Source organism: Microcaecilia unicolor, chromosome 11 (genome assembly GCF_901765095.1).
Source record: "Microcaecilia unicolor chromosome 11, aMicUni1.1, whole genome shotgun sequence".
Lineage (NCBI taxonomy): Eukaryota > Metazoa > Chordata > Amphibia > Gymnophiona > Siphonopidae > Microcaecilia > Microcaecilia unicolor.
Genome location: NC_044041.1, coordinates 199,872,564 through 199,943,076, shown reverse-complemented (window position 1 = coordinate 199,943,076; position 70,513 = coordinate 199,872,564). Strand labels below are relative to the sequence as shown.

The 70,513-nt window shown below is 45.3% G+C and overlaps 3 protein-coding genes across 8 annotated transcripts; 1 reads left to right on the top strand and 2 right to left on the bottom strand.

The window, feature by feature from the left end:
• Positions 1 to 10,740: 10,740 nt before the first annotated feature.
• MEAF6 (MYST/Esa1 associated factor 6) lies at positions 10,741 to 33,385 on the bottom strand. 4 transcript variants are annotated; one of them, XR_003943811.1, is made up of 9 exons: positions 33,249 to 33,385; positions 28,585 to 28,700; positions 27,476 to 27,563; positions 25,573 to 25,618; positions 23,394 to 23,586; positions 17,850 to 17,879; positions 17,675 to 17,735; positions 13,015 to 13,048; positions 10,741 to 11,558 (listed from the first exon to the last, which is right to left on the bottom strand). XR_003943811.1 is itself a non-coding variant. In XM_030219000.1 (8 exons), exons 1-8 carry the CDS (start codon positions 33,336 to 33,338, stop codon positions 11,550 to 11,552), a joined length of 606 nt encoding a protein of 201 aa, XP_030074860.1. In that variant the 5' UTR covers positions 33,339 to 33,385; the 3' UTR covers positions 10,741 to 11,549. The 4 variants fall into 4 exon arrangements, 2 of the variants coding, with proteins under 2 accessions (XP_030074860.1, XP_030074861.1); XR_003943812.1 differs by lacking the exon at positions 17,850 to 17,879; XM_030219000.1 differs by lacking the exon at positions 17,675 to 17,735.
• On the bottom strand, positions 18,758 to 55,355 carry SNIP1 (Smad nuclear interacting protein 1). 2 transcript variants are annotated; one of them, XR_003943810.1, is made up of 5 exons: positions 55,120 to 55,355; positions 49,115 to 49,235; positions 47,838 to 48,406; positions 37,690 to 38,395; positions 18,758 to 18,769 (listed from the first exon to the last, which is right to left on the bottom strand). XR_003943810.1 is itself a non-coding variant. In XM_030218998.1 (4 exons), exons 1-4 carry the CDS (start codon positions 55,269 to 55,271, stop codon positions 38,125 to 38,127), a joined length of 1,113 nt encoding a protein of 370 aa, XP_030074858.1. In that variant the 5' UTR covers positions 55,272 to 55,355; the 3' UTR covers positions 37,176 to 38,124. The 2 variants fall into 2 exon arrangements, 1 of the variants encoding a protein (XP_030074858.1); XM_030218998.1 differs by lacking the exon at positions 18,758 to 18,769 and having other exon boundaries at positions 37,176 to 38,395.
• A 263-nt stretch (positions 55,356 to 55,618) lies between these two features.
• C11H1orf109 (chromosome 11 C1orf109 homolog) lies at positions 55,619 to 62,573 on the top strand. Of its 2 annotated transcripts, none has more exons than XM_030219805.1 (5): positions 55,619 to 55,668; positions 57,674 to 57,951; positions 58,627 to 58,806; positions 61,444 to 61,559; positions 62,094 to 62,573. In XM_030219805.1, exons 2-5 carry the CDS (start codon positions 57,680 to 57,682, stop codon positions 62,165 to 62,167), a joined length of 642 nt encoding a protein of 213 aa, XP_030075665.1. In that variant the 5' UTR covers positions 55,619 to 55,668; positions 57,674 to 57,679; the 3' UTR covers positions 62,168 to 62,573. The 2 variants fall into 2 exon arrangements, with proteins under 2 accessions (XP_030075665.1, XP_030075664.1); XM_030219804.1 differs by having other exon boundaries at positions 55,625 to 55,646.
• Positions 62,574 to 70,513: the final 7,940 nt, after the last annotated feature.

Genomic DNA, 70,513 nt, shown 5'->3' with positions numbered 1-70,513 from the left:
AACTTATTCTCAACCACTGAGTTAATACTATCAAAAGTCAACAATGGAATTCCCCACACTTATAACTTCTGTTGCTAAGCCCAGCCCTTTTTGCACAAGTTACAGTGGGGGAAATAAGTATTTGATCCCTTGCTGATTTTGTAAGTTTGCCCACTGACAAAGACATGAGCAGCCCATAATTGAAGGGTAGGTTATTGGTAACAGTGAGAGATAGCACATCACAAATTAAATCCGGAAAATCACATTGTGGAAAGTATATGAATTTATTTGCATTCTGCAGAGGGAAATAAGTATTTGATCCCTCTGGCAAACAAGACCTAATACTTGGTGGCAAAACCCTTGTTGGCAAGCACAGCGGTCAGACGTCTTCTGTAGTTGATGATGAGGTTTGCACACATGTCAGGAGGAATTTTGGTCCACTCCTCTTTGCAGATCATCTCTAAATCATTAAGAGTTCTGGGCTGTCGCTTGGCAACTCGCAGCTTCAGCTCCCTCCATAAGTTTTCAATGGGATTAAGGTCTGGTGACTGGCTAGGCCACTCCATGACCCTAATGTGCTTCTTCCTGAGCCACTCCTTTGTTGCCTTGGCTGTATGTTTTGGGTCATTGTCGTGCTGGAAGACCCAGCCACGACCCATTTTTAAGGCCCTGGCGGAGGGAAGGAGGTTGTCACTCAGAATTGTACGGTACATGGCCCCATCCATTCTCCCATTGATGCGGTGAAGTAGTCCTGTGCCCTTAGCAGAGAAACACCCCCAAAACATAACATTTCCACCTCCATGCTTGACAGTGGGGACGGTGTTCTTTGGGTCATAGGCAGCATTTCTCTTCCTCCAAACACGGCGAGTTGAGTTCATGCCAAAGAGCTCAATTTTTGTCTCATCTGACCACAGCACCTTCTCCCAATCACTCTCGGCATCATCCAGGTGTTCACTGGCAAACTTCAGACGGGCCGTCACATGTGCCTTCCGGAGCAGGGGGACCTTGCGGGCACTGCAGGATTGCAATCCGTTATGTCGTAATGTGTTACCAATGGTTTTCGTGGTGACAGTGGTCCCAGCTGCCTTGAGATCATTGACAAGTTCCCCCCTTGTAGTTGTAGGCTGATTTCTAACCTTCCTCATGATCAAGGATACCCCACAAGGTGAGATTTTGCGTGGAGCCCCAGATCTTTGTCGATTGACAGTCATTTTGTACTTCTTCCATTTTCTTACTATGGCACCAACAGTTGTCTCCTTCTCGCCCAGCGTCTTACTGATGGTTTTGTAGCCCATTCCAGCCTTGTGCAGGTGTATGATCTTGTCCCTGACATCCTTAGACAGCTCCTTGCTCTTGGCCATTTTGTAGAGGTTAGAGTCTGACTGATTCACTGAGTCTGTGGACAGGTGTCTTTCATACAGGTGACCATTGCCGACAGCTGTCTGTCATGCAGGTAACGAGTTGATTTGGAGCATCTACCTGGTCTGTAGGGGCCAGATCTCTTACTGGTTGGTGGGGGATCAAATACTTATTTCCCTCTGCAGAATGCAAATAAATTCATATACTTTCCACAATGTGATTTTCCGGATTTAATTTGTGATGTGCTATCTCTCACTGTTACCAATAACCTACCCTTCAATTATGGGCTGCTCATGTCTTTGTCAGTGGGCAAACTTACAAAATCAGCAAGGGATCAAATACTTATTTCCCCCACTGTATACAAATTGGAGAATCTCTTCATACGGGTGGTTAATAAACCCTAATAAATAAATGAATATTACTTAAGAATAAAATTGTACAGGTAAAGTAGTGGAGATGAAAACGGTAATGAAATTCAAACACGTGGGGTAAACACAAAGGAATCTTGTTTAGAAGGAATGGATCCACGGAATCTTAGCGGCAATCAGGCGGCAACGCCGGTAATTGGGAAGCAAAACTGGTCCTGGGCAGACTTCTATGGTCTATGCCCTGATCGTGACTGAAGTGTAAATTTTAAGGGGCTTCGACGTTAGCTTCAGAAATGTTAGTACAAGAATAGTGCTGGGCAGACTTCTACGGTCTGCGCCCTGAGAATGGCAAGGACAAATCAAACTCGGGTATACGTATGAAGTATTGCATATCAAGTAAAATGAGTTTATCTTGTTGGGCAGACTGGATGGACCATTCAGGTCTTTATCTGCCGTCATTTACTATGTTACTCTTTGGGGTTCTACATGGAATGTTGCTACTAGAGAGTTGCACGGGGACAGAAATCCAACCCATCCCCGCCCGTCCCTGCTGGAATCTTACCCGTCCCCACCCATCCCCACTGGAATCTTACCCATCCCCACCCATCCCCGCAAAAATTTAAACCATCCCAACCCGTCCCCACCCGTCCCCGCAAGAATTTAACCCATCCCCACCCATCCCCGTAAGAATTTAACCCATCCCTGTAAGAATTTAATAGTACATAAAAGAAAGTTCCAGTCAGCTCCCTCAGTCTCTTTCTGGATTTGAGCCACAGCACTGTAGGCAAGGAAGGAATGGAAGTTGGAACTTGGAACACTCTGGTGCGCACATGTAAGATTTGTCTCTGATTCACTGGCAGTGTGTGCTGAGAGGCTGCCACATGCACGCGCCAGTAGGTCAGGTGACATCTGATTCTCGTGCCTTTGTCAGAGCTGAGGTCTGTGCACCAGCCTGGGAGCAAAGAGGATTAATAGTAACATAGTAAGTGACAGCAAATAGACCTGAACGGTCCATCCACTCTGCCCAATAGTCACACTCATGATCAATTCATCATTAAATCAACGAGTGTGATATTATATACTTGATTATGGTCTTTCTTTCGTGTTTCTGGAACAAAGACCACAGGAGTCTATCTGGCCCCATCCTTATGTTCCAACTGCTGGAGTTGCCATCGAAGCCCACTCCAGCCTATTCATGTTCTCATTTGTGGGACAAAGACTGTAAAAGTCTGTCCAGCACTGTCCTCATGTTCCAGCCACTGAAGTTGCTGTCTAAGCCCTTTCCAGCCCATCCTACACCAGATTGCCATGTATGAGACACAGACCATACAAGTCTGCCAGGTATCAGCTCTAGTTCATCACAGCCAGAGTCGCCATCTAAGTGTCACTTGACATATCCACACACATGCAGCCATTTAAGGTTAGCTTTTATATAACTTCCATTTTCTAATTAGAGATCCACTGTGTTCATCCCACGCCTTTTTGAATTCCGTCATCATTTATGACTCTACCACCTCCTTAATGGAAGACTTTCCACATTTATGCTGTTAAAGCAAGGAGGAGGAGACAGCACTCAAATAAATTGGTATTCGATAGATGAGAGGCTGGTGCAGGTGCAGCTTACACTTCCACGGGAAGCCCACAGAACTGGTTCCATCCCCGCGGGAACCCCGCAGGAACTGCCTCCGTCCCCGCGGGAACCCCGCAGAACTGGTTCCATCCCCGCGGGAACCCCGCAGGAACTGCCTCCGTTCCCGCGGGAATCCCGCGGGGACGGAAGCCGTGCAGCTCTCTATTATGCAACTAAAACACTTTGCTCCCTCCCAAAGGACATGTTTAAAATCAAACCCTCCTTCACATCCAATTTATAAATCTGCAGAACTGGACCAGACTGCCTTACAAGCAATTATCAGGGTAATTATTACTGTATGTTCCTGGCACAACTTTTCCTTACTGTTATTTCCTTTAAAGCTGCTTGAAAAGGAAACATGGTTCCTCAGCTTACTGAGGGATTTTCCCAGGTGCAATAAATTATGCTATCAGACTAACTGGTTACCGTATCTTGTTTACCCAAGAAAGTTCCAATCTGCATTAACAGGTGTGGCATAATCATAAAGATTCTGAGCAAATTAAGATTGCATGGATGATAACTTTGTATATTTGTTCTCACTGGAGCCGGCAAACGCCTCCTGGTACTATATAAGCCACACTGAGCCTACAAATATGTTTAAAAATGTGGGACAGAAATGCAACAAATAAAATAAAATAAATAAAGTAGGTAGCAAGACAGACATATAGATCCATGCATGCAAAGCTAGGGCAGTATTTTGTAAAAGACTCGGTGAATGCCTGAGCCTTAAAATAAATAAATACCATGCAGAACAGAAAGGCTGTTTTAGCATGCACACATTCAAAAGCAGCAGTAGAAGAGGGACACACAGCTGTAATTAGTGCCACATATAAAGGGACATTTTTCATATGACGTCTAAGTCCAACTTTGGATGTTTTGCTCAAAACGTCCAGAATTCATTTGGCGAATATAGCCGTTTTTGAAACAGCAAAATGTCTATTTTTTTTTTTTTTTTTTGCTGAAAATGGTTATTTGCTAGATATTTTTATGTTCTGTTCATTTATCATTTTGGTCCATTTTCAGAAAAATAAAAACATCCAAGTGAAAAATGCACAAAATCAAGCCATTGGGATATAGGAGGAGCAGGCATTCTTAGTAAACTGGCCACACAAGCAGCCCAGCAGAGCTGTGGGGCACACTAGGGGGCAGGGGCGTAGCCAGACTTCGGCGGGAGGGGGGGTCCAGAGCCTGAGGTGAGGGGGCACATTTTAGCCCCCTCCGGCACTGCCGACCTCCCCGCCATTGCCAACGCCGCCGCCACCACCAACTTGCCCCCTCCTGCCGACGACCCTCTCGACCCCCCATCCCGCCACCAACCCGTCACCTGCCTTTGCTGGCGGGAGACCCTAACCCCTACCAGCCGAGGTCCTCTTCGTTCCGCAAAAGGCTTCCTTCTGTTTCTGATGTCCGCAAGCAAAGGCAGGTGACGGTGATGGCGGGAGGGGGGGTCGAGAGAGGGTCGTCAGCAGGGGGGTCCAGGGCCAAATCTACGTAGGCCCAGCCCCGCCCCCCCATAGCTACGCCATTGCTAGGGGGCACTGCAGTGGACTTCACCTAAAAGTTCCCAGGTGCATACCTTACCGTTGCTCTCATATTGTATGGTGAGCCCTCTGCAATGTCACCTTATGTGGGGTACAGTAGGGTTTGGGTGGGCTGACACATTCCACCACCAGTATAACAGTCACAGTGGATTATGAGCCTGGCTCCCCTTCTCCACAATGCAGGGTTGCCATATAAAAAAAAAAATTCCCACACAAAACCGCCCAAAACCCGCACACACCCCACCCCCGACGTCATCAACCCCTGCCCCTTCCGTCATCACCCCACCCCTGCCGTCATCAACCCCTGCCCCTTCCGTCATCACCCCCACCCCAGCCATCATCAGCCCCACCCCTTCCATCATCACCCCGCCCCTGCCGTCATCAGCCTCGCCCCCACCATCATCGCCCCGCCCAATGCATCAACAAACCCCGCCCAAAACATCACAAACCCCGCCTCTGTCGCCATTAGCCCCACCTCCCGCCGGCCAAAAAAACGCCCCAAAACCTGCACAGAAAAAACAAAATGAGCCCAAAAAACCGCAACCTGCCGCGGGCAAAAGTTTCCTGCGGCGGGTTGCGGAAAACCGCCCGTCTGGCAACCCTGGCACTGACCACTAGGCACCTGGCTTTCTGCACTCACAGAACTGGCCCTAACATTTGAAGCTGTCATAGAAGCTGGTATGTATTGTTTCAGTCACATCTTTGGGGGATGGGAGGGGGGTGATGGCAGTGGTCAAGAGCACTCTGCTAGGGTTTTTTTTTTTTTTTTTTTTGAGATATCAGATTAGTGAGCAGCAGTTGTTGATCTGTGTATGATATTTTTAGTCACTATTAAAACAGGTCTAGCTCAAAATGTCTTAGTTTTAGTCCTGGACATTTTTCTTTTGTTCCATTATGACAGAAAAATATCCAAGCATTAGGAACACCCTAATCCCACCCCCCTTCTGATTTGGATGCATTGCGAACTACATAGACATCTGCAAAATCGGTTTCAAAAATATCAATTTGAACGTTTTTGGTATTCAAAATGTCCAAATGCTGTTTTATGCCACTTTTTAGACATTTTTTTTCTTCTTTTGAAAATGAGGCCCTTAGTAACAACAGCTGATAAAGACCAGCACTGGTCCATCTAGTCCGCCCGGCAAGGTGGCCAGAGTTTGTAGCTGCCACTCTGTGCAAAATGTACGTAAGCTCTTCTGTGCCTTTGTCTTGAATTCTACCTGCCGCTCTGAGCAGGTTACACCCCTCCACGTAATTTGCTTGATAGGAATCCTCTGTGTTTATCCCACACCTTTTTGAATTGTCACTGCTTTTGTCCAAACCACTTCCACTGAGAGAATGTTCCAAGCATCCACCACCATTTCGGTGAAAAAGTATTTCCTGAGTCTGACGTCGGTGCTGGGCAAAATGGTAAAGACTACAATCAAGAACAAAATTACAGAGCACATTCAAAAGCATGGACTAATGGGACAAAGTCAACATGGATTTAGTGAAGGGAAATCTTGCCTCACCAATCTGCTGCATTTCTTTGAAGGGGTAAACAAACATGTGGACAAAGGTGAGCCGGTTGATATTGTGTATCTAGATTTTCAGAAGGCGTTTGATAAGGTCCCTCGTAAAAGACTACAGAGGAAATTAGAGGGACATGGGATCGGAGGTAGTGTCTTACTGTGGATTAAAAACTGGTTGAAAGACAGGAAACAGAGAGTAGGATTAAAAGGTCAATATTCGCAATGGAGAAGGGTAGTTAGCGGGGTCCCTCAGGGATCGGTGCTGGGACCTCTGCTTTTTAACATATTCATAAATGACCTAGAGATGGGGGTAACTAGTGAGGTAATCAAATTTGCCGATGACACAAAGTTATTCAAAGTAGTCAAATTGCGGGAAGGTTGTGAAAAACTACAAGAGGACCTTACGAGATTGGGAGACTGGGAGTCTAAATGGCAGATGACGTTTAATGTGAACAAGTGCAAAGTGATGCACGTGGGAAAGAGGAACCAAACTATAACTACGTCATGCAAGGTTCAGCATTGGGAGGCACGGACCGAGAAAGGGATCTAGGTGTCGTCGTTGATGATACGTTGAAAACTTCTGCTCAATGTGCTGCTGCGGCTAGGAAAGCAAATAGAGTGTTGGGTATCATTAAGAAAGGGATTGAAAACAAAAATAAGGATATTATTCCGCCGTTGTATCGCTCAATGGTGCGACTGCACCTCGAGTATTGTGTTCAATTCTGGTCGCCACACCTCAAAAAAGACAAAGTGGAATTGGAAAAGGTGCAGAGAAGGGCGACAAAGATGATAAAGGGGATGGGACGGCTTCCCTATCAGGATAGGCTGAAGAGGCTGGGGCTCTTCAGCTTGGAGAAAAGGTGGCTGAGGGGAGATACGATAGAGGTCTATAAGATAATGAGTGGAATGGGAACGGGTGGATGTGGAACCTCTGTTTACGCTTTCCAAAAATACTAGGACAAGGGGGGCATGCGATGAAGCTGCAGTGTGGTAAATTTAAAACGAATCCGAGGAAATTTTTCTTCACTCAACGCATAGTTAAACTCTGGAATTCGCTGCCGGAAAAGGTGCTTAACTTAGCGGAGTTCAAAAAAGGGTTGGACGGCTTCCTGGAGGAAAAAGCCACAGAATGTTATTGAATGGACGAGGGAATAATAAAGTATTTCTAGGATAGGCGGGACAAATTGTTTGTTCTTTTGGCCGCTGTCGGTGACAGGGTGTTGGGCTCCATGTCCCAGCATGGCGATGCTTATGTACTTATGATGTTGCTTTTAAACTTCCCTCCTTGCAGTTTCATTTCATGTCCTCAACTTCTAGTTTCCCCATGCTCATTAATACCTTTCAAGTATTTAAATGTCTGCATCATATCTCCTTGTTCCTTCTCTCCTCTAGGATATACATATTCAGGTCTTTAAGACTCTTCTCGTGTTTTCTGGCGCAGATCCCGTTCCATTTTGGTCACTTTTCCTCTGAACCACTTCAAGTCTTTTTATATCTTTAGCAAAATACAACCTCCAAACTGAGACCCTCATGATCAAAAGCAAACTCCGGCGCTAGAGGCTGTTAACGCCATACTAGCGCCGGAGTTTGCTGCCGACCCATGATCAGAGCCCTCGAGCACCTGAAACAACGCACTCGAGGGCTCTTAGCGCAAGTAGCTTGCAAATGCATGCTAATCAGCGCTTAACGCATTCATCCCCAATGATCAGCGTCCAGCGCGCCAAAGATTGGGTCGCTGGCCGCGGCAAAATCAACGCCAGCTCCGAGCTGGCGTTAGATTTTGCGGATCATTGGGGAGGAATGATGAGCCCTGTCCAGCATGCAGTTGCATGCTGGCAGGTCCCCGTTCCCCCCCCCCCCCCAAAGCAAACCGGACCTCCAGCCCCCCACCATCGCTGGGTGGGAGAGGGTTTGGCCACATTTTCTGGGGGTTTGGGGGGGGGGGGGGGGGCTGGAGACACACCAGGAGCTCCAGGCTGTTTGACAGGTTTGGGCTTTTGACAGCCCAGACCTGTCAAAGAAGTGCGGGAGGATTGTGCTGAGCGCATGCTCAGGCGCAATTCTCCCGCACTCAAACATGATAATCAAAGATAATAGCGCTGCTTAGATTTGCATGCATTATCTTTGATCATCGATGCAGAAAAGCCCTGCGCTGTCCCGGCGCTATTTTTAGGGCGCTGTTTGGAACAGCGCGGGGCTTTTGATCATGAGGGCCTGAGCACAATACTCCAAGTGGAGCCTCACCTTCAACTTGTACAATAGCATTCACACCTCCTTTCTTCTGCCGGTTATGTCTCTCTGCAGCCTGGCATCTTTCTAGTTCTGGCCGTTGCCTGGTCACATTGTTTCACCACCTTGTTGAGATCCTCAGATACCATCACCTGAGGTCCCTCTGCAGCCTACTGGTGTAAGCACAGAACTGCAAAACCAGAGACCCCCCCCCCCCCCCCCACCCCCCTGTCTGACTTTGAATATGTCACTTAAATGCACTGCACTAAGAGTTCAGCTTGTAAGCCCTTTCGGTCAGGCACACCGTAACAAGGGCATTAGCAGGTTGATTTATGGGTTCGCTGTACATCTCATCGGTTTACAATAACAATAAATAAAATGATAGAAACAGGTACAATAACTCGGAAAAAAAAGAAATGCCAGCATTGAATATTCGGACTCATGTGGCCGACCATCTCTTATATCTCTTGTGTGGCCGAGGCATGGAATTCTTTACCTGTTTTTCGTAGAACAGTTAAGAGAGTTGTTTAATAATTTATGGAATTCCGATTAGAATATAAGGCTAGATGTCATTGTATGGTATTTTTATTCATGCTTTTTATGTAACTCGCTTTGAACCTGCATAAGGGATTCGGAGGATTTAAGACTCCAGCAGCATAGCATACAAATACACTTAACTGCCTAGGGGAAACAGATTTGTCCAGTTAACTTACCCCCACCCCGCCATGTGGCAATGCCGACACAGCCTGCTCACTTTCAATGGGCTGCGTCGGCATTGCTAGTGCAGCTGTGCCGTTTCCGACCAACTAAATCGCTTTGAATATCAACCCCTACGTTTCCAGGGTACTGTGCCAGAGCCTACCAGGCACCCCTAGAACTGTGCCCTGTCAATGGACAAATGGATACTAATTTCTCAAATCCAAAACCATTAAAAAAAAAAGTTTCAATCCATTTTTAAATCACAGGAAGGTCATCTCCAGGGCAAGTCATTCCATAAAGTGGCAGCAGTCACTGCCAAACTTATTTGGTATCCAAATGAATAAACTGAAAAGACAAACATTACCAATCAAATCTGTTGGCTAGATGTAAGTACATGAGATGAGATGAAAGGTATTACAGAACGGGATAAGAATGAGGGTTACCCCATCTAAAGAATTTATGAATCAATATTGAATGGAATTTGAAATGTCATCAATGGTCCTTCTTAAGGAGTGATGTAGTGTGATTTCTCAGTATTTCGCTACACTGGAGTGATCCTCGCTGCTATGCAGACGATCCATGGTTCAATCGCCAAGTGAGGTCTTCCACGTCCCAGTTGAGCTGTGATGGTGTTGCTGCATCAAAGTGGATCCAGCTATATAAACCTTCATGTACGAAAGTAGCTAAATAGGGAGTTGGTCCCTGAACATCAAACTTTGGCCAGAGGTACCTGTATAAAATACGCAGGGCTTTTTTGGAGGGGGTACTGAGTACCGGCACCTTTTCCATTGTCTGCTAAAATTGACCCATGGTCCCCAAGTTTTAATGAAAGAGGTCAGGCTCTACACACCAATTCTGCCTTGTCATAGATTCTGTGACTGGTTGCAGGGGGCACGGCTGTTATGGGGTAGGTCCCACAGTGATCACCCCACACCTGAAGGGTGGCCTGGCATTTGAGTACCAGCACCTTTTTCGCTAGAAAAAAACGCACTGAAAATAGATAAACCGCTTTGATTATATATCAAGTCCCATCTCCTTTACTTTTGCCACATAAATTCTGGGTAAGTCAAGTGGTTAAACAAGGACTGTGTTTTATATGGTCCCGTTTAGGCAGTTATCCTGGCTAATTAAGTGCTTAACAGCGGCACTTAACCGGCCAAGTGCTGACTCCATCCCAATAGCTGGTTTTTACTTAAGACGCAAATCACAAATTTTCAGCGATGATAATCGGTTAAGTGCTGCTGAAAGTTAGTCGATAGCCCTGAACAAATGATTTAACCGGGCAGCAGCCGGTTGAATCGTTTTGAATATGAACCAGTAAATCTCTACACTGGGTAAAGGGGGAAAAAAAACGCCTTCTTCAAGCTTCAGTTGAATTAATCTCAATAATCACTTGTTTGATCTTGTAACCACAGCATAAGAGAACCTGTGAAGATTTGACTTTTTATTCAAACAACAGATATTAATATTTAAAAATAGGGATTCAAATGAACCCAAAAAATCTGTAAAAATGAAAGACAATATTAGAAGCAGCTTCACATTGAACGCACCAGAGTTAGGAGGCCTGGCTCTTGCATCTGGAATCTGAACTCCATTATCAGAAGAAGCTGGTGTCGGTCGGCTTCATCATTTGCCATTTAGGAATGCAAAGACAAGTGTTTTCATGCAGCAAAAAAAACAAAAAAACTTGACACCTACTTCTCTCTCCAGTCCATTGTATCAAGACAAAATAATGAAATGTTTCATCCCTCAATCTATAAAGTAAAAAAGTTGATGATATAAACAGGTAAAATAAAGTTAAAAAAAAAAAAAAATCAAAACAAAGAAAAATACTACTCAAGAGATACTCGCACAACATCTATGGACAATTTCATCACATTACCTTTGCTAACCAACATTAACAGAACATTCCTCAACACTCGTAACAACAAACATTAACAGCACTGAGCGTTTCCTTCCAAGTAGCCCAGAGAAAAGGTTGTGCAGCAACATATTTTCACATCTCAGAATTCCTTCAACCTCCGCCTCCCAGGTTTTCAGATTCTTTACAAGTACAAAGGTGAAGGGTCACTTGTCCAATGCAGGTCTACGGAGACTGCGTTATCCCTGCAGTGTAGTAGAGAGACGATGGTATTCTGTGAATGGGAGGTTTCTTGGGCTACTTGAGTTTCTGTTAAGGTGGTCTTGCCAGAGGACCACGGGACCTTGGATGCTTGAAGTCTCAATGAGTTACCTAGTAGTCCTGCCAAGAAAGAGAAACACTGTGAAGCAGGGCAATTCAGTCCAGTAAAGGTAGGGTTACCATATTTTGTCCCCCAAAAAGGAGGACCATACCCCGCCCCTTCCACGCCCTCACTCCACCCCCTGTCACATTTTCCCCTCCCCTCTGTCACACACCCCGCCACCCTCCCTCCCCGTCATTCCCCTCCCCTTACCATACTACTGACCTAGTGGTCTAGTGACCTCTTCGGGGCAGGAAAGAGCTCCCTCTTTCCTGCCCGGAGCGCTGCCCTGCATGCATCCTTTCCTGTTCTTGACCTCGGTGCCGATTCAAAATGGCCGGCGAGAGTTGAAGCCTCGCGAGGTCACTTCAACTCTCGGCGACCAGTTTGAATCCGCGCCGAGATTAGGAACAGGAAGGATGCATGCAGGGCAGTGCTCCGTGCAGGAAATAGGGGGCTCTTTCCTGCCCCGAAGGCGGAAGAGGTCACTAGACCACCAGGGCAGTAGTAAGTAAGGGGAGGGGAGGCTAGCAATCTGCCCGTTTGTCCAGATTTCTAGGCAAAGGGGCAGGCCTGCGGGCGGGCCGTCCTACACCAGCCTGCCCGTTTGTCCAGAAATCTGGACAAACGGGCAGATTGGCAAAACCTGCCCGGTTGCCCGGACATGCCCTCAAAAAGAGGACATGTCCGGGTAAATCCGGACATATGGTAACCCTAAGTAAAGGTGACAGAACTTCTAACCAAATCTGAACCTGCAGAAGTTTCTGTCTGCCATTAACAAACGCAGTAGCAGTGTAGCAGTTTGAGTCACTCCTCCAATCACAAAAAGGATATATATTTTTTTTAATAACCTAGACAGGCACATCTAAAGATGTATCCATTTGGGGGAGAGGGAAGTTCCCAATTAAGAGAAAAAGTAGAATGGCTTAAAACTGGTACACCATAGGCGTCTTAGAATATAGCCTGCCTGAAAATAACAAAACCCGATTCCAAATAATCTGACTGGATGAACCCAGATTACTGTTCTAGAAAAACTCCACGTCCGAGATATTCAAGGTAACGCCTTCTTTTCTAAAGGTCTAACGGAACACAGAAAAGTCCAGTTAAGCCATGTCTGGGTTGTAAATTTGAGGGGAGGAAAGAAAAACACTGCAGTAAGATAAAAGAACCTTCCCAGAACAGAGCCTGCAGCACGGGATTTAAGTCAATACGTCCACCTGCTTCCAGTTTCTCCATTTTCTTTTCCTGCCATTATTGAGCAAGTGATGGTGCACAGGAAGTGCAACTCCGATGCCACCTTACTTGCTTAACCTGCAATTAACACCAGCCTCGCTAGTCACCACCCTGCTTCCCCCAGCAAAACCCAGAGCAAACTAACTTGTGTCATTCAGGCAGTACACATGGCAAAGTCGTGTAGAACCCACAGAAAATATCGAGATTAGCAACGTGGGTGCATTTGAGAAAGTGAATACTTACACCTCGCGGTTTCTTGTTTAACTTGAGGTCAATCCTGTGGGCAAAGGGAAATAAAACACAGGTCTAACTGCATTAGCTAATAAAGAAAATAAAGCCATTAGCTCAATATGACAAATGATCCCTCCTCCCCCATACGCTGTTTAACGGCTCCAACTGAACCACATCAAACAGTGCCTTGCAGGTTTCTGCATTGTGCCCAAGTCTTAAAAAAAGAAAAAAAAAACGGATTCTAGCCTTTATTTATAAATTCTTCATAGAAATCTATAGGGTTTCTCTTAATCATCAGACTTCAAATACTCTTTAAGGCGTGAGGTTTTGTAAAGAACTGATCCATCATGTGGAGCGTTTTCTAATTTTAATGGCTCCAACCATTCAGCGAAATTTGCAATTGTGATGAATGCTCCAAAAGGGGGGGGGGGGGGGGGGGTTAGGGATACCTAGCATTTACTGCTGCTCTGCCTTTCGACAGAGATCAAACAAAGGGACCTGAGCTACAGACTCCAGAGACCCTCCCACCTGAGGCCAAGTGCTGCTGAAATTGGGAGGGTTCCCACTTGGAATACAATGACGTAAAGAGAATTACTAGAGCAATAGACTCTTTCCTCTCTACTACTGGAGGGAGATGGGAATAAATCGAAGGCAGGACAGCACGTATTGGGGGCCTGATCAGCCTCGTTAAGAATATTAGGCGCCACACAGAAAGAGGCTGAAATCTCAAAAAGCCTGATGAAACATGCATGATTTCTATTTGAACGTTTACTACATCAGGCTTGTAACCAAATCTGGGATTCACCCTAAGCTCTTTGTGCAAATTCACGTATTAAAATCTAATTAGATAAAATCAGCATCAAAAGCAGAAAGAGAATATTTTTCATAAAACTAAGGGTAATGCATTTGATATACCATCTTTCTGTGTAAAAAGCAGCTCTAACTCAAGAGACTGATCCCCAAATTTGACCCCCCCCCCCCCCACCCACCGCTCCCCCTCCCTTCGTAAACTGTAATAAATTTTCATGAAACGGAATGACTACAGCTCTTAGGTTTCCATCTGAGATCAGTAACGAACCAAAGAGATAACACAATGGGGAAAAAAAGTCCTCTCTGGCAAATGTCATTTAAAAAAAAACAGTAAACTTTTAAACAATATTTTTGGAACAAATGATCTGTACATGGGTGGGGTATAAAGCCATCGCCCATTACTGTTTTAAAGCCCTGTTTCCATAAAAATGGTTTTAACAGGACAAGGGTCACTGACATAAATCCCTGAACAACCCGGATCCCACTCTGTTCGGAGCTCAGCCGCAAAGGTTTCCCAGAGAACTGCTCTCTGGCTTCTCTGCTCTCAAAAGAGAACTTCAGAACATTTCAGCTGTTTCTCTGTTGGTGTCATTGTATTGACTACGCTCTAATTATATATACAAAAGGAAAAAAATCAATCACAGAAACCAACAGTGAACTAATGGTTTTGTAATGTTAACATGTATTAAATGCACTGTTAGGCTAGTTAGCATGTTAATTGTGCTTTTAACATCCCTTAAATCTATCCTCTTGTGAATTGATTATTAAAATGTGCCATTGACAAGTGTCAATTAATGGATCTCGCTGAAGTAGCACCTTTGAGTAAATCCAGCCAGAGTTTAAGATGCTCAAAGCAAACTAGGATTGCAACATTTACACTGGTTGGTGCACATGTTATCCTGTGACTTAATACAAAGGGTCTCGGCCCTGCTTTTACCGTTCACAGGAGCAGCGACTGAAAAACGAGCTCATCTGTATTAGAAACGAGGATTCCGTGTGATGATCAGATGTTTCAGGAGCGTTGCGACTACCTGTAACATTCAAACTTTTCTGGCAGGTTTGAAGGTGTCGTTGCATGAGGGCGACTTCTCGGTGGAGCAGTCTGCTTGCATTTTTTTTAATAGTATCTGTACGTGTGTGAGAAATGTGCCCTGTCTGTGTGTATTTGTGTGGAAATGTACAGTAAGTTAGCAGAAAGGTTGCTGACTCCTGCACACCAAACATTTTTGATAGCTTTAAGAAACAGCAAAGAATTCACCGTACATGAGCTTTTTAAACTCACAGGTCCTTTCTTCTGACAGGCAGAGTTCCTTTGAAGAGATTTCTGCCGCATTCATACGGTGACTCCAATTCTTTGGTTCCTAATAATTAAGGCTGTTTATAGCTACTCTGAATGCTGTTCTAGACTAATTTGTAATTTTAATCTTTCATTACTTTTTAATTCTTTAATGTTTTTAGGGCTACATGTCGATTTAAAATTTGTAATCGCAATTTAAGGCTACTTGTGACTCTGGGGCAATGGAGGGTTACGTGACTTACCCAAAGTCCCAAGGAGCTGAAGTGGAGGGGAAGGGGGAAACATAATTAATCATGCGATCAAAATTTTAAGTGAAATGTAGTTTTGACACAAGAGTTCCAAAGATATTGTCCAAAGTTACTCACAACTTATTTTTACCATTGATGTGACAGATAAGGGGATGAGCACATGGGGTGCAAATGTAAGAACATAACAACAGCCATACTGGGTCAGACCAGTGGTCCATCTAAGCCCAGTATCTCATTTTCAGCAGTGGCCAATCCAGGTCGCAAGTACCTGGCAGAAACCCAAACAGTGGCAAGATTCCATATAGAATCCTAGAGAAAGCAAGATTCCAGAATCCCAAAGAGCACCAAGATTCTGGAATCCCAAAGTCTAGCACGTTCCAGGCCACCCAACCCAGGGCAAACAATGGCTTCCTCATGTCTATATGAGTAACAGACCAAGGTGCCCTTATTTTGTATGTGGGTCACAGCAAACGAAAGGGAATTACAGTGGGATTTATCTGCTGTGCAACTACGAAATACAGAAAATAAAATGAATATTCAGATCAAGTTGTTTATTTTCTAAGTCCTCACCCAAGTATTATGCTGTGGTTTATATTTTTTGCCAATGTGTGACACCATTCAGGCCTCTCAATTATGGTCTGCCACTGAATTAAGAAGCAAAAGCCATTTCTTGGTGGATGGGGGGGGGGGGGGGGGGGGGAGGGAGACAGTGTTTTATCCATGCAAAAGTTTGTATTTTTCAGTATTATCCTGCCTCAATGCAGGTTAAAAAAAAAACACACGCTGATAAACTGGTACCCGGAACCATTTGGGGGTACTCGGGGGAGAGGGAACCAGCCATGGGATCTTTGTAATTGAAATATGACCTGTAGAGAGATCAGGTGTAAATCTCTGTGGAGAAATTTCCCAGGGAAAATAATCAAAGCAGAATTGTTGTTTTTTTTTTTTAAAGTAGAAAAACTACCCCTGGGGTTTCTAAAAATGGAAGCAGTTTGATTATCTTCCCCACAATTATCAATGATTATTTGATTGATTATTTTGGTAATGAAAAAGAAAAGTAAGGTTATTGAAATATAAAAAAAGAAAAAAATGTTGCCAGACTGGTAATAAAATCTCCACCGATCAATCAGAGCCACTCTCTGTACGCCAGAGAACAGCAAAGAAAATTTCTGTTGTTTCTGTGGACAATATCTGACAGGCTCAGGGGTACCTGGAACGCAGCCTCACACATAGCACAAAGAAAAAAGTCCCACGTTTTGTAAAAATGTGTCTTTTCTTTTTTTTTTTTTAAATAAACACAGGATTACATTCTAGTGCTGCTCACTCGCTGGGAGTGTTTCACCCTTGTTACCTACACAAGGCTTGAAGTACTAGCGGGGTTTTATTTTTTTCATTTATTTTCTACGTATGGTAAAAATACTCATCACATAGGTCCCCAATTCAGCTAGACGAGGGAGTACCTTAAGCCCAAGACTATCTAGGACCAGTATACGTATGGTAGATGTCATCATTTCATGTTAAATAGTCTAACAGAATGATTCTTTTTTTAAAATTCAACTGTTTGGCTTTCTAAAAGAACCTTTAATGTAACAAGCTGGGGGATGTATCACAATGTATAATCTTTTTATTCTGGCCAAAAGGTGCTTTAGAACTGCAAGAACAAGGTGAGGTTTACAAGTTAGACAGTTTATCAGGAGAAAAAAAACTCTGAAACTGACCTACCCTTTACTGCACTTCAGTGGCGTAGCCAAGGGTGGGCCCAGGCCCCCCCAATAGCAGCACACCTATGAAGTGGCTGGCAGGGATCCCCAAGCCCTACCAGCCAAAAATTCCCAACAGCTGTCCCTCCTGCGTACCTTGTAAATAGCGAGCAGCGACTGATACATGCTGTTCGCACCGGTCCTACAGTCTTCCCTCTGTTATGTTCCCGCCTATGCAGAAACAGGAAGTTGCATCAGAGGGAAAGGCTGTGGGGCCAACATGAGCAGTGTGTATTAGTTGCTGCTCGCTGCCGGTGAAAATCTTCTACTTAAAAGGTATGCGGGGGAGGAGGGATGTTTGAGAGATCACATGGCATGCAGGCGAGAGACCGAATCACTTGTGGGACAGGATGGAGTTTCTTCTGCCCACCCATCTTGGGCCCAGGCCCACCTAAAACTGGGTGCCTGGCTACGCCCCTGCCAGCACAATCTATCCCAAATGGCACTGAAAACCCCTTCCCCAAAAATATTCTTCAATATACAGGTCATTAAACAGTTTGCTCAAAAGACAGAAAAATGAGTTTACACGTTTCTCAAGTTATTAAATGAAATGTTACCTCAGTCATGCTTTTCTTTACTTAAAAATTACACTTCCAAGCCTAAATCTAATAAACATACCTACAATTAAACAGATAAACTAGTGGTTAGAAATGTGATCCAGGCACGCAATGGTGATCTACAAACTATTAAGCACAACACAAGTACTGATTAAAAAAAAAATCAAAAACTTACTGAAAATCATAATCAAATATGCCAGACGGACTGAGGAACAGCGTTGGAAAAGAAGAAAGCAAGAGGCAATGAATATACTAATGAATTAATTAGCTGATTAGGTATCCTGCAGAGTCTCTGTAAGATTAATGCATTAACAGTGACAGAGGTACAAATTATATCAAAGCACAAGTAACTGTACAAAAGCAGAGCAGAGATGTGCAGTCAATAGTGTTACAGGGGTTTTTTTCTCTGTGAGCTGGTAGGAGAGAATTGCATGAGCGAGTTATCTTCATTATAAAAAGACAGAAAGGATACAGGCAGGTACCGTATTAAGCGCAGCTAATGACCCGATTACAAACCACACAATACAGTTATATACATTTCAGACAGAACAGACATATTTGAAAAATAAATTAATTACTCGGTGTTACCTGCCACTTCCAGGGGACCTTCTCTTAATTATGTTTCTCTACCTTTCAATCAAATGTTAAAAGTGCAGAGGATATGCCGGTTCAAAAGATCAGCTTTACCATCTGCTGGGTCAGGGGTTTCTCCCCCCGAACAAGAGACAGACTTCAGCTGAACATGGTTTAGTATAGGTAACTTATGATGGAAAACAGAAAAGCAGATCAGTAGTGGATATAAATAATTTGTATTGATGATGTAAGAAAATTGCCTGACACAGGCCATGTTTCGCCCAGAAGGACTACGTCAGGGGCAATCCTATATAATAAAAGGCACCTCCAACATTCTGAAGCTGACTGCATGGCTGAGGCATTCCTGCTCTCTGTATCCATCTCCTGAATTGACATCACGTACTTCCGGGTTCGTCACAAGCAGAAGTGACCAACCACACGAGGTTTCTCGGCTTCAGAATGTTGGAGGTGCATTCTATTAAATAGGATTGGTCAGTTCCTTTCCTATATAATAAAAGGCACCTCCAACATTCTGAAGCTGACTGCATGGCTGAGGCATTCCTGCTCTCTGTATCCATCTCCTGAATTGACATCACGTACTTCCGGGTTCGTCACAAGCAGAAGTGACCAACCACACGAGGTTTCTGGGCTTCAGAATGTTGGAGGTGCATTCTATTAAATAGGATTGGTCAGTTCCTTGAAGCACAGCCAGAGCTCAGCGTCCTGCACAGTAACGCTCAGACACCAGAGAGAGAGGGGGGGGAGGTATCTCTGTCACACACACACACTCTCTCTCTCACTCTCACACACTCTATGTCTCACACTGTATCACATTCACTCTCTATGTGTCACATAGTCACTCACACACTCTCTTGGTCTCATACACTTAGAGGCATATTTTCAAAGCACTTTGGGAGGCTAAGTTCCATAGGTTTCTATGGAACTTTGGGAGGCTAAGTGCTTTGAAAATGAGCCTGATAGTCTTACAGAGAGTCTGTGTCTCACACACACTCTCTCTCTCTCTCTCGCACACACTGTATCTGTGTGAAACACACTCTCTCTCTCTCACACTGTCTCACATACGCACTTGCACACACTCTCATTCTCACACACACACTCTGTCTCTCACAGACACACTCGCATCCAGACTCACTCTCTCTCACACACACACTCGCACATTCACTCTCTCTCTCACACCAGTCACTCTCACATACACTCTCTCAAACATACACACTCCGAGGAAAACCTTGCTAGCGCCCGTTTCATTTGTGTCAGAAACGGGCCTTTTTTACTAGTAAAATAATAAAATACATACAATATGTATTTATATTCGTGACAACACATTGGGGGTATGTTTAGCTGGTTTTTTTTTAGTTTTGTATTATGGTTCTATCAGCTGTTCTGATTAATTTGTTTTTATATCTTTTATATTATTTGACATTAATTGTTCGTATTTGTTATTGTAGGTGTTTTATTATTTTATAGCCCCTGACGCAGCCCCTTCTGGGCGAAACGCGGCCTGTGTCGGGCAATTTTCTCACAACACCAATAAAATGTATTTATATCCACTACTGATCTGCTTTTTTTGTTTTGCATCTTGGAGTTTGCGGATCGTTTGCCTTGCTGTTTCTTAGGTAACTTATCAGGCTGCATTTATCAATTCAAAGAGGTCCTTTTACAAAGCCGCACTAAAAAGTGGCCTGCGATAACGTGGGCAAATCTTTTAGGTGCTCGCTGGGCCGTTTTTTTTTTTTCCACGGCTGGGAAAAGTTTGCTTTTTTTTTTTTAATGGGGTGGGCAATGGGCCTGCGCTAATATTAAAATAGTGAACGCCTATTTACGACCTGAGCCCTTACTACCACTCACTGACCTAGCGGAAAGGGCCCATGTGGTAACCATGCAGTGCGTGCCAATGTGGGTACGCTGCAGGTTACCCCCCTCCCCCCACAGCAGAAAATAGAAAATTAATTTTCTACTGCAGGATTCAGCGTGCGCCAAACTTGGAATTACCGTTGGGCGCACGTGCTACCCCCGGTGATACTGCCGATTGGTACGCGCCCACTCACACACTACCCCTCCCGCGACTTTGTAAAAGGGCCACTAGATGAGCAACAGACATTTTATCAAAAGCAGCGAGAAGTTAATGCTACGCAATAATAATGTGGAATTAGAAAACAAAGTCATTTGTCCAAATAAGATTCCAGAGGCTTTGCAAATGCAGCACGACAGAAACACAAATACAGCCACTTCTGGGACAGACACATCTGACGCAGGAAGAGCAGGAGAACTCTCAAGGGTGTAAAGGCCACAGACATCATCATTATTAATAAATTACAATTCTGTAAGCTGAAGAACAGGAAGAGAAAGATATTTGATGAAGTTTGCATTTACTGGCATTCAGTCACAGATGTACAACCTAAACTAGGACATGCGTAGATTATTTCCCCCCGTCTCCGATTACATTACCGTATTTTTCGGACTATAAGACGCACTTTTTTCCCCAAAAATTTGGGAGGAAAATGGGGGGTGCGTCTTATAGTCCGAAGGTAGCGAGTTTTGGATCGCCGTCCCCTACTTACGCGATGCCATGTTCCCTGGTGGTCTAGTGACGTCGGGGCAGGAAAGAGCCCCCTCTTTCCTGCCCATCGCGCTGCTCTCCGTGCTCCTGACTGCTTCCTGACGGTCTCGGCGAGATTCAAAATGGCCGCCGAGACATTTTGAATCTCGCCGAGACCGTCAGGAAGCAGTCAGGAGCACGGAGAGCAGCGCGATGGGCAGGAAAGAGGGGGCTCTTTCCTGCCCCGACGTCACTAGACCACCAGGGAACATGGCATCGCGTAAGTAGGGGACGGCGATCCAAAACTCGGACAAGACGCACCGGAGCACCTAGGTTTTAGAGGAGGGAAAAAGGAAAAAAAAATTTTCCTATTTCCCTCCTCTAAAACCTAGGTGCGTCTTATGGTCCGGTGCGTCTTATAGTCCGAAAAATACGGTAAATCACATCCAGAAGTGTATAGTTGGAAAGGAAAAATAAATCTGCTCTTATTCCAGTGACTTTCAGCTCAAACCTTTATGGCTCCCATACAAGGCTATATTTTGTTTTTCATAATATCCACAATGTATATTATCTGTTCTCACAAAACTGATGTATAAACTACAACAATCAAGAATGTGAAAACTATTAAAAACTTCAGGGGTTGATATTCAGTGTGGCTTATTCAGGAAAGGCAGTTAACTGGGCACTGCTGCTGAAAAATCAGATCTAACCACCTGGTAGAATTTCATGATGGGAGTCAGGAAAAACCCAGAAGTTTTACAGGCAATGGCGACAGTCGGTACCAACATACCTAACCGGGCAGACAGGACCTATTTTTGCCCGGTAAGCTATGCGGGTGCCAGGGCTGAAGACATGGGTATTCGAAGCTGGTACCTGGACATGGCCTGGCACTGAATATTGCCCAGTCAAAATTCAAGTTGCCTAGAAATACAGACCATCACAGGGAGGAAACAATAAATGATCAGCCTATAAAACACAATTCAGCTGAACGTGGGCAATCAAGGGCCTTTTTTTCCTTCTTTTATAAATTAGCTCAATATATGGGGAAATATTCAGGCCGCAGCAGTTAAAGCAGGCCTGTAAGCCGCTCCCAGCTGCGGTCTGATCTAACTCCGGATATCCAACACCAGGCCACGTGCGGCTCCTGGCATCGAGTATCCAGATGCACTGAGCCAGAAGTTAACTGGGCACCGCTGATACTCAGACCAGTGCCCAGTTAACTCAGAGAATAAAGTCAGGACAGCCTTTTTTCTCATCTATCTTTATTACGTTTGCTTAGCCAGTTAGCGGACTGAATAGCGCTGACAACCGGCTAAGCTGCTGGACTGCCTCCTAAGATGCGCCGAAAAGTGGCCTGCGCTGGTGTACACGTGTGTATCGGACACGCGCAGGTCCATTTTTCAGCGCACCTGCAAAAAAAGGCCTCTCTTTTTGGGGCCGGAAATGGACGTGCGGCAAAATAAAAATTGGCGTGCGTCCGTTCTGGGCCTGAGACCTTATCGCCACCCACTGACCTAGCGATAAAGTCTCAGGTGTTAACCGGGCGGTAATGGTCTACGCGCGTACAATGCTGGAATGGACGCACGTAAAAATTACTGTCTGGGTCACGCGGTAGCTCAAAACTGACACGCGTAGGCGCCTACACGGCTTAGGAAAAGGGCCCCCTAGCCACTAAGAGAACGGTGGGTTAGCAAAGATATTCGGTAGCAGTACCCGGTTAAGTGCGGCTGCCCAGCTCAGCGGGGTTTAACCAACCCCTTTAGTTATGATTTCTGTTACTGACCCTCATTCTTGCAGGCCTCTCAGAAACTACTCAACTAGCTTCAGAGGCCCGAGACGCTGCCGTAAAATGAGAACGCACAGGTTTTTCTGAATTACTTTCATTTTTGAGTTTGCGGCCACACTGTCTCAAAGATCCCGATGGTGACTCTAAGGGGGTCTCCATCTTCTCGTGCCTCTGCAGCAGCTACGTCCCTTTCTCTTCCTAGGTCACACATCTGGATGAGCAAGGGAGAGAGAGGAAGCAGGAAGTGTTCAACTGTGTGGAAGTGGAATACGCTGCCTGTCTTGGCAAGTACTTGACCTCCTGATGGGTCTCATATATGTAAGTCGCACTAAAAAAAAAATCTGGTTTAGTTTGGTTATACAATTAAAAGCAGATCTAGATCTCCCAAAGGCATCCCGGATTCATTTTTAGGTCATGCCGACAAAAATTAAGCAATCCCAATGATAAGTTATTGTATGACCTTTTGGTTTCAGTTGCGCTGAAACTGGTCATTTCGCACTGGAAGGATAATTCCCATGTGAATGTGGTGGTGTGGTGGAATTGGATTCTGCTTTATAAAAAATATGCGCAATCTGCCGTACTCTCCCTGTCTGGCCACAAATCAGCTATCCGCAAATGGAAGTCTTTAGACCTTTTTCTATCCAATAAGGACTAATTTTAGGGTTAGAACTCAGTACTCTGTACCATATTGTGTGTTTTGTTCTGTGCCGTTGCATTTTCTGTGGTGTATTGTTATGATTTAATAAACTTATTATAAAAAAAGAAATTAAGCAATCCCTAAAGAAATGGCTCCAGCAACAGACCTGTGTCGGTTTTTATTCTTGCGTTTTTTGTGGCTGTTGTGATGGCTTCCTGAGGTAGAAGAAGATGTAGCTTTCTGTGGTTTAACCCCCTGCAGGGACCCATCCAGTTCCTCTGTGTCATCCTGGCCAGGTTCGTTTTCTTGGTTTTGGAAGTCTGGGGAATTGTCACTTTCTGTTCCACTTCCTGGTTCTCCTAATAAAAAAAAAAAAAAAAATCAAATAAAAGGCAGGTACCACCCAGAAGCAAGAGGTGGTCTTATTTCTATAGAGTCCAAAGCTGAGAAAACACTGTATCCAGACAGTAACAAAGTAGAAATAACACTAAAGAGCATGTAAGTACTTCAAAGATATTGATAAAGCTTAAAAAGCAAATCTTTCCAACGGAAAGGAAATTCTACAACTAAGGGTCACAATGTGAAGCTCAAGGGAGGCAGCTGAGGATCATCAGAAAATAGGGTTTCACGGAAAGGGTGGGGGGTGGGGGGGGATGCCCAACACGCTGCGTCGGTGGTGGAGACAGAGGCCATAGCGGAATTCAAAAAACATGGGATACGCACAGAGGATCCGAGTGAAGCACCAGGGTGGTCTGCGTGGGTCAGCGGTTACAACCCAAAAGAGCTACACAGCACTGGGGGAACAAACTACACGGAGCAGGAGTTACAACCCCGGTAACCAGTGGAACTGAGAGAAAGCTGGGGGAGTGGGGGGGGGGGGGGGGGGGGTGGCAGCTGCAACCTCAAAGGCAACAGTATTGGTTTACAAGGTCAGGGGTACGAAGGAAGAGGGTCTGAATGCTGGGATTTGTACGGACCCCCCCTTGATCCCTCCGCACTGCTGGTTGCTTTGTGGGAGCTGCTGTTGCAGCAGGAGCCACCCTTCCTCCCTTCTTTGCAGGGCCCATGGCACACCTAAATCTGCCTGGTACTGTCAGAAGTGGGATCCTGACCTGAGCCAGTGGCACTGTACTTGGGAGCGTAGCAAAGCCAGTACAGGGAAATAAGCTCTTAATATTATCAGTTCGGTGATATTGGTCAAAGTTGTCCCTTCTAGAGGGTGTGAGGCTGAATAAATCAAAGATGTTTCCCTTGGCACAGAATGGGAGAAAGACATGCAATGGGATTAATGTTGGGTTCCAGCACCCCAACATAATAGACCATACAAAAAAAAAAAACCCCGACAAAACAGACTAAAACCAAAACATACCATGACAAAAAAAAAACCCTCCCCCCAAGAAACCTATAAAAAAAAAAACCACAACAAAACAGATTTATGATTCTCACTAGATACCAAGTGTGGATAGTGAAGTCAAGCCGTAGGCAGGTGCCAGGACTTTCAAGTGACAAGCCGTGGACTTTCTCAGTAATTTATGGCTCCTCCACTTCTTTGTACCCTTCAAATTCGTACCATTCAAAAATAAATCTATTTCATCGGGCCCTTTTGTCGGGAGTCTATTTTGTCAGGGACTTTTATGTCGGGAACTTTTTTTTGTCTGGTTTCTTTTGACCGGGTGCCTTGGGTTCCATATGGGTCTCTGTGTGCTGGGCAGACTTCATGGACCATTTTCATCTTTACCTGTTCTTACTCACTATGTTACCCCAAGTAACAAAGAGAAGGCAGGTTAAAAATTGAAAGCCTGGCCACGGTCTGACTTGGAAAACTTTCTTCTCTGCCTCCCCCTTGCCTCAATATTAGGAGGGGCAAGTCCCCCCCCCCAAAAAAAAAAACACAAGATAAAATGCACTGAGGTTTTTGCTCTGAGCAAACCTGATTGGATTTAAAGCAATGTCGTGCTAAATAAAAACAAATTTAAAGGACTGATCAATTCTACCATGAATTCCTGCTTAAAACATCTCTTCCCAGTGCTGTGAATGGGAGCAAAATTGCTCTTTATTTCCATGGGTACCTGCTTCTGTTTTAAGTTATTACCGAAAACTTATAACAGGAAAGGACCTGGTTTACTACTCAGCTAGTCTTTTTTTTTAGTCTACTGACTAGTGTTTCAAAATCATTTCATTTTAAATTTAAAAGCCATCGATATCCATTGATTTGGAATTCAAGGCAGGTTACAAATTACTAAATGAACGCAAGTTAAGATCCCAGGTCAAAAATAACGGTCTTAATTCTGAATCAATTTAAATTGTGTCAACCAAATTTAAAAAAAAAAAAAAAAGACACTTACGTTTTTCAATCAGCTGATCTTGAACACCAGCCAGGGCACTAACAGCCTAGAAAAAAAAGCAAAGAGTAATGAAGGAGTCGGCGGAGAGTTAAGGGATCACCTTAAAATCATTTTCAGAGTTTGGTCCATCTTAAATTTGGAGGGGCATTTTCGAGAGGATGTCTATCTCGCACGTATTTTCGAACAGGATACAGCCTGTTCCAAAATACATAAGAGAGACGTCCAACTTTTGAACGGGGGAAAACAAGGGACATGGACAGCTGTATTATTATTATTTGTTACATTTGTATCCCACATTTCCCCACCTTTTTGCAGGCTGAATGTGGCTTACATTTTACCGTTAACAGCGTTAGCCGATTCCGGTCTGAATAAATACATGGTATGAATGAATACAAAGTGATATTGTGGTAGAATGAGGTACATGTATGGTAGGTAATTGGGGGGACTTCCGGAAAGCACTAAAGACAGACCTGTCCAGAAGAGCATACCCCACCGACCCAACATAAAATACCTGAACACTTGTGACGCAATATAACCAAAGACTGTAACGGACATTACCTGACTCTTCCTCTCCTCTCCCTGAACCTCAACCGCCTCCACAGAAAACAGGGGACAGATGAAGAGAGAGAAGAAGTGAATTTGTGGAGCATCAGAGACAGGGATCTAAAGACCTCCAGATATGACTCTGCAGACTCAAGTCACCCGCAAAGTTCAACTGGGGACCAGGAGCAAAGAACTCATAAGCAGAGACTGAAAAGTGTGTCCATCCATCTGCTGGAGATAGAGAATACTGAGGAGCTGGACTGGATGCCAAGAGAGAGAGGTCTCAGCTCAGTTTTCAGTTCTTTACCTCCATCTGCTGGTGGGTGGACACCATGACCCCACAGGTTCTGGAATACCGTGTTTCCCCGAAAATAGGACATCCTCCGAAAATAAAACCAAGTAGAGGTCTTGCTGCAATTTGAAAATATAAGGCCTCCCCCGAAAATAAGACCTAGCAGGGGAGGCCTTATTTTTCGGGGAAACATCGGGGTCACCCCCCCCACCCGAGATCGCCGGTTCTCCCCCTCGATCGGCGACTCCCCCCGCCCTTAGTCGCTCCCGGAACTAACCTCTTAAACGCTTCCTTTCACCTTCGCACTCGCCGCAAGCAGCAGGGCAGGCCACTCCTTCCTTCCGTGTCCCGCCCTCGCCTGAGTGGCCTGCCCTGCTGCTTGCTGCGAGTGCGAAGATGAATGGTGAAAGGAAGCATTTAAGAGGTTAGTTCCGGGAGCGACTGAGGGTGGGGGGAGCCGGCGATCGAGGGGGGGGGGGGGAGCCAGCGATCTCGGGTGGGGGGCAACTCAGGTGTGGGGGGGGGGGGCACCTGATGTTTCCCCGAAAAATAAGGCCTCCCCTGAAAATAAGACCTAGCGGGTCTTGGGGAGCAAAAATTAATATAAGACAGTGTCTTATTTTCGGGGAAACACGGTAGTGGGAAACTAAGTAATGGAATTCTCATTATGAGAGCAACACTAGATGAACAAATAAAACTGAGCCCTAGCCTATTAAAAAAAAAATTCTTTATAGCTGGCCCTATAGTCATTTAAGAAATATTCCCACCCACTGAAGTCTCTGAATGCAATCATTCACATATATGTGGAGCAGTAATACTTGGCCTCTATCTGCATAAATAAGCTGTTTCATTTAGGAAAACCTTCTTGCCGGCCTAAATTAAACCTCTTAGCTAGTCGTACAGTCTGGCAGAACACTCACACTTTGCACTGGCACAATCCAGAAAATGCCAAGGTGGTCTTTTAATAAGGTCACTGAAAATTCAAGGATAAAGCAGTTTTATGTTTAGTGGCCGCAGTTATTAATGCTTTTAAACATTGGTTTGAAAGTTCATAAATGATTTACTCACTGCTGCTGAAGTGACTGAGGATTTGCTAAAAAGTCGCTCTGCTTCCTTAAATTTTCTATTCCTTCTGTCGTTTTTGCTGTTGGAATTTCTAGAAGGTAATCGCAACATTGAATGCAGTTAGGATAAAAAGCTTTGACGAGCAACACTGAATAAACTGATGTTTTCTCGAGGCAACTGCCATCAGAGAATAACAGGCACGTGAGACAACTGGGGAAAAAAACAGAAAATAATTTTTAAAAAAAGCAAGCACAGCTGAAGGCTGGTGGGCGCTCCACGTGAATCATCAGCCTCGCACTATTCCCCCTCAATTAACTTTCTGCCCCTCCCTGCAGCCCTCATCCCCCCAAATTTTGAAGATTAAACTCAACAGTTATAATTGTCACACAAACATCCTATAAAGAGGCCTACCACAATGATCCAACGTAAACCCTTCACCCAGCAACACAGTATGACCAATGATCGAACCGGACAATATGCAATCTTCATTACCTTCGACCCTCTATAATTACCTCATTCAAGCACTATGCATCCGTGTATTTGTTATCAACCGACCTCTGGCGATTGCCTTGACGGTACTATGTAAGCCACAATGAGGTGGGAAAATGTGGGGTACAAATGTAATAAATAAATAAAAATGCAGATGATTCTTTGAGTTTATTTATTACATTTGTACCCCACATTTTCCCACCTCAATGTGGCTTACATAGTACCGTAGAGGCTATTGCCAATTCGGTTGGTAACTGATACAAAGTTATATTGTGATCAGGTGAGGTAGGTTTGGATCAGGTATCAAGGGGGTCGAAAGAGGTGAAAACTATAAATTGTCCAGTACGATCATTAGTTATGCTGTGTTGCTGGGATTTTATGTTGGATCGTTGGGATAGGCTTTTATGAATAGGTGAGCGCTTAGTTTTGCCTAATGGTTGGGCCAACCCTGAAAGAAACTAAAATGGCATATCTGCAATAACGAAACATAGGTAATATAGAAAGACTGGGAATAAGTTTCCATTTAAGGCAACTGTACAATGTTAATACAAGATCAGGCACTAAATTTAGATTTAAGTATTTCAGGAAAAAGTATAAGTTTAACAAGCTCTATATAAACTTACTTCTGGTTTGTCAAATATCGGTCCCAGCCTCGAATTATATTTCCATACATTTGTGTATCCTCCAGATAGCTTCCCTCAAACGCATAGATCTGCCGTTCTAAATTGGCCAAAGTTTCCTGGAAGACAATCATAATGACCTTTGAATTAGAATTGTAATTCGTGCCACCCCATCCTGCTGGTGAAAATGTCCCGTGTTTTTTTTCATTTCAAACTAATCAAGCTCGGCCACTGCTATAAGTGCATACATAAGTATTGCCATATTGGGAAAGACCAAAGGTCCATCAAGCCCAGCATCCTGTTTCCAACAGTGGCCAATCCAGGTCACAAATACCTGGCAAGATCCCCAAAATGTACAAAACATTTTATACTGCTTATCCCAGAAATAGTGGATTTTCCCCCAAGTCCATTTAATAATGGTCTATGGACTTTTCCTTTAGGAAGCCGTCCAAACCTTTTTTTAAACTCCGCTAAGCTAACTACCTTTACCACATTCTCTGGCAACGAATTCCAGAGTTTAATTACACGTTGAGTGAAGAAACATTTTCTCCGATTCATTTTAAATTTACTACATTGTAGCTTCATCGCATGCCCCCTAGTCCTAGTATTTTTGGAAAGCGTAAACAGACGCTTTGCATCAACCCATTCAACTCCACTCATTATTTTATAGACCTCTATCATATCTCCCCTCAGCCGCCCTTTCTCCAAGCTGAAGAGCTGCTTTAGCCTTTCTTCATAGGGAAGTCGTCCCATCCCCTTAAACATTTTTGTCGCCCTTCTCTGCACCTTTTCTAATTCCACTATATCTTTTTTGAGATGCGGCGACCAGAATTGAACACAATATTCTAGGTGCGGTCGCACCATGAAGCGATACAAAGGCATTATAACATCCTCATCTTTGTTTTCCATTCCTTTTCTAATAATACCTAACATTCTATTTGCTTTCGTAGCCGCAGCAGCACACGGAGCAGAAGGTTTCAACGTATCATCGATGACGACACCTAGATCTCTTTCTTGGTCTGTGACTCCTAACGTGGAACCTTGCATGACATAGCTATAATTCGGGTTCCTCTTTCCCACATGCATCACTATGCACTTGCTCACATTAAACGTCATCTGCCATTTAGATGCCCAGTCTCCCAAGGTCCTCTTGCAATTTTTCACAATCCTCCCGTGATTTAACGACTTTGAATAACTTTGTGTCATCAGCAGATTTAATTACCTCACTAGTTACTCCCATCTCTAGGTCATTTATAAATAAGTTAAAAAGTAGCGGTCCCAGCACAGAGCTCTGGGGAACCCCACTAACTACCCTTCTCCATTGAGAATACTGACCATTTAACCCTATTCTCTGTTTTCTAGCTTTTAACCAGTTTTTAATCCACAATAGAACACTACCTCCTATCCCATGACTCTCCAATTTTCTCTGGAGTCTTTCATGAGGTACTTTGTCAAACGCCTTCTGAAAATCCAGATACACAATATCAACCGGCTCACTTTTATCCACGTTTGTTCACCCCTTCAAAGAAATGTAGTAGATTGGTGAGGCAAGATTTCCCTTCACTAAATCCGTGTTGACTTTGTCTCATTAATCCGTGCTTTTGAATATGCTCTGTAATTTTGTTCTTAATAATAGTCTCTACCATTTTGCCCGGCACCGATGTCAGACTCAAGAACACTGTAACAGCTGAGAAGGGAAAGCATGATGGTGCAAGCTAGGTAATGGCTTCCTGACATCCTATTCCACCCTGCAAAGGCATACAGACCCAGACCAGGAAATGTATACGACCATTAGTTGCTTCTAGTAAGAGGGGGGCATGCCAAGTGATAAGAAAGGGGTTGAAAAAATGGAAGAAATGCAGCAATTGTTTCTTCATTGTTAGTAAACTAAGTTACTACTTATTTGCTGTGTGCAATTAACCTAATCTTTGTAGAACACTGTATCTGATTTTTCTTTGGAGTCTACATGTTTGTTTGTTTTTCCATTAACACCATGTCCATGAGCTCCATCTCCCCCAAAAGACCAAATATTGCCTTCGGGATGCTGAGCTGCTAACATGACTGTGGTTAGGAGAACCCATCTCAGAATCGGCTGCATGAGCACTAACCTCTCTCCACCACCCAGCCTATAACTGCATCAACACAGAATACACTAGCACAGAGTATCATAGGGTCCATTAGTCTGCTCAAATGTATTTCCTGTTCCAGTTCCACAGACACCTGTCCATTTTCTTCTTTTCCCTTACTTCACAGCTAGCGCTCCTCTGTGCTTGTCTTGCGCTTTCTTGAACTCCGTTACACTTTTCCCCCTTTATTTTATTTTTTGTTACATTTGTACCCCGCGCTTTCCCACTCATGGCAGGCTCAATGCGGCTTACATGGGGCAATGGAGGGTTAAGTGACTTGCCCAGAGTCACAAGGAGCTGCCTGTGCCTGAAGTGGGAATCGAACTCAGTTCCTCAGGACCAAAGTCCACCACCCTAACCACTAGGCCACTCCTCCACTGTTGCTACTATTTGAGATTGTACATGGAATGTTGCTATTCCACTAGCAACATTCCATGTAGAAGTCGGCCCTTGCAGATCACCAATGTGGCCGCACAGGCTTCTACATGGAATGTTGCTAGTGGAATAGCGACATTCCATGTAGAATCTCCAATAGTAGCAACAGAATCTCAATAGTAGCAACATTCCATGTAGAATCTCCAATAGTAGCAACATTCCATGTAGAATCTCCAATAGTATCTATTTTATTTTTGTTACATTTGTACCCCGCGCTTTCCCACTCATGGCAGGCTCAATGCGGCTTACATGGGGCAATGGAGGGTTAAGTGACTTGCCCAGAGTCACAAGGAGCTGCCTGTGCCTGAAGTGGGAATCGAACTCAGTTCCTCAGGACCAAAGTCCACCACCCTAACCACTAGGCCACTCCTCCACTGTTGCTACTATTTGAGATTGTACATGGAATGTTGCTATTCCACTAGCAACATTCCATGTAGAAGTCGGCCCTTGCAGATCACCAATGTGGCCGCACAGACTTCTACATGGAATGTTGCTAGTGGAATAGCGACATTCCATGTAGAATCTCCAATAGTAGCAACAGAATCTCAATAGTAGCAACATTCCATGTAGAATCTCCAATAGTAGCAACATTCCATATAGAATCTCCAATAGTATCTATTTTATTTTTGTTACATTTGTACCCCGCGCTTTCCCACTCATGGCAGGCTCAATGCGGCTTACATGGGGCAATGGAGGGTTAAGTGACTTGCCCAGAGTCACAAGGAGCTGCCTGTGCCTGAAGTGGGAATCGAACTCAGTTCCCCAGGACCAAAGTCCACCACCCTAACCACTAGGCCACTCCTTATCATATCCCTGGGAGGACCTTCTGTGCCTTCACCACCATTTCATTGGAGAAATATTTTTTTGACATTGCTTTTGAATCCACCCTCTCTGAGTCTTATATCTGACTTCTTGTCCCATTTGATGGGATTTAAATGTGTTCTCTCTCTTTTAGGGCTATACAAATTTGCTCACCGTCTCACCTCACCTGACTTATTTTAAGCACCTTAACTATCCTTCTGTAGGATCGGCCTCCAAAATAGGCCATGGTGGGGCAGGTAATTCACACCCCAGGGGTGTAACAGAACCAGTGCGTTTCTTCTAGTGAAAAAGGTGCCAGTACTCAAATTCCAGGCCACCCTTCAGGGGTGAGGTGATGAATGAGGGACCCACCCCACAATAGCCAGGACCCCTGCAACCAGTCACAGAATCTATGACAAGAGCCTGAGCTCTTTCATTAAGACTTGGGGTCCATGGGTCAATTTTAGCAGACAATGGAAACGGTGCTGGTACGCAGTACCCCCTCAAAAAAAGCCCTGAACAGAACTGTCATTCAGACAGGTCTTATCACATCCACGACCCAGATGCAGGGTTTCCATCCTGGGAGCTAGAGGCTGCCATAAGGGCGCAGAATCTTAACAGAAATTAGTTACAAATAGCAATAACAGAAAATTGAAAGCAGAATGCATTGCTCTCCCGCCCTCACAATAAATAGGATGGGGAAGGAGGAGCCTATTTGAAACCCCGCCCCCGGCCCGTTTCTGTGGTAACGAATTGACGGCGTCCTCCGTAAAGCGAAGAAAATGCCGAAAAGTTGGGCTCATTAATAAGCGGGAACAGGATGGAAATTTCCCCTGAACCAGAATCTCCTACTATTTGGCACTGGAACATAAGCTAAAAATCCTTTTTTTTTAATTAGGTTACTAGTATAATTTAACACTCATTAAGTTTCACGCCGCCCAGGCCTCCACGCGGCCTACTCAAGCACCGGCCTTTCCTAGTACCCTGCCCCCAACGTTCAGCCCGCAGCGGTGCGACGCTCCGCCTCTTCTTCCAGCCTACGTATCTTGCGTAGCCCCGAGCATTCCCCCGCCACAGCCTTTGCGTAACTGCCTTCGGGAATCGCACGCAAAGCAGGCCCGTATTCTCGGAGACCGTTTGCGCAAAGAGCGCAGCAGAACGGCGCGGCCCCAGGGTTCGCGCTACGCCGTTTGCGGAGGGACGGCCACGGCGGTTCAAACCGAGAAAAGGCCGAGAATGAAGACGGGCGGAGGGAGAGGAACAGGACTACAGGACCGGGGCAGCAGCAGCCGACAACCGTCTTACCGCCAGCTCCTGCTTCCTCTTGACCAGCTCGGCCAGCTCGCGGCGGGTGTCGGGGATTTGCGGCGTCGCCGACTTGTTGTGCATCGCCATATTGGCAGGACGGAGCTGCTGAAGGCGGTGCCGGCACTAGCGCAGGGCAGGAAACGAGGCTGGCGCAAGCGGGCGGGGACGAGCACGGCCGCGCATCGCCATCTATGCCTGCCACTCAGAGCCGCACATCGGCCAAGACTAGGCGGCTGCCTGAGGTTCAGAAGTGGGTGCTGGGCGCCAATGTAGGGCAGGAACAGCTGGGTTTTCAAAAGAGCACATTCACCCACATGCTGTGGAGTGGTGCTTTCTTTGGAGGAGGGGGAGTAAGTTTGCATAAAATTCTTGCTGCACAGACCCTAGATTCCTGCACTGCCCAGTTTACAAATCATAAAATCGCTGGCAGAAAGCAGGTGAACCAAAGAGGGCCTAGGCATGTAACTACACAAGCTGCCAAAGACCAGCAGAGTAGATAGGTACAATCACAACTGTACAGGTAGAGAAATTGCCATAGTCTCTAACCCAGCAAAGGCCAGAATAGGGTCCACCATTCATGATGTAGTGTAAGCCACATTGAGCCTGCAAAAAGGTGGGATATAAGTACAATAAATAAATAAAGCTAGAAGGCTAGATGGATGAGAAAGCAGGCACCTGTACCAAACCTGCATGCCCTATGCAGGAAGCCCTGTAGGACCTAGGACCTAAAACTGGGCACCACCTTTAACTCTACATGAGCACACTCTCACCACTGCCATCCTTCCCTTTTTATTTTTTAACACTTGTAAATAGGACTAAAATGTTAGCTAAGTCCCCAACACTTGGGCTACATAGCAAGGAAAACTACAGGGAACTGTGTCCATGAACTTTAGGCTATGTGCATTGCAAGCTGGTTTTGTAAGCTCTTTGAGCAGGGACTGTCTTTCTTCTATGTTTGTGCAGCGCTGAGTATGCCTTGTAGCGCTATAGAAATGGTAAATAGTAGTAGTAGTTTTTAACAAGAGAAAATGCACATTTCCCCCTTCGCAACTGGGTATCTATCCATCAAAAGCATAAGCTAAAAGTAATTACACACTTCCACCCCTTAATACAGATAAACCCAGAAAGAATAATGGAGGTGGGGTGCTAGTACTCGTAAGGCAAGTCACTTTTCTCTGCCCTTGACTCAAGTAGCCACTTCAGTTCTGAACTGTTTAGGTTAGAGACGTATTAGTATCAATTCAAGAAAGGTCACCTAAGTAAGGTACTTACATTTCAAATTCTGTAACACGCACAAGGCTCCTAGCATTAAAAACCATTTAGACATATTCCTAAACAGCATCTTGCATGCATAATTAATAGTACAGCTATGAAGTGTGTGCTAGAATACTCAGAAAACCCCTGACCACCCCTGTATAGAAATGAGAAATAGCAGCAGAGGTAATTTACAGGCCCACTTTTTAGAACAGGGTTAAAACTACTACTACTACTTAACACTTCTAAAGCGCTACTAGGGTTACGCAGCGCTGTATGGTTTAACAAAGGACAGTCCCTGCTCAAAGGAGCTTACAATCTAATGGACAAAATGTGCAGTCAATCAAATTGGGGCAGCCTAGATTTCCCGAATAGAGGTATAATGGTTAGGTGCCGAAGGCGACATTGAAGAGGTGGGCTTTGAGCAAGGATTTGAAGATGGGCAGGGAGGGGGCTTGGCGTGTGGGCTGAGGAAGTTTATTCCAAGCATAGGGAGAGGCGAGGCAGAAAGGGCGGAGCCTGGAATTGGCAGTGGTGGAGAAGGGTACTGAGAGGAGGGATTTGTCCTGTGAGCAGAGGTTTCGGGTAAGAGCGTAAGGGGAGATAAGGGTAGAGAGGTAATGAGGGGCTGCAGATTGAGTGCATTTGTAGGTTAGTAGGAGAAGCTTGAACTGTATGCGGTACCTGATCAGAAGCCAGTGAAGTGACTTGAGGAGAGGGGTGATATCAGCATATCGGTCCATGCGGAAAATAAGATGTGCAGCAGAGTTCTGAACGGATTGAAGGGGGGATAGATGTCTAAGTGGGAGGCCAGCGAGGAGTAGGTTGCAGTAGTCAAGGCGAGAGGTAATGAGAGCGTGGACGAGAGTTCGGGTGGTGTGCTCAGAGAGGAAAGGGCGAATTTTGCTGATGTTATAGAGAAAGAAGCGACAGGTCTTGGCTATCTGCTGGATATGCGCAGAGGAGAGGGAGGAGTCGAAGATGACTCCGAGGTTGCGTGCAAATGAGACGGGGAGGATGAGGGTGCCATCGACTGAGATAGAGAGTGGAGGGAGAGGAGAAGTGGGTTTGGGTGGAAAGACAATAAGCTCTGTCTTGGCCATGTTCAGTTTCAGGTGGCGGTTGATCTAGGCAGCAATGTCGGATAAGCAGGCCGATACTTTGGCCTGGGTTTCCGCAGTGATGGCTGGTGCCTGTTGAAGCCAATTTTTCATATTTATGACCAGTTCAGTCATAAGTTACACACATAAGTGGTATTATGCTAGAACTATGTGGCAACTTGCAGAATCTGAGGGATTTTATCTGAATCCGTAACAGTAGAGCTATAAAAATGATGCATATTAGTACATGTGATTTCAGATTTCATTTAAGCAGCTGCACAAGCCCCTGCTCCAAAGAACTCTTAACACAGCTAGAAGTAAACAGGCTGTAAAAGGTCACTGCAAGACTAAGGCAGACTATTTGTTCTGGCTGTTTCATAATAAAGTTCAACCAAAAAAGAAAAAAAAATATCAGAATATTCTACTTAAGGTTTGAAGCAAAGAAAACTAAACATGTTTAAGACCAAAATTAATTCATTTTCAAATTCATGATAGAGAAAACATTTAGATGTACACGTTTAATTGCAAACAAGTCTGAACATTTTTAATGTATAGAAAAAAAAAACAGCGCACAGCTCAATATATTTCTCCCGCTCGAATATAAGCAAAACATATATACACAAATTGAACCTTTACAATTTAAATCTTGCACAGATTTGATTAATTAACCTGTTATCGTGCAGTTCTGCCAAAAGAAAAGGAAAGTTAAATATGAGAAAACAAATACTACTAGTATCACATAAGAACTAATTTTAAAAAAACCATTTAAGGACACAAAATAGCTGTGGTATCTGATAAGTGGGAAAAGATTCAAAAAACACACCGTCACAAAAGGGTCACAGCGTCACTAATTGCCGTGTAAACCTGTGACACAATATTACCTTTTTATTACACTAAAGCCTCGCAGTATCTGGGTACCAACATTCAAATGAGGTGCTCCTACATTTACTTGGGTTTCCCAATTTCTACCTTTGCTTTAAATACTAGATAGCCACCTGGCTCACTAAGGGCCTCTTAGCAAGCTGAGCTAGCGGTCCCTGGTGTGGCAATACCGACAAAATCACTCAACGGCCTTCGTTGACACTGTCCGCGCGGCTTGATAAAAGAGGCAAAAGTCTGATCTTGTCCACAAAACAAGGATGTGGTAAAAGCTTCTGGCTCCATTACACAGTGCTGATTTCCCACCAGTATTTCAGGAGCGCATCTTTCTGCAGAGTCACTTCTGGTCTGAAAACAGTTTATATGCAACTTGTACAGACTCTGAACAAATTTCAAACATGAAGGCTGGGAGTACTATAATGATTGGAAAAAAAAAAAAATTAAAATGCAGAAATGTCTCCCAACTTGCAGGCAAATTTGTAGTCGCAAAGAAACGGAATCTACAGGGTTTTAACCCCTCCCCTAAACAAGGATTTTACTCACCAGTGCCCGGGTCAGGGCTGCCTTAATAGTGTTGAGTGGAAGGTCAATTACGATCTGGATGTAGAGATTAATGGCATAAGTCAGACTTTTACCTTCTCTCAGAAACAAATTCCATGAACACTTACCAAATGAGGGTGTAGGCTCTCTCTTGTTGAACAAGGAAGCAATTCTGATCTAAATCAATATTTCATTATCCACCTTTAGTTAAAAGATGTTTGGAAAATGTATTTGTACCTTGACTCATCCATCCAGTGGGATCCTAGCTTCCTAAATGCCCATCAGTCATTCTGAACTATCATTTTCACAAAGCCAGGTCACAGTCTAAAATAACTCGTGGTGAGCTGTGTTACAGCAATGAGGGGAGCTGAACACAAAGATCATCAGTGCTGGGACAGCTAAGCTATAAAACAGGCAACAGAAGGCTAAAACACACCGACATTCACCAGTTTTTCATGTTATTATGGATAAAATGGTGTGGTAACCGTGTTAGGTTTAAAGGTAATAAACAGAAAGAAACCAAAACAAAGATGATGATACCTTGTTCTTGGACTAACTTAATACACTTTTGATTAGCTTTGGAAGGCAATACCTGCTTCAGGTGAGAAATTAACAAAAGATGAAGCCTTTGAAGCCGAATAAAAAAATGTATTAAATTAGTCCACCATCATTGTTTTTTGATTACCTTCATGCCATTTATAAAGTCCAAGAATTGATATGATGGTAGCTTTCTTTCTTTTTTTAATTCTTAGCTGTCATTTCCATTTGCTAAAGAGAAGAGTTTTAATTCTTCAGTTTCTCAAGCTGACCTATGTTACAAAACCGATTCTTTATACTACAGCTCTGCTTTTAATTTTTTTAATCTAATAACCAATGTTCAGCGCTAAGATTAAATAGAACTTGTTGAAAGAGAAGACATAACCACAGATTTAACCTCCTCACAAACTAAAACTATGTAAAGATCAGCAACAGAGGAACAAAAATTTTTTTTTAAGGCAATACAAGGCAGCTTCCTACTGTTGGCTTCCGAATTGAAGTTGAAAATCTTTAAAAGAAAAGCATATACAACAGGTTTCAAAGTCCCCTTCCCAAATAAGGTATTAACTTTTAGTTCTTTCATCCACGCCTTCATCATCCTCTTCCTCGCCAGGCTTTTTGTCCACTTCAGAAGTGTCCGACGACTCATGCAAAACCACATACTCCCTGCTGCTAAAGCCAAACTTCAGCACATCTTTCTCTTTAAGTTCATAGTAGCGCTGGGGCTCAATCCGCTGGTTATTCAGGTAAGTGCCATTACCAGACCCTAAGTCAATGATATACGGCTTCACTCGCCGGCCGGTGGTGCCGTCTGCACGGTTGTACTCAACAAGGCTCAAGAAAAAAAAAAAATAATAATTAACACAGTTTGCAAAATGAGAATCTGAAGTTTATACTTTCTACATTATGTCATTATCTAGTTACACCATGCATTTTGACTGGTTTTGTCACTTTTTCTTGGAAAATGTTATAATTTTTATGCGAGTCACACTGTAAGTGGTTACTTCAGTCTCCCTATCACTTCACTGTGCTCAAGTCCATCATACAGGGCTGGTTACAAACCAATATGGGGTAAATCTCAAAAGATTACCCAAAGTTAGTGCGCATCATCCCAGCACCTAAGTATGAATTCTATATTGGCAATTACGCGTGTAACTGCCATTACAGAATACACATCCTAAGTTACGTGCCTAAAGCTAGCTCAATGGTTAATGAAACACTTGCAATTCACTGCAGCAAGTGAAGCTCGCAACTGATAGTATTCTAACACCTGTGAACATAAGTGCCAGGCATGCCTCTGACCTGCCCACGTCCCTCCCCAATCAACGTCCCCTTTGTAGGATCCAGACTAAGGGTAGTTCCATATCATCAAGCTGATCAATCCATAGACTGGTGGGTTGTGTCCATCTACCAGCAGGTGGAGATAGAGAGCAAACTTTTGCCTCCCTATATGTGGTCATGTGCTGCCGGAAACTCCTCGGTATGTTCTCTATCTCAGCAGGTGGTGGTCACACACAGCAGCAGCTCTGGCTAGGCCTCCAAGCCTAATCCTTAGGTTTTGTTGAGGCCTGGGGTTGAGGGCTCTTTTGAGCAAGTGCAAACCTGGTGGTGCCAGGTCCCTCCTTTTCTCCCCCCTCCCGCTGGCTCCGTTTAAAAAAAAAAAAAAAAAAAAATTTTAAACGTCTTTAAAGGCGTTTAATTCGACGTTTCTTTAAACGTTCATTGCAGCTACTCACTGGGACACCAGTTCGTTACAGCTCGGAGCGGCAAGCAGGTAATTTTACCTTTTTATAGCGGGCAGGGGGTTCCCCGATTCTTCTCCTCGTGGCATATGGCGTCGGAGGGCGAGGGCGCAAAGGGTCGCTCCCCGGATCGCTGGAGCGCTTCTAGAGGGGATGCGGGGGTTTTACAACCTGATTCGCCCTTGATGGGTGACAGTTTAGTGACCGATGAATGTCCCGGTCGTTCCTCCGGCGTGGCGGTTTTTTCCCGCCATAAACGCCCATCCCCCGCTCCTCGCCTCCGCCATCTTGGCCGGCCACGCGGCTCGGACGGCTTCTTCGTGGGCCGCCCTTGAGGTTGGAGACATTAATGCCATGAACGCCCTTAATTTGGGCGACGGCACAAGCGGCTAAAGTTAAGCGCCGTTCTTCCCGCGCGGCTCCTTCGCGGAGTTTTGCGCCGGACGCCATTTTGGATGCGCAGCATGTCTCTCCCCCGCTATTGCGAGCGCCGGTTGAGAGTGCGTCTAGGGCTGTTGCCCAGGCTGCGGAAGTGCACAGTCTGGGGGGTTTCTCCCCCGAGTTTGTTTTGCTGCTGCATCAGGCTTTCCTCATGCAAAACGCTGCCCCTGCTCCCTCTTCTGATAAAGAGGTTGAGGTTCCCAGAGGTAAACGCCCTCGGGTTGATTTCCAGGCCTTGGAGGACTTTGTCTCCTCCGATGTAGATGAGGGCAGGGTGTCTGAGGTCTCCCAACGGTCCTTTGCGGATTCCTTGGAGGAGATAGATCCCCGCTCGGATGGAGCGGATGACCCCTCTGCAGCGCGGCTTTTTAGCCCAGAGGATTTGCCCAACCTGTTTTTACAGGCCATGGACACTTTGAAGATTTCCTCTCCGGAGGACGTCTCTCCCTCAGCCCCTGTTGGCTCTGCCATTATGCTGGGGACGAAGCGCCCGCCTAGATCCTTCCACGTGCATGATGTCATGCACACCTTAATTGCGGCTCAATGGGATGTCCCGGAAACGAGCCTTAAAGTGGCTAGGGCTATGTCCCGCCTCTATCCTTTGGCTGTGAGTGAACGTGAGGCCTATCTGTGGCCTACCGTGGATTCTTTAATCACTGCGGTGACTAAGAAAACGGCGTTGCCGGTGGAAGGTGGCATGGCCCTAAAGGACGCCCAAGACAGAAGATTGGAGGCGGCCTTAAGGTCGTCCTTTGAGGCAGCTGCTTTAAGTTTGCAGGCCTCAGTTTGCGGCTCCTATGTGGCCAGGGCGTGCCTGACTATGGTGCAGCGGGCTTCCCCCTCGGATCTTTCCTTGAGGGCTGATTGGCCGGCCCTGGAATCGGGCTTAGCCTATTTGGCAGACTTGCTGTATGATGTCTTGAGAGCCTCAGCTAAAGGCATGGCTCAGACAGTCTCTGCGCGGCGGTGGCTTTGGCTGAAACATTGGTCTGCTGACCACGCCTCTAAATCCCGCCTGGCTAGATTGCCTTTTAAAGGCAAGCTGCTCTTTGGGGTCGAGCTGGACAAAATCGTGACCGATCTTGGCACGTCTAAGGGCAAGAAATTACCAGAGGTCAGGGCTCGGGCTAGTACTCGTCCCGGTACCTCCAGAGGACGGTTGCTGGAAGCCCGTCGGTACCGCCCGGGCAAGTCGGGTTCCTCTGCCCCCTCTTCCTTCAAGAGGAATTTCTCCCCCAAGCAGCATTCCTTTCGCAGAGACCGCCGTCCCGGAGGTGCTCCCTCCGGTCCTCCCCCAGGGTCTCGTACCCAATGACGGGGCCTTGGTCCACGCCCCAGTGCAGATTGGAGGACGGCTGTCCTCGTTTCTGGGCGAGTGGACCACTATAACTTCAGACGCGTGGGTGCTGGAAGTCATCAGAGACGGCTACAAGCTAGAGTTCTGCCAACCCTTAAGAGACGGGTTTGTACTCTCTCCCTGCAAGTCTCCGGTCAAGCTGTGGCAGTGCAGCAGACCTTGGACAACCTGATCCGCCTGGGTGCGGTCGTTCCGGTGCCAAAAAATCAGATTGGCAAGGGACGTTACTCCATTTACTTTGTGGTTCCAAAGAAAGGAGGTTCTGTCCGGCCTATCCTCGACCTCAAAGGGGTCAATCGGGCCTGGAAAGTGAGGCACTTTCGCATGGAGACTCTCCGCTCTGTTATAGCGGCAGTGAAGGCAGGAGAGTTCTTGGCTTCCTTGGACATCAAGGAAGCGTACCTGCATATTCCCATCTGGCCTCCTCTCCAACGCTTTCTGCGTTTTACAGTCCTGAGACGACACTTCCAGTTCAGAGCCCTCCCTTTCGGGTTGGCTACTGCTCCGCGGACCTTTTCCAAAGTAATGGGGGTCATAGCGGCCTTCCTGCTAAAGGAAGGAGTACAAGTCCATCCTTATCTGGACGACTGGTTGATCCGAGCCCCCTCTTATGCAGAGTGCGGCAAAGCTATGGACCGGGTAGTTGCTCTTGTGAGCTCCCTGGGATGGATCATCAACTGGAAGAAGAGCCAGCTGCGCCCGACTCAGTCCCTGGAGTATCTGGGAGTTCGATTCGACACCCAAGTGGGCAGAGTGTTCCTGCCAGACAATCGGATTGTCAAGCTTCAGGCTCAGGTGGACTAGTTCCTAGTAGCCTCTCCTATTCGGGCTTGGGACTACGTGCAGCTGTTGGGCTCTATGACGGCCACGATGGAAGTAGTGCCCTGGGCCAGGGCTCATATGAGACCACTACAGCTATCTCTGCTGCTGCGCTGGACTCCGATGTCGGAGGATTATGCTGTGCGCCTTCCCATGGACCCAGCAGTGCGCAAGGCGCTGAGCTGGTGGACGCAGACAGACAAGTTGTCTGCAGGATTGCCTCTGGTGACCCCGGAGTGGATTGTCGTCACGACAGACGCCTCTTTGATGGGCTGGGGAGCCCACTGCTTGGGAAGGACAGCGCAGGGGCTCTAGTCTCCTGCAGAGGCAAGTGGTCTATCAACCTCCTGGAACTCAGAGCCATTCGGTTGGTGTTATTGGAGTTCATCCCGGTACTGGTGTTGTAGCCTGTACGGGTCCTGTCGGACAATGCCACGGCTGTGGCCTATATCAACCGCCAGGGAGGTACCAAGAGCGCCCCTCTAGCCAAGGAGGCTATGAGTCTTTGCCAGTGGGCGGAAGCGAACCTGGAGCAGCTTTCAGCGGCCCACATTGCCGGAGTCATGAATGTCAAGGCAGACTTTCTCAGTCGCCATACCTTGGAGCCCGGAGAGTGGCAACTATCTGCTCAGGCGTTCTTGGACATCACGAAGCGCTGGGGCCAGCCGAGCCTAGATCTGATGGCGTCATCGGCCAATTGCCAAGTGCCGCGCTTTTTCAGCAGAGGACGGGACCCTCGATCCCTGGGAGTAGATGCTCTTCTCCAACAGTGGCCGACACAAGAGCTCCTCTATGTGTTCCCGCCCTGGCCCATGTTGGGCAGGGTGCTAGACCGGGTGGCAAAGCATCCCGGCAGGGTAATCCTGGTGGGTCCGGATTGGCCCAGACGTCCCTGGTATGCGGACTTGATCAGGCTCTCAGTCGACGATCCTCTGCGGCTGTCAGTGGAGCAGGGCCGGTTTCATCAGGGTCCCGTGGTGATGGAGGATCCCTCTCCCTTTGGTCTTACGGCCTGGCTATTGAGCGGCAGCGTCTGAGGAAGAAGGGCTTCTCAGACAAGGTCATCGCCACTATGCTGAGAGCGAGGAAACGCTCTACTTCTACTGCTTACGCCAGGGTTTGGCGTATCTTTGCAGCATGGTGTGAAGCAGGCTCACTTTCTCCCTTCACTGCTCCAATTTCTTCAGTGTTGGCGTTCCTGCAAGAAGGTCTGGAGAAAGGCCTGTCGCTCAGTTCCCTTAAAGTCCAGGTAGCGGCTCTGGCTTGCTTCAGGGGCCGCCTGAAGGGTGCTTCCCTGGCTTCGCAGCCAGATGTGGTGCGCTTTCTCAAGGGAGTTAATCACCTGCGCCCTCCTCTGCACTCAGTGGTGCCTGCGTGGAATCTCAACCTGGTGCTAAGAGCATTGCAGAAGCCGCCTTTTGAACCCTTGTCGAGGGCATCTCTGAAAGACCTGACGTTGAAAGCAGTCTTTTTGGTGGCTATCACTTCAGCCAGAAGAGTTTCCGAGCTCCAGGCGCTCTCATGTCGAGAGCCTTTTCTGCAGTTCACTGAGGCAGGAGTGACTATTCGCACAGTGCCTTCCTTCCTGCCCAAGATTGTTTCTCGCTTCCATGTGAATCAGCAGCTCTGTCTCCCTTCCTTTCGTAGGGAGGACTACCCAGAGGAGTACTCTGCTCTTAAATATCTGGATGTGAGACGAGTCATCTTCAGATACTTGGAAGTGACCAATGATTTCCGGAAATCGGATCATCTGTTTGTCCTGTTTGCAGGTCCTCGTAAGGGTCTGCAGGCTGCTAAGCCTACAGTGGCAAGATGGGTCAAGGAAGCCATTGCAGCGGCTTATGTGGCCGCGGGGAAGGTGCCGCCTATCCAGCTGAAGGCTCACTCCACGAGAGCTCAGGCGGCCTCGATGGCAGAGGCCGGATCCGTCTCCTTGGAAGAGATATGCAAGGCGGCAACTTGGGCTTCGGCTCATACATTCTCCAAGCATTACCGTTTGACTGTGGCTGCACGGGCGGAGGCCCGGTTTGGAGCTTCAGTGTTGAGGTCAGGGATTTCAATGTCCCGCCCTGGGTGAGTACTGCTTCGGTACATCCCACCAGTCTATGGATTGATCAGCTTGATGATATGGAAGGTAAAATTATGTATAATCATACCTGATAATTTTCTTTCCATTAATCATAGCTGATCAATCCATAGCCCCTCCCAGATATCTGTTCTGTTTTTATTCTGGTTGCATTTCAGGTTCAAGTTTAGTCTTCAGTTATTTCAGAAAGACTTCGTGTTCAAGTTCTTTCACTTGGATTCTTCAAGAGTTGAGACGAGTTTGTGTTACAGTGAGCTGCTGCATTCCTCTCCCCTCCGTTTTACGGGGCTGGATTGAGACATAAATTCTGCCGGCACTCCCTCCCGCTTCGTGCGGCTGTAGGGCAGCTTTGTACCCCTCCCGCTTCGGCGGTGTTAGGGTCAGTCAGCTCCTCCCGCGGTTGCGGTTGCAGGATAAGCCAGATCCCCCCGCATCGGCGGGTGTGGTGTCCCTCCCCCGCTCCGCGGGGATGAGCTGGACGGATTCCCCTCCCCCACTTGTGTGGGGATGAGCTGGGTTAATTCCCCTCCCCCGTTTCGGCGGTGGTGAGCTGGGCAGAGTGTCCCTTTGTGGGTGTAATTCTCTAAGTGCTGAGTCCTGCGGATGGAGCTTTGATATCGACATACTGAGGAGTTTCCGGCAGCACATGACCACATATAGGGAGGCAAAAGGATTGCTCTCTATCTCCACCTGCTGGTAGATGGACACAACCCACCAGTCTATGGATTGATCAGCTATGATTAATGGAAAGAAAATTATCAGGTATGATTATACATAATTTTACCTTAAGTATGTAACTGCTAATTAGCACCAACTGGTCAACACCAATTAGTAACTAAGATACATACATTAAATGACACTATTCTATCACTTGTGAACGCGACTTTGCGCATTAAGCGTAAAATTGTACACACAAGTTTATAGAATTAGGAAGTTTATTATCCAATCAAGGAAACAAGCCTAACGGCATACAGTGTGATAGAATGAAAAGGGATTTCAGAAGATCATCTGGTAAATCCGATCCTCAAACTCAATTCTCCACACTTACACCAATAGATGCCATTAACCTTGTGGATAGTCTGAGAACCAGACCCAGCTTAATATTAGGCTTGAAAAACCCCTCAATTCTAGTCTGAACATCGGCATCCGCTTTACCTAAACCTGCACCTTTAACAGAGATGAATAATTATAACAGGGGTTCGCTGGGTGACGTTCTGAGCAAAACCAGCACCCAACAATTTTCCCTAACTCAATGAAACCCTTTCCTTCCAGTTGCCCGAGTATGCATAGATCTTCCTATACCAGCGAGAGCGGCTCCTCCTCCCTCCAGTCGGTATCTAGGGTGCTGCAGAACAGTTACCTTTGATATACAAGACTCTGTCGGAGACAGAGTGCTGGGCTTGATGGACCTTTGGTCTTTTCCCAGCTTGGCAGTGCTTATGATCTTTAACTTTGGGGACAAGTGGCTGCCCCCCTGCACAAGGAGCATCTGACAGTTGAACGTACAAGTACTCACTTAGCTCCAAAGCATAAACCACCACCATTCAGCATGATCCAATAGCAATGGCTGCAATACAAGAAGCCATTTCACAGAGAGAATGGTTCTGAGAAAACAAAAGGCTTATCCTTGAACAGCAAAATGAAGCTGAGTTAGCTGTTCCTGAGCAACCTTTGAGGGAGACACTGACAGACAGCAATAGGGTATGATGGTAAACTAAAATTCTCATGGTGGGCATAATACACTGGTAAACTTTCCTTGCCCACAGTATCTAATATCTTGTGGTCCTAGTATGGAGGATTGCTGCCTATAGGTCCCTGATCCAGTGGCGTTCCTGGGGGGGGGGGGGGGGGCAGAGAAGCATTGAGCAATGGAGGGCAGGCGCGCTGCACCCGGGGGGCAGGGCGCATCGGCGATCCGCCCCGGGTGCCAGCCCCCCCAGGAACGCCACTGCCCTGATCTCTAAATGGCTGCCTCAGAGACCATTACCTGGGAGGGGGGAGCTGTGACTAAGGATGGCTGGAAGATGCAGTCACTCTACTTCAATTCCAAATGCCCAAGCATTTCTTGGGTGAGAAAGAGGCATCCTCCAGATATTGAGCTGGAGGTCTTGCAGGACTTGGTTAACAGGGAAAGGAAGACCAAGTATTCCTTAGATACTGCCACAACTTGAGGAACTATCCAGCAGTTCCTCACGTTGTGGCATACCTTGGATTTCACAATCTCTTTAGTGCTTAAGTCCAAAGCTTTGAATACCTTCATCAGAAACCTAGGGTAGTAAGTGTCTTCCAGTTGGCTCTTTTGAGGAGCCTCCACAGAAGGAACATCTTGAATTTGAACCTGGTGCTTAATGTGACTTCTGTGTTCAGGTTCAAAGTGTAATGCTCACCCCCCAGCAACAGTGGCTTCATCTGGGTTGTAGATCTCAGAGGTAAGAAGGTCAAGAGGACCAACTAGTCTCCACCGAACTTTGGAAGCATCGTGCTAAGAAACCTCTGCAGTACATGGAGCAAAGAATTATGACTTGACCAAGGAGATGGCATGATGTCATAAGGCTGAAGCCAGTCTCCACCCAAGGAGGTTTTAATTCTCCCCACTGCAGTTGCTGCCATCTTGGTAAACCCAAAACAATTAAATTGATAGGGAGACAACCTCCACCTACTGGCTTCAACCCACATAATGGGCCAGATAGGCTCATGCCATCTCCTGTTATCAAACCTCCTTGTCCCCTGACCGTTCCTAGAATGGTATCTTGGGACATATCGGTCCCTAGCCCAGATTGGTTTGTTTGGGTGGGGGGAGCTCTGCTAGGATCTTGCCCACTTAACTGCATCCCTTGAGGAGCACTTCCTCCCTCAGCAAACTGGTTGAAAAGGTGAGCTCCACTGGTCTGTGCAGCCACTAGAATGTGTATAAACACCCAGACCACAAGACTCTTTGCTTTTAGATTTCCCATTCTCTCCTCACTGGTACCTTTTTTTGGCCCGTTGGGGAAAGGGACTCCTTGTATAACTTCAGCTCCACTCCCATGGTTGCCAGAATCAGACCTGGAGTGGGCATGGAGCTCTCTCAAGTTCACTGCTGCTGCCTGAGGAGTGGGAGTGGATCCAATCCAGTAGAAAAAAAAAAATCAGACTGGAGGGAGGAGGAGGAACAGCCACCGATACAGGAGGATCCAGGCATATTCAGGGGCCTGGAAGGAAAAGGTTTCCCTGTGCTAAGAGAAATCATCATGCACCTGCATCATCTCCAGCTTGTCAATGGAGAACGTTAGTATTCATGCAGACATCAAACATTACACATAGCATAAGCCCAGGGCCGCCGAGACTGAATCAGGCCCACAATCGTCATCTGCTTCTGTCCTCCTCCTCCCCATTGGTGCTGCTGCCTAAATACCTTTGGCTGGCGGGGATCTCGAGGCCCCACCAGCAGAAGATGTCTTCCTCCAGCGCTGACTGCCTGCCCCTGCGGCCTTTTTTCCTCTCAGGGCATGCTCAGTTTCAAAACCGAGAATGTGCGCCCGAGAGGAAAAGCAGCTGCTCAGCAATGGGCAGAAGAGCAGCACTGGAGGAAGCTCCGAGTCCTCCCCAGCCTCCAAGGGGCCCAGCGCCGCAGTTCTCTCTCTTCTGCTCCTGTCGGGACGCGATCACTTAGGTTCCAGCAGGAGAGAGGGCGGGCCCGGGGAATTTTGTCGTCCCCCCCCCCCCCCTTCTCCCTCGGCAGCCCTGCGTATGCCAACACTGTTCATTGCATAGTAACCAAATGTCTTTGGGTTTCAACCAGCCTTCTCTTTCACATCCTACTCATTAGACACACCAAAAGTTAACACTCACCGATACTGTAAGACAGCGTGTTGCTTGGAGCATGAAGGATGATCAATGGGAATATCGGCAATTCTTCGCTGCCTGCCTAGGAGATAGGCACTTTGCCTATGGATGTACATAACTGGCAGAATCTCGTCGTTCTTAAAAGGATACAAACGCCATCGCTTCTTTGGAATGCGAGCTTCCGGGGGTTCACTGTATTTGATCACTACTCCTCGAAAAGTGTTAGTGTCTTCTAACAGAGCACCGGACAGTTCAAAGTTTGGGAGCTCTTTGACTGTGGTGGTGGCGGTGGTAGCGGCAGCAGAGGCTTCCAATTCCTGATTATCACCATTGCTGTTTACCTCTTTTCTCTGGCGTCTCTCCCGTCTCCTCTCATTGTAGAACTCCCTGTCTTCCTGTTGCTGCTGCAGATTTTGAGCCTCCTGGTCCCTGCTCCTCTCTTGACCTCCATGCCTCTGGTTAGGGTGCCTTCCCCTGTTCGATTCCTCTCTATGCCTGTCTCGCCTGTGCTCTTGTTCGGACCCATTCCTGTGCTGTCGTTCCTCATGCTTAATATATGAATGCTCTTCTCTTTCCTGTAAAAAGATAAGAAATGCTTAGAATTTGCACAACTTCACTGTTAGTTCGCAACATGAAGGATTTTTAAATGTGCTGTGTTCTCTTCATTTTGATTTCATCAGGGGCTACACTATCCGATTCCTGTTCATGCTAATTCCTTGGCTTGTGCACATAAATAAGAACTCATAAATACATATATGTGGAGTTCACATATAGTAACATAGTAGATGACGGCAGAAAAAGACCTGCACGGTCCATCCAGTCTGCCCAACAAGACAACTCATGTGTGCTACTTTTGTGTATATAAGTCTGCCCAGCACTAGCCCCGCCTCCCAACCACCGGCTCTGGCATAGACCGTATAAGTCTGCCCAGCACTATCCCCGCCTCCCACCACCGGCTCTGGCACAGACCGTATAAGTCTGCCCAGCGCTATCCCTGCCTCCCAACCTCCAGTCCCGCCTCCCACCACTGGCTCTGGCACAGACCGTATAAGTCTGCCCCGCACTATCCCCGCCTCCCAACCTCCAGCCCCGCCTCCCACTACCAGCTCTGCTATCCAATCTCGGTTAAGCTCCTGAGGATCCTTTCCTTCTGAACAGGATTCCTTTATGTTTATCCCACGCATGTTTGAATTCCGTTACCGTTTTCCTCTCCCCCCCCCCCCCCCCCCAGCTATCAGGGTGATGTTCACTTTTAAACCCAGCTATCAGGATCAAATGCTTACCTGCTTCATTTTGATCACCATGGGAGGAGGACTTCTACTTCTGCTTTCACTTATGTTCCTTTCATTTCTAGAAGACTTGTGTCTTTTCACAGAAGACTTGTTCTTTCTTTTTGCTGGTGATCTAAAACGAACAATAACAAAGCAACAGCAAAAAATATCTCCAAACCTTTTCAGTAATTTTTTCTCTGAATATAATCAGACTTCTAAGAACTTAGTGGTGTCAATATGCCTATGACATCTGGTAGATACCAAGAAAAGTTTGCCAAAGATACTGTCCTACGTGAGCTTGTGCAACTTCAAAGGAACCTGTAGCACCAAAGGTGATACATGAAATGCATTACCTCATTCTGTTAAAAGAAAAGAAGAAATGTAACAATCATGGACAGGTTCATAAAAATAAATGCCATTCTGAAGCCCAGCGTCCTGTCTCGAATGGTAGTCAAACCAGGTCACTTGCAAGTATAATGCAGATCTATATAGATTATGCTAGGAATGAGAAACAGGGAAGGGATGAAAGGGAGTAACCTGACATCTTATAGGCTAATAATTAATTGGCCTGTACTTAAAAAAAACTTGTTCAAATTTTTCTTAAACCCAAAGTTCTATTCATAGCTTGATTGTGACCCTACTGAGGGGGGGGGGGGGGGGGGGGGGGATAGTTAAAAATATGTTGTAAATTTGAAAGCTTAAATTACTGCCATGATGTTAACCTGTTCCATGCCACTCTGAATTTTTTAACCCTCCCTCACTTAAACATGCTAAATGATTCTTCTATTGGTCCAATAAAACCTATGGGAACCAACTAAGATTCTCTGAAAATGGCTACCACAGCCTTCCAAGTACCAAACAGATAAATACCAAGTATCTTAGTTTATAATTTCTTCTAAACAACAAATACAATATTTAGTTCAATCTGATACATATAAATACTATGAAATTTGTGTGGAAATACAGAAATTAGAATTAACTACATATTCTCTTGTGATGTAGCCCGGAAATGGCAATTGCCATTACGGCAAATGTAAGCCACATTGAGCCTGCAAATTGGTGGGAAAATGTGGGATACAAATGCGACAAATAAATAAACTAAATAAATAAATAAAATATTAGCAATGGATCCCAAATATTACTAAATAGATTCTGCCATTATTCTTTCATATTTAACTATGTTACATAATAAAGACCATCAAAATTAAAAACAGATATGATGATTTTTCCAGTTGTGAATGATCGCTGCTATTGCAATGAGAATATCAATTTTTAAAAAAAAATATGGTTGGTTATTTGTAAAATTCTATTCAATAGCAATATCATTCTTGTTAACCGCCGTTTCCCCTAGCAAGGATCTAACGCGGTGTACAGAAACAGAGAATCCACGAATTACAGCATTGTAGTATTAGTAACAAATCTCTTTAAAAAAAAAAAAAAAAAACAACCCCAAATATTATAAAATTAAAACCAAATGCAATAACAAATCTCATCAAGCACATTAAGGTAAGCACTGATAGACTAGTTACATGAGGCAATACAGGGAGATGTCCAGTGCAACTTTTTTTTTTTTAAATTTATATTTGCATCAGCGCATATAGCATGTAGTAAGCTCTATCGAGCAGGGACTGTCTCTCTGTGTCAGGTGTTCAGCGCTGCGTGCATCTGGTAGCGCTATACAAATGTTAATAATAATAACCATTGACTGAAACCTCACACTCGAAACCCACGTGAATACAACGAAAAAGATGTCCCACTCCATGTGGAAACTCAAAAGAGTAAAACCTTTTTTCCCCGAGATCCATCTTTCGTATCCTAGTACAATGGTACTATGTCACCTGGATTATTGTAACGCACTGTACGCTGGCTGCAAAGAACAGACCATCAAGAAACTCCAAACAGCCCAAAATACAGCCGCCAGACTCATATTTGGAACACCAAAATATGAAAGTGCAAAACTCTTAAGAGAGAAACTTCACTGGCTCCCACTTAAGGAACGGGGACCAAGTTCAATATTGGCACAATTGTACACAAAATCATTCACGGAGACGCCCCGACCTACGTGCTAAAGCTCGTGGACCTGCCTCCCAGAAACGCCAAAAGATCATCCCGAAAATGTCTTAATCTACACTTCTCGTACATGAGTACGCAGTTGTGGAACGCACTACCAGCTGACCTGAAAACAATCGACGACCTAACTTTCGTAAATCCCTGAAAACGTATCTCTTCAATAAAGCCTACAAAATAGACCCATAACCTAACTTTACCACCTCACCAATCCACACCAACCTAAAAGTCATCTTTCTATATCTATTTTCTTAGAACTCTTTCCTATCCTTATTCTCCTCACACTAGCAATTGTACCTGACACCCTGGAATGGCAACCCTATAACAGATCTCTGTAAGCCACATTGAGCCTGCAAATAGGTGGGAAAATGTGGGCTACAAATGCAATAAATAAAAATAAATAAAATAAAAAATGGCTGAAATTGGGACAAGGCTCATTTGCAAAACACACAGACTTACAATGAGGCATATTTTCAAAGCACTTGGCCTTCCAAAGTTCCATAGACACCTATGTGAAAACCACACATATATCTAATAAGCAATGCTAAGAACGACTTACACTACATCACTATTATGCTCTCCATTTCCATGCAACCCAATATACCCCTCTACCCACCCACCCCTAGAGTGACATGTCTTATATAACCTCCCTATCAACCCACATTACTTTACCTCACCCATTTCTATTCTTCTAGCACCTTCTCCCACTACTCCAACCAGAGTTACACCTAATCACACTGACCACCCTTCAACATCTTCTGTCCTTCTGTGACTGTTCTCTTGTGCTTGACTGCTTAAATATTTTAAATTTAAATGCTTTACTTTTTGTCTATTAGATTGTAAGCTCTTTGAGCAGGGACTGTCTTTCTTTTGTGTTTGTACAGCGCTGCGTACACTTTGTAGCGCTCTAGAAATGTTAAATAGTAGTAGTAGTAGTAGTAGTAAATGTCTACTCGCCTTCATTTCCACTATCCACGATATATTGTAAGCCACATTGAGCCTGCAAAGAGGTGGGATAATGTGGGATACAAATGCAATAAATAAATAAAAAATAAATAAATATGGAACTTTGTACGTCTATGCGCTTTCAAAACACGCCTCAAAGTCAACTTTGTACGTCTATGCATTTTGAAAACACGCCTCAAAGTCAACTTTGTACGTCTATGCGTTTTGAAAACACGCCTCAAAGTCAACTTTGTACGTCTATGCGCTTTGAAAACACGCCTCAAAGTCAACTTTGTACGTCTATGTGCTTTCAAAACACGCCTCAAAGTCAACTTTGTACGTCTATGTGCTTTGACAATGAGGCATATTTTCAAAGCACTTTGGAAGGCTAAGTTCCATAGGTTTCTATGGAACTTTGGGAGGCTAAGTGCTTTGAAAATGAGCCTCAATATGTCTCAAAGTCAACTTTGTACGTCTATGCGCTTTGAAAACACGCCTCAAAGTCAACTTTGTACGTCTATGCGTTTTGAAAACACGCCTCAAAGTCAACTTTGTACGTCTATGCGTTTTGAAAACACGCCTCAAAGTCAACTTTGTACGTCTATGCGCTTTGAAAACACGCCTCAAAGTCAACTTTGTACGTCTATGTGCTTTCAAAACACGCCTCAAAGTCAACTTTGTACGTCTATGCGCTTTGACAATGAGGCATATTTTCAAAGCACTTTGGAAGGCTAAGTTCCATAGGTTTCTATGGAACTTTGGGAGGCTAAGTGCTTTGAAAATGAGCCTCAATATGTCTCAAAGTCAACTTTGTACGTCTATGCGCTTTGAAAACACGCCTCAAAGTCAACTTTGTACGTCTATGCGCTTTGAAAATATGCCTCAAAGTCAACTTTGTACGTCTATGCGCTTTCAAAACACGCCTCAAAGTCAACTTTGTACGTCTATGTGCTTTGACAATGAGGCATATTTTCAAAGCACTTTGGAAGGCTAAGTTCCATAGGTTTCTATGGAACTTTGGGAGGCTAAGTGCTTTGAAAATGAGCCTCAATATGTCTCAAAGTCAACTTTGTACGTCTATGCGCTTTCAAAACACACCTCAAAGTCAACTTTGTACGTCTATGCGCTTTGACAATGAGGCATATTTTCAAAGCACTTTGGAAGGCTAAGTTCCATAGGTTTCTATGGAACTTTGGGAGGCTAAGTGCTTTGAAAATGAGCCTCAATATGTCTCAAAGTCAACTTTGTACGTCTATGCGCTTTGAAAACACGCCTCAAAGTCAACTTTGTACGTCTATGCGCTTTGAAAACACGCCTCAAAGTCAACTTTGTACGTCTATGCGCTTTCAAAACACGCCTCAAAGTCAACTTTGTACGTCTATGCGCTTTGAAAACACGCCTCAAAGTCAACTTTGTACGTCTATGCGCTTTGAAAACACGCCTCAAAGTCAACTTTGTACGTCTATGCGCTTTGAAAATACGCCTCAAAGTCAACTTTGTACGTCTATGCGCTTTGAAAATACGCCTCAAAGTCAACTTTGTACGTCTATGCGCTTTGAAAATACGCCTCAAAGTCAACTTTGTACGTCTATGCGCTTTGAAAATACGCCTCAAAGTCAACTTTGCACGTCTATGCGCTTTGAAAACACGCCTCAAAATCAACTTTGTACGTCTATGCGCTTTGAAAATATGCCTCAAAGTCAACTTTGTACGTCTATGCGCTTTGACAATGAGGCATATTTTCAAAGCACTTTGGAAGGCTAAGTTTCATAGGTTTCTATGGAACTTTGGGAGGCTAAGTGCTTTGAAAATGAGCCTCAATATGTCTCAAAGTCAACTTTGTACGTCTATGCGCTTTGAAAACACGCCTCAAAGTCAACTTTGTACGTCTATGCGCTTTGAAAACACGCCTCAAAGTCAACTTTGTACGTCTATGCGCTTTGAAAACACGCCTCAAAGTCAACTTTGTACGTCTATGCGCTTTGAAAACACGCCTCAAAGTCAACTTTGTACGTCTATGCGCTTTGAAAACACGCCTCAAAGTCAACTTTGTACGTCTATGCGCTTTGAAAACACGCCTCAAAGTCAACTTTGTACGTCTATGCGCTTTGAAAACACGCCTCAAAGTCAACTTTGTACGTCTATGCGCTTTGAAAACACGCCTCAAAGTCAACTTTGTACGTCTATGCGCTTTGAAAACACGCCTCAAAGTCAACTTTGTACGTCTATGCGCTTTGAAAACACGCCTCAAAGTCAACTTTGTACGTCTATGCGCTTTGAAAACACGCCTCAAAGTCAACTTTGTACGTCTATGCGCTTTGAAAACACGCCTCAAAGTCAACTTTGTACGTCTATGCGCTTTGAAAACACGCCTCAAAGTCAACTTTGTACGTCTATGCGCTTTGAAAACACGCCTCAAAGTCAACTTTGTACGTCTATGCGCTTTGAAAATACGCCTCAAAGTCAACTTTGTACGTCTATGCGCTTTGAAAACACGCCTCAAAGTCAACTTTGTACGTCTATGCGCTTTGAAAATACGCCTCAAAGTCAACTTTGTACGTCTATGCGCTTTGAAAATACGCCTCTAAGTCAACTTTGTACGTCTATGCGCTTTGAAAATACGCCTCAAAGTCAACTTTGTACGTCTATGCGCTTTGAAAATACGCCTCAAAGTCAACTTTGTACGTCTATGCGCTTTGAAAATACGCCTCTAGATGCTCTGAAGTACCGATGTCACAATTGCAAGAGCAGCTTAGATTAGCCAAATCGCAATTACGCCAATGTTAATGTTTGACTTCAGCTCTACTACTACTACTTGCCATTTCTAAAGCGCTACTGGGGTTACGCAGCGCTGTACAATTTAACATAGATCATGTGGTCACGTAATTGTTATGATGCGCCCTGAACAAGTTTTACCTGGGGGGGGGGGGGGGGGGGGGAAAGAGAAACCCGAACTGCCCTAGAAATAAACCCCTCCCCCACCCCCTCCGTCCGAGGCCCTGTACCTGCTCCTCCGCCTGCGGGGTTCCGGGGAGTCCGAGGCCGGGCTGACCCTCTCCACCTTCACGGCGACCCGGGGCCGCGGCGGGGACTCGGACCCCGACTCCCTCCGCCGCTTCTTCTTCTTTGCCTTCCGCTCCGCTTTCAGCTCCTTCATGACCGGCGGCCAGGCGGCGCCTTTTACCGCAAAAAACGACGGGAAGCGCGCAGGAAGAAGGAAGGAAGGAAGTGGGAGGGAAAGAATGCGCTGACGTCACTTCCGACGCCGGCCGGAAGCACAAGGTCAATAATTCCCCATCCGTCTCCGGGCGGCGCTGACGCTAGTTTTTCGGGTCGTGTAGAAGAGGATAATCGTGGGAAGGGGAGCGGAGGAGTTTTCTCTCTGTGCCTCCGGGGTGGGGGCCGGGTTCCCTGGGAAAGAACCGGAAGGGACTTGCAGCAAAAAAAACCAGTCAAACTACAGCTCCCGGCATGCAACGGGATGCACTTCCGGGTGACGGTTTTTTTTTTTTTTCTTTTTCTGCGGGGGCCTGTAAGACATTGCTAAATGTGCGGTAGGGTTCAGAGTCCTCTTTATGATCTGCGCTCTGTTTACACTTCTCAAGGCTGTTGCTGTAGTTTTATTGCAAATCATATTTCGTACCTTTCTGTATATAATGTTTTTTTTGTGCACTTTGTAGATTTTTTTTTTTTTTTTAAAGCTTAGGTGCTTTCTTTTTTTTTTTTTAATTACTACTACTACTACTACTTGACATTTCTAAAGCGCTACTAGGGTTACGCAGCGCTGTACAGTTTAACATAGAAGGACAGTCCCTGCTCAAATGAGCTTACAATCTAAAGGACAAATGTACAGTCAGTCAAATTGGGGCAGTCTAGATTTCCTGAAAGGTATAAAGGTTAGGTGCCGAAAGCAACATTGAAGAGGTGGGCTTTGAGCAAAGATTTGAAGATGGGCAGGGAGGGGGCTTGGCGTAAGGGCTCAGGAAGTTTATTCCAAGCATAGGGTGAGGCGCACGGGGTGGGCGGAGCACGGCTGGTGAGCAGCTGTGTGGCTCTTGCGAGAGTTGCGGAAAAAGCGCGGGACAGATAAAACAGCGAGGCGAGAGGGTGCGTACTTAATAAGGCGGGACTGGAGAGACGGAGTGATGAGAGGGAAGCTCGGTTAATGCAGTAACCAGCTCACTGTACACAGGGCTGATAAACACCAGCAGGTGGCTAGAAAGAGTGCAGAACAGAGCTCCAGGTACAATCAAAAAGCATGGGGGGGGGGGGGGGGGGGACTGGGTAAAACCCGGATCTGCCAGATTCACCACCTTAAAGTCCACAGGATCCTGCTTTACATTACTACTACTTAACATTTCTAAAGCGCTACTAGGGTTACGCAGCGCTGTACAGTTTAACATAGAAGGACAGTCCCTGCTCAAAGGAGCTTACAATCTAAAGGACAAATGTACAGTCAGTCAAATTGGGGCAGTCTAGATTTCCTGAAAGGTATAAAGGATAGGTGCCGAAAGCAACATTGAAGAGGTGGGCTTTGAGCAAGGATTTGAAGATAGGTAGGGAGGGGGCTTGGCGTAAGGGCTCAGGAAGTTTATTCCAAGCATAGGGTGAGGTGAGGCAGAATGAGCGGAGCCTGGAGTTGGCGGTGGTGGAGAAGGGTACTGAGAGGAGGGATTTGTCCTGTGAGCGGAATAAATAAATAAATAGAACACAAGTGCTTTTCCTACCCTGATCTTAAAAATTTCTGGTCCTTAGTCTGGGATAGAACATGTGAACTGCTTCATTTGACCCTTCCTCTTACATTCTATCTCATTGTATTTTCGTTCTGCTGGGTTGAAACACTTAGGTCATAAATGTAATTACAAACTGTTTGACACATTGGTGGCCATAGCAATCTCCACTATCGTTAAGAACTGGAAAAAAAAATCATAAACTAGTTTCTTATTGCTTTTGGTGGGCCAATGTTTGCATGATTTTTAAGTATGAAAAAAAAATAATCGGAGAGCGTAATAACCTCACGCATATGTTTATCCAGACATGGGATCGGGTTGTACAATTTTGCAAATCACAAGATTAAGTAAACCAACGTAACTCGAAATTAATCAGTAAAACTTTCCACTTATTTGTGTTGGTACTACTGATTAATGTTATTGCAATGTATGAAACTATTGCTGTATCCTGTATGCAAAAGTTTATTGTTTGTTTATTTTTGTTTGAATATGTTTTCAGAAATTCAATAAAAATATTTGAACTAAAAAAAAAAAAAAGAATTTACTAATTTCTCAATCTCAGGATTGTCAGCGAGTTCACGCTTAAGGTGACAGTAAACTGGATCCAGATTCTGAGCACAGTGTTGATCCAGTCCTGGGTTTTTTCCCTGTTGCATGTAGGGATTTGGTGCTGTTCTTAAGAAAACCAGGACCGCAAGTCCCAGCATACAGTGGGGGTAAGCCCAGGACTGGATCAGCCCTCTCCTACCAATCCGGATCCTTGGCAGCCTTAAAGTAAGACAAGTAACACATTCTTTTTATTAATCTCACCGCGTTTGCTTTTTGACAGGCGATAATGACACAGAGTCAGGCTTTGCTTCCCGTTCACCAAGCCCTTAAGAAGTGCTTCCACGCAATAGAAGAGCAGCAAGAGGCCTGGAGCAAGACAATTCCTGAGTTTAAGCCGTTGCTCAGCTCGCTGAGCAATTTGGCGGAGCAGCTACAGGCTTGCCGGAAGGTTGCCTTCGAACACACCCCACTTAAGGGCTTTCCAGACCTTCAGCAACGACTGACATACAAACTCATATCCGCCATGGAGGATGTCCTGGAAAAAGTGGCAGAAAAAATGTGCGAGTAACAGATGCTAGGTTTTTTTGTGTTGGATCGTTTGCACTTCATTCGTAGAGGTTCAGTTTAGTGTTAGAAACATGGAATCATAATAAAGTATTGGATCAGTGTAAAAATAACCTCAAATAGATGTGATTCCTGAATGTTCCAGATTACATAGAACAGGGTGCTTATGCAGCTTTCAAACCTTATTATAAGACAGTGTATTGTGTTCTTATGTTGGTCATGTAAATGATATGTTAACCTGTTCAACTTTTTTTAAGGAGCAATACCATTACTAGAACACTCCCGCTTAAAATGTGGGAAAATAAACCACCCGAGTAAATTTTCCCTGACAGCATTGATGGTACAAATATTCATTTGTCTGTGGAATCCTTTGAAATGGAATATTTCAGATGAAAATTTTGAGACCAAGATCCTGTGGATTCTGGAGGCCTTGCACCCTTCCCACATGAAGGGATGCTAAGTTTAGTGTAATGGCCAGATTCCGACACAGATTGCATTACCTTACATTTTGCTGAAATTCCCTGGAAAGCCCTAACGCTTGCTGTGTTTCTCTTGTTTTATAGACAGACTTTCTTGGAGTCTGGTGCTACTTTGCCAAACTTGGGATGGAGCCTGGGGACTGAAGCAGAATTCCTTTTCCCTGATGCCTTATGTTGTCTCGCCTATCAGGAATGAGTTGCAGAAGGTGCGGGATGCAGTCAGCCAGCAGGTGGCAGCAGTGTTTCATATCTACACGCAGCAGGCAGAGGAACTGGGTGTCTTGGCTTCCCTGAAGCGGTCTGCTGTTTGCCCTTCAGTGGCCGATATGTTAGAATGGCTGCAGGATATTGAAAGACACTACAGAAATGAGTATCCTTCTGCCCTGAGTAGTGGAATGAATGCTTTTCTGGTTTACCAACACCATGTTGTTTTGATACATACCTGAACTGACAATGAAGTAAATACAGAAGAAACATTGCCGCCCCCCCCCCCCCCCCGGAAGGTTTTAGGGTGTGGCAGAGGACTACGGTCCAGAAGCTGAACATGGAGGAAAACATTGCCCTCCTTTTTTTCTCCCATGGTGCCCTTTATTTACTGGGGGGTGGGTAATCCCACCTAGGTGGATGAACAGCAAAATCCCACGCAACACACAAAACAGAAGAAAAAGTGGGAAATGGACCAGTGACTCCAGAGACTGGGACAACTGAGTTGAACAGGAAAACTTTATTACGGACTCGACACAAATCTGTGTTTCGGCCACAGGCCTGCCTCAGGAGTCTTTGTAGTGTGGGTTTTGGCTGTAGATCCACTTTGTCTAGGGGGTCTTGAAAAAGACCTTTGAACTAAAAAAAAAACAGGAGCAGCGCGTCAAGTGGCCAAAATCCACGGTATGACAGTAAAGGACAACTCAGTTGTCCCAGTTTCTGGAGTCATTGGTCCATTTCCCACTTTTTCTTCTGCCCTTTATTTACTGAAACTTTTAAAACATAAGAAAAAGCTATGTGATGCTTCCTCTGTTCCTCTGAATCGTGTTCTTCTCTTGCGATCAGCAGATGAAGTTTGAGTACATGCCAGTTTTAGATACATCATTTGTTTTTAAATTAGAAGGTTACTAAAAAGTCAATAAACCCACCAATCAAGCAACCCATTGTAACGATGGTGACTGTCTGTGCTCACCTCGCCCTCTGGTGGCCAGAACCGGTGGCTGCTATGAACTGTCACACGTTCTAGACTTCAGCCCTGTCCGGTCCGGATCTTCCGGGCTTCCAGACTTGCTTTTCTTGTTTGTGCCTGAACAGCACCCGTAGCTGCCTTGTGATTCCTGCAGCTGAATGCTAATGGGCTTTATTTACCACCTGGAAACTTCTGTGTTTGCCTTTGCATCGTCTAAGGTCCCTGGTTTGTTGGTGCTTTGTTGCATTTCTGCCTAGTCTGGTTTCTTGTTTGAGTTTCTTGTCCGGTTCTAGTTAGTCTGTGTGTAGTTTAGCTTAGGTTTATTGCTGATTCCCTAGTCTTGTTTCTGGTCTGTATTCTTTGTCTAGTTCCTGTTTGTCTGTGTTTCTTTCTTAGTGGCTGCTTGGCAGCTTTCAGTTCCTGTCCTTCAGCTTGTCCATTTCCTGCTTTGTGTAGTATTGTCTGTCGGTGAGTCCTAGCCCAGTTTCCTGCCTTGCTGCCCATGTATATTCCTTTTCCCTCTGACCCTCAGTCCCTGTTCAGCCTAGTTGGTATCCAGTTCCTGCCCTGTCCGGTAAGTCCTGCTGGCCGCCTGCACCCAGGGGCTCAACTCCTGGGGAAGGGTGGTCAAGTGCAGGTGAAGTCTAGCTGTTTCTGTCAGTGTTCTGCCTTGTCTCTGATTTGGGGGTGGTTGCCTGCCACTGCTGCTCCTCAGCAGTGGCCCAAGATCTCACGAACCTAGTTTCTGCCTTGAAAACCTAACACCCATTGATGTTATTACTCAACCAAAAATGTTTCCTGTAACATATTTTCAAATGCAATGATTGAACACCTATCAGATGAAACTATGATAAGGTAAAACACTTATATTTGTGTCTTAGGACAGGGCTTTTCTTGTTCTCAAGTTGGGTCTTCATATTTTAAAATATTAAAATTATTCTAGTACTCGTATCTTCTCTATATTTGCAAATCTATCTAATGAATTAGTTAATGTGTCTCCTGAAAGCCAGACCTACCTGTGGCCCTTCAGGACCATTCTTGAAAAACCATGAACACAGTTTGGTAAAATGTGACCATCTCTGGGAAAAGGTGACTAAGGGGTCCTTTTACTAAGGTGCGCTGAAAAATGGCCTGCGGTAGTGTAGGCGCAGGTTTTGTGTGCGCAGAATCATTTTTCAGCGCACCTGTAAAAGCCCTTTTATTTGTTTTTTGCAGAAAATGGACGTGCGGCAAAATCAAAATTGCTGCGCACCCGTTTTAGGTCTGAGACCTTACCACCAGCCATTGACCTAGTGGTAAAGTCTCAAGCGGTAACCGGACGGTAATGACCTGCGCACGCCAAATGCCGCTCGGCGCGTGTACGATACGCGCGGCAGAAAATAAAATTTATTTTTCGATACGTGTGGCAAAAATGAAATTACCGGAAGAGCCACGCGGTAGCCGTGCGGGAACTCCATTTTGACACGCGTTGGGCGTGCGTAGACGCTTACACGGCTTAGTAAAAAGACCCCTAAAGTAACGGATCCAAAATGTTGAGAATGGCCGATTTTCATGTCATGGACCAGTAATCAGTCCGCAAAATTTACATGATTGAACTAGTAACTTTCTACATTTTTTCACATAAAAGGATGGTGTTTGTTTTACAAATTGTTTGCTCTAACAGAAGTCATTAAAACCTCATTTTGTTTTTTTGTTTCTGGAGAGTTGAGTCACCTTTTTCCCAGAGATGGTCACAAATCAGCTGCTCGGTCACCTCTGTAATCCCTTTCAGCATCACAGAAATCTCGTCTTCGATTCACTTTTTGTTGTGGTGCTTCCTCAACGCATTTAAAGCTATCTGAGACGGAAGATCCTCCTCCAGGTGCGATACGACAACTTGCCGGAGATTCAAGGTTTGCCCGAGGTCTGGAGCAATGTGGCGGAACACAAACAGCAGGACCTGGTTCATGGTACTGTACCTTTGTCTATGCGGACATGTCAAACATTTCTTTCGAAAGTTCTGTAGACAAATATATATGCAGGTAAGACAGGAAAGGATCTTGGCATCACTGTAACAGTATTGTTGAAATTTTCAGCCCGGTGTGTTGCAGCTGTCGAGAAAAGCAAGTAGAATGTTAGGGCTTGTTCTGAAAATGAATGGCAAACAGCACTGAGAAGGTCATTATGCCTCTTGTCTGAGTTCACGACGTGACCGTACCTTGTGTATTATATACAGATCGGATGTAGTGAAGTAAGAAAAAGTGCAGAGAAGGGAAATTGAAATGGTAAAGAGGATTTAGATCCAGGTTAGGGCTTTTCAGCTTGGAACAAAATATCTGAGAAGGGAATATGAAAGAAATTTATACAGCAATGAGTGGGGTGGAATGTTTAACCTTTCGAGTGGTACAAGAAAAGTACATTATGAAACTAATGACCAGCAGAATAAAAACAAATCGTAGAAATAAGTATTGGAAAATCAATTATTGTTTTATTTCTCCTTTCAGACACTCTGCTGAAAGTTTCTTTTTCCTGGAAGATGGGTGATCTGGGGGAGGTCAGTTCTGAGCTAATAGTCTGATGACGGGCCTGTGGATTAACACCTCAGATCACGTACAGGGATTACTGGTCCTTCTCAAATCCAAGATGTACTTCAGGAAACAGCTTTTACCAGACACCACGCTGGTAAATATTCATGAGAGACTGGTTCATGTCAGTACTGTAAACAGACTTGAATTGCCAGCTGGATTTTGCACCTTTCACACCCCTCAGGTTTCCTGTCGGCGTTCCTTAACAAACCATGTGGAACATTGTTTCTCATCGTTATTAAAGTCATAAGGCTACAGAAGCTGTTAGAATATATTGTTCCACAAATCGGAGTGTGCTTGGATGTGTTTCTTTCCTTTGAGACGGCTCACATTGTATAGGGATCATCTATATAGATATGAAAATAAACACATGTAAAATAAACTGTGGTATGTCTGCTAGAAACTTATTGGGAACTTTTTCTTCTTACAGTTTGAATACGTATATTGGGGCATTTCCCTAAGTAGCGCCTCCATTTAGTCGCCCTGAGGGCATGTGAGAGCTTGAGTGCCCAGATTCCATTACGGAACACAAGGGCAACCTTGGCATTGGCGTGACGAACAGTCATATGCCCGCAGTTACTGGCATAACTGCAGTTGTGTAAACACGGCAGGGACACGTGTGACTTCCAGCATTCCGTAAGTGATTTGTGTAAATGGGAGCTCCACCCTCTCCCCATCCTTGCTCCGCCCCGTTGACTTGACCGCCATTTCTGCACACCCTTAAAGAATAGCGTCGGGTTTTGAATTCTGTCGTCCTTTGCTTCCTGAGAAAAGCGGTGCTATAATGCGTATGCGCAGTAGGATGGAAGTTTAATGGATTTAGTCTGACCCCTGCTTCCTAGAGCCGTATGGTAAGCTCAGCTTTACAGGCAGGGCCGGCCCAAGGCAAGATGGCGCCTGAGGCGGAGCTTGCATGCCCCCCCCCCCCCCCCCCCCCCCGGGGCGTTTTACCTGGTCACGAGGACTTCCCAAACCCAGCAGTGATTCCCATACACTGCTCTGCCGCTGCCAGCACCCGCCTCTTCCCTTTACGCTGGCTGATTGAGCGAAACAGGAAGTTACTTCAGGCGGCCGCAGTAAAGGGAAGAGGCGGGTGCCAGAGGCAGCAGTGCAGTGTATGGGAATCGCTGCTGGGTTTGGAAAGTCACAGTGACCAGAAGATGAAAGTATTTACAAAGAACCGCAATAGTGCAGGACGTAGCTGGAACTTAATTGATTTTGGAAGGGGAATGAAAGAAAATATTTTTTAATTTACTTTCAGTGTCCTTGTCCAGTGCTTCTCAACCCTCTTTTGGAGACACACCTAAGACCCTTTTACCAAATGGTGGTAAGAACTAGCATGCACTTACCACAGCTTAAAATGGCTTACCACGGGACACGCTCAGGCCTCCTGCAGTAAGTTCCAAACCGACACACGGTAACTGCACGCTAAAAACTATTAAAAAATTGTTGTTGGCGGGGCGTGTCTGGGAGAGGAGAGTAGGTGTTTGTGTGCTAATCAGTGCGCCTACACACCACGCGAGCTCTACCTACAAAATAGGTGTCGTTACGTGCTCATGTGGTAATTCTTTTCAATGCCGAATGATAAGGGCACATGGCCGTTAATAGAAAAAAAGGAAAATTGGCCATTTTCCAGTTGTGGTAAAAACAGCCTTAACGCGTGGGAAAAAGCTGCGCGAGGGTGAGCTGTGGCCACATTTTACCGCAGCTTAGTAAAAAGACACCCCTCCCCCCCCCCACACACACACACACACACACACAGTCAAGCAAGATGTCAGAACTGCCACAATGAATGTGCTTGAGATGGAGCCCATTGTATTGAGGTTGATATTGACCACCATCACATTATACTGAGAAATTCAATGCTGGGCTTAGCAGGGTTTAAAAAAGGTTTGGCTATCTTTCTTAAAAAAAAAAAAAAAAAAGTCCACAAGCCATTGTCAAGATGGACTTGGGAAAATCCACTGCTTATTTGTAGGATAAGCAGCATAAAATGTTTTGTACTGTTTTGGGATCTTGCCAGGTACTTGTGACCTGGATTGGCCACTATTGGAAACAGGATGCTGTTCTTGATGGACCATTAGTTTTACCCCATATGGCCGTTCTTATGAACGTCCAGATTTACAGAGCTGGTGAAACCATGGCTGGTTAAGTGCGATATTCAGCGTTGGTGAACTGCATAAAGAGCAAGCAAGCTGTTTTGCAGAGCATTAGCACTTATGTTGAGAGTGTATGTGAATTATACTCCTTCCAGTGCATATTACGTCTGATGCAGCCCTTGAATGGGCGAAACATGGGCCACGTCGGGTATTTTTAAGGACTTTGGATTTTTAATAAAGTGTTGTATTTTTACCCTTATTTGAGATATGCTCTTTGTTTCTACATTTGTGGTGTTGTGAATCTTTCAGGCCTCTGTTTGGATTCCTCCTAATCATTGAAAACCGGACTGGCTAGGTGTGCCTTCAGGAGAGGGTTTGGGAGCAGAGTCCTTGTCTCACAACATTCTTGCTTTTCAAGCCTTCCTGAAATTTCAGTACAATTTTATTTTTTTGTGCCGGTGTTCCTTCTAGTGGGGACGTTCTATCAGGGCAGATGCCACCTTGATGAGGTAAGGCAGCCGTGAGCTTTCAGCGCAAATAAACACAACAAGCATGGCTGTCTAAGGTTTTTCTTCCATAGTCATGGAATTGGAGAAATAAGTTATGCAATAAGGACTTTTTTTAATCAAGTTCTGTGAATTTGAAAATTATTCAGAGCCGATATCTTCTACTTGTGCATCTTTATCTTTTTTAAAAACTCCTATATAAGCACGCAACTATGGAACGCATTACCAAAAGTCGTGAAAGCAATGCATGACCCATCAAACCTCCGGAAATCATTAAAAACTAACTTGTTCAAAAAAGGCATACCCTAATGATCCAACTTAAACGCCTGAACCCTACAACACAACGAAACTAATACTCGAACTGGACATAACTCTTCCTCCTTGATTCCCTAATGTGTCTGTCACACATGATCTTTGCCACACCGGAATTGGCGATCGCCAGCATGGTACTATGTAAGCCACATTGAGCCTGCAAATAGGTGGAAAAATGTGGGATACAAATGCAACAAATAAATAAATACTGGTTTATATAAAAACACATAAAAAATGTATCCCAAAAAATGACTTACATAAAAATTTTAACCAAGGCAATTAATATACTATTACTAATAACATTTGTATAGCGCTACCAGGCGTACACAGCGCTGAACATGAGACACACAGAGACAGTCCCTGCTCAAAGAGCTTACAATCTAGGTAAAAACAGACAGACAAGACATTTACGGGCAAGGGAATTACTGGTAAAGAGGAACAGGAGAGAAGGAGGGCAATTGAGTAGGATTAGGAGCCAAAGGCAGCAGTGAAAAGGTGAGGTTTCAGCATGGATTTAAAAACAGGTAGAGATGGAGCTAGACGTATGGGCTCAGGAAGTCGGTTCCAGGCATAAGGTGCCGCAAGACAAAAGGAACGAAGTCTGGAGTTAGCAGTGGAGGAGAAGGGGGACGACATGAGAGATTGTCCAGAGAGCGGAGTTCACGGGGAGGAATGTAGGGAGAAATGACATAGCAATAAATTCATAAACAATGGAAAGATCTCTAACTATCTTGCTGATATTTGTCCAATTGGTCCACTTAGATTGGCCTGATTTGTCTATTTGTGATTGAGCATCTTGGAGACGTAAGCTGGGAAACCAGCCACAACCTCATATGAACCTGGTTTTAATCTTAAAACTTCAGTGAGATGTACAAAAAATAATCCTTTAGAAAAAAAAAAAAGCAGTAGTTGGAGAGTAATCTTTGTAGGCTGTGATTTTTTAAAAAAGGATCAGAAAAAAAAAGAGAAACAGTTTTTGAGTCCGCACCAATCCCTTCAGATGTGAGGGTTTTTGTAATTCTGCAGTCATCCAGCAGGTGGCAGTATTACAATTCCTTTTATCAGCCCACTGAAAAGGCTTTTTCTCATGGTTCCCTTTGGACTCTCCAGCACCATGAGCCTAGTGGTTGGAGCACTGACCTTGCAATCCAGAGGTGGCCGGTTCAAATCCCGCTGCTGCTCCTTGTGATCTTGGCCAAGTCACTTAACCCTCCATTGCCTCAGGTACAAACTTTGATTGTGAGCCCTCCTGGGACAGAGAAATATCCAGAGTACCTGAATGTTACTCACCTTGAGCTACTACTGAAAAAGGTGTGAGCAAAATCTAAATAAATAAATCCACCCAAGCTCTGCAGTGATAGTTCTTGGTCAGGTCCACGCAATGTCCTGCCAGCTATGAACATCCTCACAGCACTCCCAGCCCAGAACTGAACTCAGGACATGGATGTGAATGTGCAGTACACCAGGCTGGCTATAAATTGGGCACTTTTATATGTTAGCCTATATCTTTAGGAGGGAATGGTGCTGAAAATTTGGCACCAGAAAAAAAACTGAGTAGGATTCTATAAAGTGGCTGTGCCTATTTCCAGGCCTACCTGTTGGTGCCAGACTTACACCTGCTGAAGCCTGGTGTAAATGCTGGTGCTCTTACCATAACATTTTGGAATGCCCCTCCCATGGCCACACCCCCTTTTGAGATAAGCATTATGGGAGTTAGGCACCCTTCCTTATAGAATAGCACACAGCCAGATGCCCATTCAAATTTTAATGAATATTAACATCCATAGGCGCCCGGTATAAGAGGCTTGGGAAGGCTAAGCCTCCCCAGCCGCAGCAGGACGGATCAGCTGTGTCTTTCTCTCCGACTCCGAGAGTAGACCAGTCCTGACTCTTCTTTTCAGACAGTGCTGCTGCCGGCTCGCCATCACGCTGAGCGCCATGTCCAGCCCATGCCCTGTTCTGCCCGTTACTCGGTCTCTCACCGTCACCGCGGGCCGCGTCCCAGGCTCCTCATTCTCCTCTTTTTGCCTCCACTCCACACCGCCGGTGCTGATCCGCCTTAAACAGGCTTTGTTCGGTTCGGGCTTGCAACATCACCGATCGCATCATCATGATGTGCTTCTTGCCTCACAGGCTCAGCCAGTCAGAGTCAGCCTTCCCTAGTGAGCTCCCAGCCCGTCACTTCCTGTTCCGCATAGGCGGGAACACGCGGGAGGGGCCATCATCACTGTGACTGAAGGCTGGTTAAGAGTGTCTGAGGTGTTCCCAGACCCAGAAATTGTGGCACACAGCGCAGCGCATGTTGGAGTTCAGGAGGAGAGAGTTAGGTGCTGCTGACTCTGAAGGTTTTATGTTTAAATCGTTTTTATTCAAGAGATAAGTATGAACATTATTTGTAATACAGTTACAATTCTTTTCTGTTTAACCCATTAAACCGAACCCCCCTTTTCATAATCTTCCCCTTCCCCCTTTTCCACCTCCCCTTCCCCCCCCCCCCCCCCCAAGTTGACTGAAGGTTTTAAGTCAAAATAAAAAAATAACTTTTGTTTCATGCAGATCTCTTTTGTTTAAACATAACTAAATGGGCTATAAGCCCCTAATGCTTATCTAATATCTTCATTTAATAAAAGGTGTTAATTGTAACTTTTATTTTTACTTATTTTTTTCTGTGTCAGACAATTATGGATGTAAGCCCCACCCCGTCCCCACCCTAACCCCACCCCCTTTAGCCTCCCCAAACAGTTGGCCCACCGTCCGCCTATGTTAACATCGATAATTGGTTGTTGGCACCGTTATTGATGGGTAAGAGCTCGCTAGCTTGGCACCCAGATTTGGGTTAATGATTGGCCAGCTTGAGAGGGCAGAGTCTGATGTTACCCGATATCTTTGAGCGCCATTTTTGTGTGAAACACCGGATCCAGAGACGAGCCACAGGAGTGAAGTGAGGCATGTAGACGTGCCTTGCATTCACTGTTCTGTGATAGCGGCACTTGATTGTGTAAAGTTCTATATGTATATATGTCAGACCTCATAGACTTACCGACCAGGAACACAAAAAGGTCAGCAAGCACATTCCGGAATCTCCACTACCCCAGTTGCAAAGGACTTAAATATACATCAACATATGCATCCAGCTTTTCCTACATAAGCACGCAACTATGGAACGCATTACCAAATGCCATAAAAACAACGCACGACCTAACAATCTTCCGGAAATTACTAAAAACCAACCTGTTCGAAAAGGCATAGCACAATGATCCATCCTAAATACCAGACGACGAAACTCTTCCAGAACTAGACAAAACCGAACTCTCTATACCTGACTGCGTCAGTCACTCTGTCACTAACGAACGTCAGCGCACCACCACCTTATTTCTCACGCCGAAACGAACTGATTATCTAATTTTTACTCTTTAATTTACTCTACCATTTATGACCTTAACGCAATACCACTCTGTATTTCTCATTCCGGAAATGGCGATCGCCACTACGGCATACTGTAAGCCACATTGAGCCTGCGAAAAGGTGGGAAAATGTGGGATACAAATGCAACAAATAAATAAATAAAATAAAGTTAAAATGATATTTTTTTTGTTTGACAGTTCCACGGACCCTGACGAAGTTGACGAAACTTTGGCCATTGTCGGCCGTGGATAGTGTGAAGAAACTGTGCATCTATCAAAGATAAGTTTTTCTTCTGTGGACTTTAAAGATTTCAATCATTTATGGAGGTTTTTGTGTCGATGATGACAGCAAGCGCTCCGTGAAGTTAACAGCCTGTGAGCCTACTGTACAGAAGTCTGTTTAGGCTTTTCCTCCATTAGTTATAATATTTCTAGTGTAGGAGGCTACAACATCATTTCAGTAAATCAGTGACGTTCCTAGGGGGGCTGACACCCGGGGCGGATCGCCGATGCGCCCCGCCCCCCTCAGGATGCAGCGCGGACCCCCCCCCCGGCGAAGGGACACCCCCCCACGAAAGAACCCCACCCGGGTGCACGCCACTGGGGGGGGGGGGTGCTGCACATGCCTGTCCTTCGTTCATTCCATGCTCCCTCTGCCCCAGTCGGTTGATAACAAATACAAGGTTATGTTGTGGTCGAATGAGGTAGTTGTGTGTCAGGTACCATAAGGGTCGGAGGGAGTGAAGATTGTACATTGTCCACTACGATCATTGGTTATGCTATGTTGCTGAGTGTGGAGATTTACCTTGGATCGGTGAGGTAAGCCTTTTTGAAGAGGTTGGTTTTTAGTGATTTCCTGAAGTTTAGATGGTCATGGATTGTTTTCACAGTCGTTGATTACTCAAATTTGGGTTCCATATATTTATTTATTTAGCACATTTGAATTCCACCTTATCCTGAGCAAGCTACTACTACTACTACTATTTAACATTTCTAGAGCGCTACAAAGTGTACGCAGCGCTGTACAAACACAGAAGAAAGACAGTCCCTGCTCAAAGAGCTTACAATCTAATAGACAAAAAGTAAAGCATTTAAATTTAAAATATTTAAGCAGTCAAGCACAAGAGAACAGTCACAGAAGGACAGAAGATGTTGAAGGGTGGTCAGTGTGATTAGGTGTAACTCTGGTTGGAGTAGTGGGAGCTCAGGTTCAATGTAGCTTACATTCAAGAAAAACATCAAAAAGGTGATACAGTCAGATAATTAATTATGACATTTACCATACATAAAATTTAGGGGTAATTGTTTATTACATGGTGTCAGGACTGTTGCTTCAGTGACTAGACCACTGGTTCCCAAACCTGGTCCTGGAGGCACCCCAGCCAGTTGGGTTTTCAGAACATCCACAATGAATATTCACAAGAGGGATTTGCGTGTAAATCTCTCTCGTGAATATTTATTGTGGATATCCTGAAAACCTGACTGGCTGAGGAGCCTCTGGGAACCACTGGACTAGACCATATCCAGCAGACCATATCCAGCAGATAGCCAAGACCTGTCGCTTCTTTCTCTATAACATCAGCAAAATTTGCCCCTTCCTCACCGAGCACACCACCCGAACTCTCATCCACTCTCTCGTCTTGACTACTTCAACCTACTCCTCACTGGCCTCCCACTTAGCCATCAATCCCCCCTTCAGTCCATACAGAACTCTGCTGCACATCTTATCTTCCGCTTGGACCGATATACTCATATCACCCCTCTCCTCAAGTCACTTCATTGGCTTACGATCAGGTACCGCATACAGTTCAAGCTTCTCCTACTAACCTACAAATGCACTAAATCTGCAGCCCCTCATTACCTCTCTACCCTTATCTCCCCTTACGCTCCTACCCAAAACCTCCGCTCACAGGACAAATCCCTCCTCTCAGTACCCTTCTCCACCACCGCCTCCAGGCTCCGCCCTTTCTGCCTCGCCTCACCCTCTGCTTGGAACAAACTACCTGAGCCCATACGCC

Bases quoted from the DNA above. Each gene is read 5' to 3' on its own strand.
- MEAF6 (XM_030219000.1), bottom strand. From the start codon at position 33,338: ATGGCGATGCACAACAAGTCGGCGACGCCGCAAATCCCCGACACCCGC. The intron at 17,880-23,393 runs GTCTGTTGCTGG...GCTGTTCCTCAG, and splicing joins AAGAATAAAAACCGACACAG to TCCGTCTGGCATATTTGATT. The intron at 13,049-17,849 runs GTAAGTTTTTGA...CTTTGCCCACAG, and splicing joins ATATTTGATTATGATTTTCA to GATTGACCTCAAGTTAAACA.
- SNIP1 (XM_030218998.1), bottom strand. From the start codon at position 55,271: ATGAAGGAGCTGAAAGCGGAGCGGAAGGCAAAGAAGAAGAAGCGGCGG. The intron at 49,236-55,119 runs GTACAGGGCCTC...TGTTCGTTTTAG, and splicing joins CCCCGCAGGCGGAGGAGCAG to ATCACCAGCAAAAAGAAAGA. The intron at 48,407-49,114 runs GTAAGCATTTGA...ATCTTTTTACAG, and splicing joins TGGTGATCAAAATGAAGCAG to GAAAGAGAAGAGCATTCATA.
- C11H1orf109 (XM_030219805.1), top strand. From the start codon at position 57,680: ATGACACAGAGTCAGGCTTTGCTTCCCGTTCACCAAGCCCTTAAGAAG. The intron at 57,952-58,626 runs GTGCGAGTAACA...CTCGCCTATCAG, and splicing joins GAAAAAGTGGCAGAAAAAAT to GAATGAGTTGCAGAAGGTGC. The intron at 58,807-61,443 runs GTATCCTTCTGC...ACGCATTTAAAG, and splicing joins GAAAGACACTACAGAAATGA to CTATCTGAGACGGAAGATCC.